We start from the raw sequence: 69721 nt of genomic DNA on the forward strand, positions 1-69721 counted from the left end.
TTTTTCTTTTGGGGAAGGTCGGTACCCTCACTTACGAAAAATAACGATTTTTTGTTCGCATTATTAATAAATACACAATCACACACAGTCAGTCTCAAGCACACACTAACACGCACACTAATTGAGTAAATAATGTCAAATACGTAAAGTGTGAATAAAATATACAAAGTGAGTCATGGTTTATAAATGATGTCAAGTGTCATCAACGGGGTACATAATAAAAACCCTCAGCCAATACTACTCAGATCCAGAGCTGGGATCACTGTCATCTTGAGGTCGCGAGTAAGGGAATGGCGGACCAAAAAGACCCTCCATCATCCGAGTGCGAGGAGTAGTGTCCCTTCTACTAGTACCAACAGCTCCAACAGAAGAAGCGGGTATTGTCCACCTAGTAAACTGCGTAGGCTGACTCCAAGATGTAGGAATCGTCCGAGGAGGCATCATCCCAAACAATGGAACTGAGAATAAACCCTGGTCCGTAGGAGTAATGACCGGCTTATACTCAGGCTGCGAAGGCTGAGAAGGCCGAGACTGCTGCCACTGAGTCTCCTGAAACGGTTGAGAGGGCCTAGTCTGCTGCCACTGAGTCTCCTGAAATGGCTGAGAAAACTGAGACTGTGGCAACCGAGTCTGAAAACCCTGAAATGGCTGAGAAGGCTGCTGCCGCTGTGTCCGAGAACGTCGACAAACCTCCGGGGATCGTTTGCGGTGACTAGGCTCTCCCTCGTCCGAGCCTCTATGCCTCGAGCGCGAGCGAGACCTCCGTCGCTCCTGAAAGACACAAAATGAAAAGATATGAGTGATACAAGAAAAGGTAAACATGAGAAAACAGATGAATATACCTCATTAGCATCGTCGGAGCCACTCTGATAACTCGCACCGCATCGTAGCTTGATGACACAGTGCTTCAAATCATCAATCAACTTCATAAAACCCATCATATCCGAGTGCGTGAGCTGAAACAAAAAAAAAATAAAAAATCAGTAACAAGCAATATTAAGAAGATTGAAAGACATGTCAAAAAGCTTACCGGCTCGAACTCATCGGGCATGGACTCCTGCGCCTGTCTGAAACCCTCTGGTGCATCAGCAATATGCTCCTCAATCATACCAATCGGTCCCGGGTAACGAACAGACTGAGGAGGGAGCTCGACCTTCCCCCTGCAACGAGCAGTAGTCTAAAACATGATCGAATAATCAGGTTATTCGACAGTTTAAGCAGGGACTAGCAAAATAAAATCTTAAAAAAAAAAAAAAGCAAACCTCGGGAAGACGAGGGGGAGAGGCCAAGGAAGGAAGCAAGTCCTGGGAATAATCGCTCTCCATACGCACGAGCTCCTGCCAAGGAAACGTATATCGCTCCCCCCTGTCCAGCAGCTCCCCCAGCAAGCGTAAGTCTAACATCGACTCCGGTGGAGGCAATGGCACTACAAAGTGATTAGCGCTGTGCTGACGAACAACACGCTCTCCAAGGTACCAAACAAAGCGTGTTGTACCAAAGAAAACAGTACGACACGCCGAAAGCTCCAAAGCCTCGGGAAGGTCTGTCATGCCAGCCCAAGGCCGATACTGGATCTCGACAGCAACCTGAAAACCATAAGAGATTTCAATGAATGTCGAAAAATAACATCTAAGTAAAAAATAATACATTGTGAAATCGATCCTTACACCAACAGTAGAGGTGCCCCGACGCAGCAGCCCGCGCAAACTCGATACAGATTCCACTCGTGACTCACCTCGGTCATGCCAGCTAGCTCCGACAGGAAAATCATGGACTGCTCCGCGACGTCGTCGAGGGGCCAATCCCGGAAAGTACTCATAAAACCACAGCTGCAACAAGAATGACCTCTAAGCATATGAGCTAAACCGATAAAAGTAAAACAAGAAGAGGAAAAGATCGTCACCTCTACGACTCTCCACAAACCATAGACAACAACAGGGGACTGATCGTTCAGCTGCCTGCAGCCATGACGCATCGACGAGAGTAAATCAGCATATCCAATACTAGCCCAACTGTAGGATCCTATTTCACCAATCCTAACCAGAGACGGCAGGTAGCAAACAAGTGCACGAGAACTCCTATCATGAGAAAGAGTCCCGGAAATAAGGATTAAGATAAAGATCCGTACTCGCTGCTCAGGTGTCGTCTCAGCTATGTCAAAACCATGGGCAAGAACAGAAGCCAACTCTGATCGTCCACTCCTATGACCACCCCGAGACACTGGTCGAGTCCTGATATGCTGAACGACAGGACCTAATAACTCTGTTGTCTCGCTTGCCCCCCAAGTCAGGTCAGGAATCTGTAGTACAGGCCGCTCGGTAAAGCGCAAGCCGCTGATCATACTGAAGTCTAGAGGAGTCACCGTCATCTCTCCCCAGGCAAAGTGAAAAGTGTTGGTAGTATCCCAAAAATACTCCAACAGCGCTCGAACAACTGTCGAACCACAACCTCGAGGGCTGCGAAATCCCACAATCGCTGAATAGAAATCTCCCAAACCAGCAGACTCCCACAAGGCGTTGGTAATAGGATCCCCTTTGATGATCTTGTATAGCCGGGGAATCAAATCTCCAGCTCCTGATCCATGATGGCGAAGCACGCCATCGACTATGCTAGTAAGTGGACGGTGAGAAATATGGTTCTCACGACAGAAAACCAACTCATCTGATGTCCACGGAGGTGGAGTCCATCTACCCCTACTCGTAGAGGGGCGAGGCTCAGTCTCCAAGGCATCATCTATGCCCTCAAAAACTGTGGGAGTGTCCTCTCGGAAAGCCTGACGCCGGCCACGAGTAGAAATGTCTCGATCTCGTTGTCTAGGCATGCTATTACGTTCAAACAAAAAAATAAAAATCCAAATACTTAACATAATTTCCTAAGTTATTTATTCAAAAAAATAACTTAACAACTGCCTCAAATTGCACTTTCTGTTATACACTAAATTTTTACCTCAAGGCTAAAAATTAGCAAAATAATAAAATCATTTCTAGTACTTAGTTTCTCAATAACAAACTAATACTATAGTTCTCCTAATAGCATGATACTATGTTCTCCACGACAATATAATACATACACAAAACAAAGCATGTTTCGAAATTGCAAAAAAATAATAGATCGGCACATTATAGCATGTTTTACAAGATCTACAACCATTATATCATCATTTCAAGTGCAAAGAAACAACAAGAATAACAAGAACACCATTTCATGAACAAAGTAGTACCGAAAATGGTGATTTGTTCATTTCTTCACCAAATCATGCAAATTTAATCTAAAATTGCTCACAAACCGACATGCATTCATATACAAGCTAATTTATGGCAAGAATTTCGACATAAAAGCTCAAAAAAAAAAAAAACCCAATTTGATTTTTCAAGGGTTTCACATGAAATTACTCATTTGAATCAAAATTCAAGAGAAAAAGCAAGGAAACTTACATAGATCCTTGTAAAGATTCGAAAATGAGGGAGCTAGCAAGAGATGTAAGTAAATTTGATGAAGAATTGAGTGAGAAAAGCTCGAAAAACCGCAGCAACTATAGTTGCAAGCAAGCAAAATCGAAGTATGAATTATGTTCCTTTTATTTCTATTATTTTTCTAACGATTTTATATTGTTGGATTTATTGTTAAATTGCTTCCAATATTAATGTTAATTCTATTGTTATTATGATCATTATATTGCATGTTAAAGGGAATATGTAATTGAAAATCACGCCTAATAAGATAATTTGAACGACCGGTTTATGTTCCTTTTTAATCTTGTTGTTTAATCAAGTGATCATCATATTATAGAATTATGTGTGCATTAATATTCAACCAATTTAGCATAGTAATAGTTTGGAGCAAATTGAATCTTTGTTTGCATGCCTTTGAAATCGCAGGATTCACTTTTTCATTATAAGAATCGAGTAGAGGTCAATACGGGCGAATGTGACTCCGTGTCTCACTTCGTACCATCATCCCCGATCCTCATTTCTTGGTTCTGAATCATATGGAGCTAGTAATCTCATGGATTATGGATGGGGTGTAACCTTCACGGGTTAATCGTTGTTGTCTATCGTTGTCCCTTTATTTGTGGTTGTCTTTTATGATCCGTGAACGGTTTACAAGTTCCTTAAAAAGTTGTTGGCAGCTCCCTACTTTCTTTGCCCTAATCGTATTTTGTCAATTCTCACTTTTTATGAGTGTCAAGCATATTCACCCCATGTTTTGACGTAGGCGCACTTCGAACGACGCCTACAAGACCCAACGCTATTTTAATATTTTTCTCTTCTTAACCTATTTATACTACTTTTTTTTTTTACTCTATAACTAGCAATCAAATATATCTCCACCAAGGCACTAACTATACTTTATATTATAAAATTCACATTATGATCTCTAACTTATAAATTTCTTAAAACTTTGTGCACGTCCTATTGTTGTGATTATTACAAAATGGAGGGAGCAAAAATAATTTCAGTTCAGTAAAACTAAGTTCCCTTGACATAATAACAAATTTTAATTGGTAACTTTAATGAGCAAGTATAATAGACCATTAGAAAAGTCTTAAACATTTCAATTCAGCAAAATAATTCAATTCAGTAAAGGTAATTTAAGTTCAACCAAAATAAAGTTAAAAGTATAGGGTCACAATTGTCATAAGCTCACATCAACTAATAACGCTAAGGTCTTGTTAAGTTCAATTTATGTTTACTGACGCTAAGGTCTTGTTAAGTTCAATTTATGTTTACTTATTCCAGGAAAAAAAAAAAAAAAAGTTTCAAATGCTTTATGTGCAACTTTTTATCGCAAAATATCTTTAGTTTTGTAATATAAAAATTATATATTACTATATATTAATAAGATACAAATTATTACGAATTTAACAAGATCTTAATTATCGTACACTTAAGGTCAAAGTTTGGTCAAATCAGAAAATAAGTACAGATAAGCAAAAATAAGGTGAACTAAACAGACCCTAAATATTAAGGATTTCAGTTCAGTAAAATTAATTTCAGTTCAGTAAAAATAAGTTCAGTTCAGTAAAATTCAGTTTTCTTAAAGAAGAATTATAATAAAAAATCAGTAAAAATAATTTCAATTCAGCAAAAATAATTTCATTTCAGTAAAAATAATTTAAGTTCAGCAAAAATAATTTCAGTTCAACAAAATTAAGGGGAAGAGAACGGGGCCTTAATGACATCAATTTTAATACATAGCACTAGCTTTAAATTTAAGAAAAAAAAAATAACAATAATAATAGTTATTAAGTAATTTATGGAAAAAATCACACTTGGTATTTTTAATTCATATTAGGACTTAGAAACAATTGAAAATATTTTGTTATTCAATCAGATCAATAAAGGAATGACAAATGAAAAAACAAGCCAAAAAAATATGGCAGGCTTTTGGCTTAAGTCGCCGGAACCTGTAACTTTACTAATGTGTCACTGCAACAACTTTTTTTAACTAATTTGTTACCGGAAATATTATTTTAAGTTAATTGAATTTGTTTTTTGATTCAAATTAGATCTCAACTTGGCACACACCACTTTTATAAACTAAATGAACAATATGAGAAAATCCAAATTTGCTAATCAAAATTGCTAGTTGATAAACGTCATTTGTTTAGCAGATAGATCGGAGCTTTGCTCGTACACAAATTCAAATTCTTATATGTGGCTACCCGCTTGGTATAACCATGTAAGATATTACTATCTCTAGTCCAAATTACTCGCAACTTTGAAATATTTTATATCTCACAAATAATACACAAAGTTGCGTAATGTAATGGGCAAACGGGGTTACTCAAATAAACTAATGGAACTAAAAAAAAAAAAAAAAAAAAAAAAAAACGAAAATAAGAATTGAATAAAATACGAAAATAAGAATTGAAAATTCTTACCATACCTGCAGGCCGTTCTGGGAATTATTGGTGGTATCCTTGGGCGGAGCCGTAGCATCGGTGTCCATGGCAGTATCTTCTTCTTCTTTTTCAATTCTGACAAAATTTCAATTCAAAAACATCAATAGAAATTATAAAAAATTAAAAATTAAAAGTCAAAATGGGTATAAAGGAGGAGAGAGAATGACCTGGGGAAAGGAAGGTTAAGTGGGAGGGGGAAGTGAAGGATTATAATCTGGGTTTGATCGGACGATATTTTTGGGGCAGTTCACTGAAAAAGTGTTTGTGTAAACTCAGAGGTAGGAGAGTGAGAAAAGTGAACTATTGAAGAGGGAAAGAGAGTGTTTGGTGAAATTACAACAAGTTTTACGGTGACAAACCCAAGATACGGATTACTCCCTTTATTTTGAAATAAATCCCTAATTTAATTGATACGAGTATATTTGTCAATATTAAATTTTGATCCTCTTTAATTATCTATAGATACAAGATTTCCCTAAAAAAAAAAAAAACTATAGATAAAAGATTGAGGAAATATTTGTTTCCACTTTTCACGAAAAATATGTTTATTTATAAAGTAAGAAAAGATTATGACCAAAATTCAACTCTGAGGAAATACAAGGGATTTCTACCCTCAAAACTTCTTTAATAGGGTATTAATCACTAACCTCAAAGTTGGAAGTATAATCTTTCCCATTAGACTGTGCTTAGCTATCTCTAATATTCCCAAATATCTTTTTTCAAAATATATCCTCAATATATACATATCTACTATTTAGTCATAATTGAAATTCAACATTTATAAATTATTTATCGAAACGAATCTAACAAAATCCACCACGACTGTATTTTTCTTTAATTAATTGTAAAAAGATGGGTCAAAGAACTAGTGTGAAAGTGAAAAGGTTCAATGAGACTATTAGAGTAATGAAGCTTTAGATATAGAGATATTAGCCCTATATGCACATTGCACATAATAGATAGAACAATCATTAATGTCATAAGTGAGAATATACACTCACAATTATATATTTCTTAGTGTAATGATCAAAAGTTACATTCCACTCTAAGTTAAAGCGTTTTTATTTCCTTACATAGTGTTATCTTTCTTGAGTTGTAATTTGGGAATCAAGGTGTTTTGAGTAAACTTTATATTAGCTTTGAGTGAAGTTGAATGAGAAGAAGAGGGAAGAGAAGAGTTGCAAGTTGAAGGACTTGTGCTCGAAACTTTAAAGAAAGTCTTAGCATTGTAATAGGTTGTTGCTCTATTCTAATAAAGTGTCTTTATCTAATAAAATCCCTTGGGGACGTCATTTTTCTTCTTGTTAACAGTTAAGAAATTTTTCATGTTAAAAATTCTCTTCACATTTTTGAGTTCTTTAAACTTTCGTTTTTAATTTTGCAAAAAATTAGCTAAGTAACCAAACTACAATTCACCCCCCTTTTGTAGTATTCATGGGAGTTACATAGACAAAAATATTATCCCAAAATCCAATTGACAACATGATCATTGTTTTCTTTTCTTTTCTTTTTTTTCTTTTTTTTTTAATATTTATTATTTCCTTCATGTCACTTACTTAAAAAATCTGAAAAGTCACCGTTGCACTTACAAAAACAAAATTGTATAGATTCCGTTGTATAAATTAAAGTGTATCAGTAAGATCAATAATATCCCAAAAAAAACCATCATATCTCTTGCCTCTCCTCTCCTCTCTTATAGGGTTTCTCCAAAATCTTGGCGTTTAGGCCGGAAATAATAGTCTAAGAACTTAGACTATTTCCGACCCTTTTTCCTAAATTTTCTTTAGTTTTGCAATTTAGGTTTCAATAAATCTACACCAGTAAGTGTAGATACATCCGTCTCCCTATGGTGGAGTCTTTAGTTTTTGTTGGTTTAGTTGTTTGTTTATGTTTAGGGCTAGTTTGTGTGGTAGGGTTTACAAAAAAGGTAATCATCTTTTCCCCTATTGTCAATTCTTTGGTCAAGCGAAATAGATGAAAACCATCCTTACGGCTACAACAAATCGTTAGACCGTCTCTCCGAAAAGGCTGTATATTCCAGCAATGTGTGCGAGAGATGTACCACAGTGCAAGATTTTTTCAACGATCGTAGCTTTGATGAAGGAAACCCTAATTTGATTCAATTTTATGTATTTGTTAATGTAGATTTCATTTGTAGATGCCGGATGGGTTTTATTAATGAATTGATTTGTTTCAAAAAAAAAAAAGTGTATCTATATGCCACTACAAAAATAAAAGCTTTTTAGCAACTAAGTTTGGCAACAAATTTTTAAAATGTTGCTAAATAGCAACGAATCTAAATTTTTTCATTGCCTAATTAAAAGCGACATTTTATGCTTTAGTTTTTAATAAACAATGGCTACATATTTTTGATTTGTTGCTTTTTAAAACAAATTGTCTTACTAGTTGTTACTAGACGGCATCATATTTTTCTATTGTTGCCAAATAGTAACAAGCTATGACAACAAATATTTTATTTATATTGATTTAGAAACAAACAAATACAATGAATTTTTGAATTGTTTCCATTAGAAACAAGTCTTCTAAATTATTGTTGCTAATTGATAACGCATTATTTTGTTTGTTGTCATTGGAAACGAGTTGTGTTACATATTGTTGTTAATTTATATGTAAGCCACTTTTTGCTGTAATGTATAAAATTATTTGTTGCTAAAGTGATATCAAATAGAGACGGATTTCAATTTTGTCTCTAATTTAGAGACGGATTTCAATTTCGTCTCTAATTTAGAGACGAATTTTTTTTTTTTTTATTTTGTCCCTAATTTGGAGACAAATTTTTCAATTTCGTCTCTAATATTTTGTTTACTTATTATAAATTATATGCATAGAAGTAAATAAATAGTACTTGGTATAGTTGGTAAGAGATTCACCATCTGACTTTGAGGTTACAAGTTCGACTCCTACCAAATGCGATTCTTGAGACTGGGGATTCAAAGAGCCTTACATGCAAAGTCGAGCCGAGTTGACCTAACCTGAGTGAGATTTCAGATTGGTAAAGGCTGAGATCGGGTTGAACTGAATTCCTAATAGGGATTGGGTTTTTGTCTCGTAGTGTTGATAGCAACCAATATTAATGATTTGTAGCTATTTTTATGAACCAACTTTGATAATTTGTTGCTATTTTTAGGAACCAACATTAATAATTTGTTGCTATTTTAAGAACTAACATTAATAAGTTGTTGCTAATTTTAGCAACAACCAATGGTAATCTGTTGCCAAAGTTGGCAACGAATGCACCAAAAATAGCAACAATCATGGAAACTATATTTAAATTGATGCAATATTGCAACAAAATTGCTTTGCAACTGGTTTTCAAAATCCCATGGCAACAAGCCTTTTAGCAACAACAAATTTTTGTTTCCAACCCGTTGCTAAATAGAGTTGGCCATGGATTTTTGGTGAATAACAACAAATTTTAGTTGATGCTATATTGATTTTTTTTTTTTTTTTTTTTTTTTTTTTTTTTTTTGTAGTGATGTAGCCATTATTAAAAACTCTCCTTTTACTCTTTACTCTAAAAAAAAGTGTAATAGTTTGACCGTTCGTTTTTTTAGTTGCAACAAAGGAAGTTTTTAAATCTTACAAATAATACCTTGTAGTTAAAAAAATAAAATAAAATGGAGGTCATAGAGTTTTTGGTTTTTTTTTTTATTTTATTTTTATTTTTTTTATATATAATCATGCGAATTAAATAGAGTAAAACATTGTGTGGAATCTATATTACTGATTAAGAGCTTGTTCTGATTTACTGAATTGAATTGAGCCGAACTGAACTGAATATTTTATGAGAGAAGAAAATTAGAAACTGAAATGAACTGAAAATAAGCTGAAAAGAACATGCCCCAATGCCCTATCTGGTTTGATGTAAAACATTTTTAATGAAAATTAGTTTTCATGGTAAACATATTTTCATATAAAAACACAATTGCAAATTAGTAATCCTTTATTTGGTTGCATACAAAAAAAGTAAAACACAGGAGTGAGAATGTAAGGGCAGATGAGAGTAAAACACAATTGCAAACTTTTTTTTTTAGGAAAAAAAAAGATGAATTTGCGAATTGCTGTCATTTAAAGTTTGTATTTTGCAAATTGCAGCCATTTAATAAAAAAATTGTAAATTGCAGCACAAAAGTTCTTATAAATTGTATGTTACAACACGTTTTAACTTTTTCATCGGTGTTTGTGTCGAAAAATATTCAATTAAGGTTGTAGGGGTCATTTTAGTTTTTAAGGAACCGAATTGAGCTCAAAATTAGCAAAATAATAATGCAAGTGCCGCATTTTGCGTAACAAAAACATATCAATTTAGGGCTAACTATTTTTCGTTGTAAAAACGAGATACTTTCGTTATTTGACTAATTCCAAGCTCAATTCAGATCCTTAAGAGCAAAAATGGCTCCTAAAATCTTATTCGAATATTTTTCGACACGTAAATCGATAAAAAAGTTATATGAGGATGTAATTTACAATTTATAAAAACTTTTGGATTGCAATTTGTAATTTTTTTTGTAAATGGCTGCAATTTGCAAAATTTACCTTTCTTTTACTTTTGGAGTAACAAATGGCTACAATTTGCAAAATTTACCTTTCTTTTACGTAGTAAGATAAATTCTTTAAAAGGTTTTTGTTTTGTTTTGTTTTTTTTTTTTTTTTTTTTTTTTTACATCAAACAAAACCAAACAATAACTTTAAAAAAAAAAACCAAAAAAATTGAATAACGTCGTTTGGAGGCGAATCAATCCCCTAAAAGGCTAAAAGTCTAAAACCCTACAGAAACCCCAAAACACTGGACTCCATTCTTCATTTTTTCAGATTGCCATAATTTTTCTCCATTATATTTCTGTAACACCCATGTGAAGCTTCATCAATATTCTTATCAATTGAAATAATCAATCTTTCTGCAATACCCATTTATGCAGGTTGTTTAATTCTGCTTTTCAATAAAACCCCAGATGAAATCTTTGAGAGTTCTAAGAAATTTGTCATCTTTATCTTCCAAACCCCCCAACAAAACCCATTTCAACCCCTCATTTTTGTGTCAATTTTTCTCTGCTCAATCCCAATTAGATCAACCAACAACCTCTGAAAATGAAACTGACAATGAAGCTTCAACTTTTGACAGTTCCCACTTCACTCTCCCATCAGAAAACACCCAAAAATTGAACCCCATTAAGGTGGAACCCACTTGGGATGAGAGCTTTAGGGCCAAGGTCAAGAGTAAGGTGTTTGGGGAAGAAGAACCCACAAAGGGGAAATTGAAGATTAAGAAGAAGGAGAAGGTGGGGAAAGGCGAGGAGGTGGTGGAGGAGGAGGAAAGGAAGCGGGTGCTAGCTCGAGCGCTACTCGAGGCGGCGCTCGATGCGCCCGATGAGGATGATGAGGAGGAAGAGGGTTTGGAGGTGAAGGTGGAGGATCAGAAGTCTTTGTCAGTTGGAATTATTGGGGCTCCTAATGCTGGTAAATCAGCACTGACTAATTTCATGGTTAGTCTTTTGCTAATTATGTTTGTTATTGAGGTTTTTTTCAAGTTAATTTTATTTCTATAATAGTGTGATTTCTGTAAATATATTTGTTATTAACTTATTATAGCAATGAGGTTTCCGGTGCTTTGAATAATTGAATGTCTTTCTAGATTGTAAATTAGGGTGCCTCTAATATGTAGAATTGCATTGTTGAGTCATTGTTTGCATTTATTATAAGGTATTCAATGCATGGGAATGATGGAGTTTAACAAAAAATGATACTTAATGTGTCAATATAGTTGCATTACTTGTAATTGGTCCGTGCCTTTTGATTTAAAAATCTTAGAGAATGGATGTTATTGACTGTATGAGAGCTTGAGAAAGTAAAGGTTTAAGAAGTTTATAGATAAGAGAGAAAGGAAGCAACTTTTTATCTGTTGTAGTTGTTCATAGAACAATCATTTTATTCAAATGTTGGAATGTACATGTATCCTTATGGAAGGAAGGTCTAAATGTCATTGGAATTACATATGATTTTTGTTGAAAATGTATTTATCCTGGCTTAAATCTCCCTGTTGGTTTTAATGCAAATGGATGTTTCTTTACGTGTATTGCAGGTTGGGACTCAAGTTGCTGCTGTTTCACGTAAGACAAATACGACTACCCATGAAGTTTTAGGGGTGATGACCAAAGGAGATACCCAGATTGTATGTTATGTTCTCTAATTGCTCAAATAAATATAGTTGTAGATGCTGCTTTGCCCTATCTTTATAAGATCTGATAACCTCACATGATTGTAATTCTAGAGTATCTTTGAGAATGAGATTCATTTAAACTCATAGAAGTGCACAGCTGCACACATATGATGTGCTAGTTAACTTGCCAACTAACCTTGCATGTGCCAGACTCATACCTTGCCTGATAAAGAAGGTGGTTCAGGCACAGGGCCACACAGCCCTCCGTTCACCAGGAAGGCCTTATACCAGACCGAGCTTTAAAACTGAAGCCCTTTCAATAGAGAATCGAACTTCTATTTTTGTTGCTTACTAATTGCAAAACATGTTGCATTACGCAATATATGTAAAATCAAGGGCGGAGCCAGGGGGGTTGGTGGAGGCCTAGCTCCCCGTGGCCCAACTGGTGGCCTTTTTATTTTGAAGGCTGGCTCCCATAGATATATACAATAAAGGTGGACTCATATCTAACTTTGTAGTGTATACCTTAGTGGTTACTGGTTAGAGTGGATTATGTAAACTCTTATCACAATAGGTCTGGTGTTCAATTCTTGTGGGTGTTACTTTCATGTATTTTTTTTTTTTTTTAAAAAAAAAAATTATTTTTTCAAGGGCTATTTTTTTTTTACTCTATATTTCTTTTATCCCTTCAATCCTTCTTTTTATTTGTTTATCAATTGTCTTGATTTCAAACTTTCTTTAATTATTTTTCCTATATTCTAATTTACTAAATTAGTAAATCGCATAACTTTTTGTAAAATTATTCTTTATTATTTTATTGATTTTTGTGTAAATGAATTACAAGAGCAATACAAAATATAAACTGGAAGGACATAGGAGGAAATCAAGCCTATACTCTTATATCGTACACAAATCCTTCGCCTTAATCAATGAGGCAAGACCTCATAGGTTGTAATGTTAATTATTTTGACGAAATATTTTATGTTGCTTTATAAAATATAGTCAAATCTAATTTATAATATCACAAATACCGCTAGGAAATACAGTACTATTTTACTTAATTAATCTTGGCCTCTCCATATTTCAATTCCTGGTGTCACCGTGGGTAAAATCAATTATGGTGAATAAATGGAGGATTAAAGGGAAATTCTACATGGTGGCCTTTCAGATTGAGAAATTCTGTTTGATGGAAACTTTTTTTTTGGCCATAGTTTCCTAATACTACCTCTGTTTTTTATTAGTTGTCATATTTTGGCTTTAGCACTATTCACACACCTCCCTTTGATGTGATTTACATGTGAAGAAAAATATAGTCAAGTGAGATCTTGTTAGATTCGTCACATTGTATATTGTCCAATTATGAACTTTTTATATTTTTTTGCTTATCGCTAATTAAAGACATAAATGATTGAATTTGTGCATTGGCTAACGTGAATAAAAAAACGTGTCAACTAAAAAGAAATGGAGGAAGTATGTTATAAATCTATTTAGTGTCCTTTTTCATTAAATGGCTAACCCTTTCTGATTTTGGGTTAATTTTTAACCCCAATTCCCTAAATTACTAACCCACACCACCACCGTCCACCCACACCCAAAACTAGCACTTTCCCTCCATTATTCCCTGTCAGCCCGCTCCCTTCCTTCATCCCCTCAATCATAGCAGTTTAACATCCCCTTCATTCGCTGCCTCGCCTCCCTTCATTCACCCACACCAACAACGCACCACCGTCACAAGTCGCTGCCCAGCAAAGTCAAGCCAACACCAACCTACGACCGCTGCACAAACAGCCCCTGCCCTCAAATTGCAACCCACCACTTTTTCTTCCTCAATCGCTGCTAAAGTAAGCTTCAATGGAGGGTATAAAAGCTCATAGTACGGTTCAATGGAGAGGAGAAAGTGGTGTGGGTTATTTTGGGGGAAGGGGGTGGGATGATTTAGGTGGTTGGGGTGGGTTTTTGGGTGATGGGCTTGGTATCTGGTGAAGGGGTGGATTCGGGTGGTGGAGGTGGCCGGGTTTTCGAGGTGGTGGGATTTGTTTTAGGTGAAATGGGTGGATTCGGGTGGTGAGGTTGCTTTTGTGGCTGGGTGGGTGGGTTTTTGGGTGGTGGGGTTGGTTTCGGGTGAAGGGATGCTGGGATGGATTTGGGTGGTGGAGCTAGCAGAATTTTTTGGGTGGTAGTGGCTTAGTGGGTGGATGGTGGTGGGGTCAACGGTGACGGCAACTTAGTGGCTGGATGGTTGTGGTGGCTAGGTGGTGGTGTGGTGTTAGCAATTGATTTAGGTTAAGAAATTAACCATGAACCAATGGGTTAACTATATTAATGAGAACTAGTTTTTTGACCCGTTCGATGGACGGGTTGTTACTTGGGTTAATTATTTTCATATATAGGTTTGCTTTTCAAAAGTTGAAACTTTTGATATAATATACGAGTTAATTGTTTCATTGCTAAAACTTAAAGAAAAAAAGAGTCAGAATAGAACTGTGAAAGAAGTCGAAAGAATTTGGTTAGGTATACCATATATACATGAACATTGTGGGATATGAAATGTTATATTAGTTTAAGTTATATTTTAAGTCTAGGAGATGAAAAGACAATTTTTATTAAAATTTATATGTTTATGTAATGTGTACTAATTATGGTGGAAATGAAACACTTCATTTTCTTCCTTGAATTTGCAAGTGATAGAATGTATAAAGACTTAACCAAAAATATCAAGGGAGGTGACATGTGATATATGGGGTAATGAGTGACTTGTGATGACATGTGTCATGTGAAAATTTTTTGGTTTGTTTTTTTAAACACTAAAGTATAGATACGCACACTACATAGAGTTAATCTAATGTAAAGGGTCACTAGAAATTATGGCCAAAAAAAGTTTCCACCAAATAGAATTTTCTAATCTTGAAGATTACCATGTAGCATTCCCCATGATTAAAATATGAAGGTGGCTACTGATTCCCTTTCATAAATTTTGCTTATTTTGCTTTATAGGATAAAGGCCAAAGGGGCACCTTTGTAACTTCTGTGTGGGTCAATTGAAATTAGTATTTTTGAAAATGATGCTTTAGATGGCATATTTGTATTTTGAGCATGCAGTTCTTGCTCTTTTATGAAGTGGGGACTAGGGACTGTCTTTGGTGGAATTTTTTTTTAACTCTTATGATTGAGGGCTCTATTGATTACTCTTTCCTGTATCTTTAGATCTTGGCTTTATTGTATCAATACATATAATGATATAATGTTGCATGTTATTTCTTCTGCAATATTTTTGAAGGGGCATCAAGCCAGATTTTTTAAGGCATGTGTCAGTATTATATGCTAATTTCCTGTACAGTGTTTCTTTGATACCCCAGGACTGATGCTTAAGAAGAGTGGATATCCAGCAAGGGATATCAAAGCTCGTATTGAATCTGCCTGGAATTCAGTTAATCTATATGATGTGCTCATAATCATCTTTGATGTTCATAGACATCTTACTAGGTTAGTTTTTGGTTATAGTTTATAGAGAATTTTTCCCGTTCTTTTGACTGCCATCCAAATTCTTTGTTATAATGTGTACGTTGCTCTCTGCCAATTTTGCTGAGCTACTCCAAGTTGGATTAATCGTAATGTTTTAACTCGTTTTTTCTGAACTTCCATTCAGTTTGGGCATAGGGTTTATGTAACTGATACACTGATTTAGTCTAATGCATATATGACTTCTGTGACTAGTTATGGGTTTGTTCTCATTTTTTTTTTTAAATCTTGAAATGTGAAAGTATCACCAGGGGATAATTCTACTTCAGTATTGGATTCTGCTAAAATCTTTTGCTCCACTTGTATATTGCTTCCTTTGTTCTTGGTAATATGTAACTCTCAATAATCTCTAATGTGCCTAAATGTCAGTCCTTAATTCTTCTTAGTCTTGCTAGAATGTTTGAAGCAAATTATATTATACCAGTAAGGTTTTTCGAACCTACTGAGATGGTGGATGCCAGTAATTCTTTTCTTGCATATGTTTTCTTTTGGTAATTATCTGAGTATGATAAATCTGGTGCAGTTAACTCATAAAACTTTATACTTCATATAATATTGCTACTGAGGTAGAGATTTGTTGAGGTTTTTCTGGCATCTGATGGTTTTCAGCTTATATCTGTCTATTGATATTTGATCACAGCTGCAAAATTTAATTGGTTAAACTTGTCCAATATGTGACATTTATTGCAATGATGTGTGATGATAACTACATTTGTGTTCTTCATGGTGTTCCATATGTATGATTCTTCATGCATGCCTGTTCATAATTCTTTTATCTGAGTTCACAAAGTAAGTCATAACTTATCCTTAATTGATCATTTTAATCTGTCCTTGATTCTCAGGCCTGATTCAAGGGTTATTAGACTAATAGAGCGCATGGGGTCTGAACCTAATACAAAACAGAAGCGTATTCTCTGTATGAATAAAGTTGATTTGATTGAAAAGAAGAAGGATTTGCTGAAGGTTTCTGAACAATTTAAGGATTTGCAAGGATATGAAAGGTAGATTTACATTTTTTTTATTGCTTTGTATATATATTAGGTTTTAGTTGTGCAGCAGAAAAGCTGGTTTTCTGATTTGCTATGTTCTACTAGGGTTTTCATGATATCTGGGCTGAAGGGTTCTGGCGTAAAAGATCTTTCTGCATACCTGATGGAACAGGTACCTCTTATACTTTTCATAATAAATTTTGTGTTAATGCTGCACTTTTATATTGGCTACAATGAATCTTGCCTATAAGATTTTTTTTTCGTGCACACATCCTTTTACCTTTTCATTTCTAAGAACTTATATATCAAATCTTAGGGGGTTTAGTGGCATAAGTTCTGGTTAGTTGAATGCTTGGATCATTATGGGTACACTAGCATGCTTAGTTTCACTCTTGGAACTTCCCAGAACAAGGCTCTCTGTTACCTAAGCAATAAAGATTTTTTCCCTGATTCTGGTTGATTCTATTTTGATGTGCATCGTATATACATCTCGTGACTGTGAGTTTGTCTTTTTCTTGTGGTGCTTGCACTGCTTGTTATTCTATATTTTGAAATTTAGTCGTCTTTTAAGTAGGTTTCCTTACCTCCCGACAGTATTCTAGATGGATATATCTGCAATTTGGAGTGGCAGTGTCTTATTTGCCAAATAAAAATGCCTTATTGCTGCTTTTTGACCCTGTAGGCAACTGAAAGACCTTGGGATGAAGATCCGTTCACAATGAGTGAAGAAGTTATGAAAAATATATCCCTGGAAGTAGTCCGTGAGAGGTTGTTAGATCATGTGCATCAGGTAGTGCATTTCACTTCTCTACATCTTTTTATCTGATTCTCCCTTGCATTATTATTTTTTTTCTTGTGTTGCATTTTTGAGTTGGAAATATGGAATTGCTAAGCACATTAGACCATTGCTGTATATCAGAGATTTTTAGAACTTATCAATTAATTCGTTTTATTTATATTTTTTGGCAGGAAATCCCATATGAGATAGATCACCAATTGGTGGACTGGAAGGATTTGAGAGATGGATCGTTGAGGATTGAGCAACAATTTTTAACTCAAAAAGAAAGTCAACGCAAGATACTTGTGGGGAAAAATGGCTCAAAGATTGGGTATGTCCTCTAAATTTAGTTTCTGTTTCTTGTATTACTCTGATCCAAAGACAAGGGTATGTCAACTTTTTTGATACGGGAATAGGGGACTTAGTTAACCTAAGTGGAAGACTGGAAGTAGTAAATCAACATAGGTAATTGGGTATGCCCCATGCTTGTCAAGTTGGATGAATGGAGCTGACTGCAGCCTTTATCGCCATTCTGTCTTTTGACATTCTTTTCTTTTCATTATTTCTTTTTCGTTTGCATGTAACCGAGTATCCAAATAAGTATTACTTTCCTGAAACTCACTCAATATCCTGACAACTGACAAATGACAAGCACCTTCCGTAACAGCTTCTATTTTGATATATTCTTGTGCTGGCTGACAAAAGTATTACCTGTTTGAAATAGTTATCTGCAAAGAAGTAATTTTGTTGTTGCCACAGAGTTCAGTCCTCATTAATGTTTTTGAGGATGAGTTGATGTAAAACCTTAGTGATGAACTGCTAATTCAAAGCCCTGAGAATAATATATCCCTTCTTACTGATTCTTTTCCTAATCAAAATATTTTGGCCTTTTATACCCTGTTTACTTTAGGATTCTTGGTTTTGTTCTATGACTCACTTTCTTATTTTGGAATCTAATTTTGTTAAATTTTACTGAATTACTACTCCCAGTGGCTCCAGATCAGGTTTCAGTTTTAGGAACCGTTTGTACCCAGTTCTGATTTCAGTTTCAAAATTTTGACCTGATAGTGTTACTCGTCCTAGTTTTTAAAACAATTGCTTTGTATCGAAGTCAGATTTACTCTACTTCAGCAAATTAGATGGGTCTGCTTGACCTAAGTTATCTTTCCTGAGAACATTCCTGTGTATGCACTGAATACATGTGTATTGTTCATGTGATTTGTCATTAGGAGGATCGGTATGGAAGCAAATGAGCAGCTAAGGTCGATTTTTAAGAGAAATGTCCATCTCATCCTGCAGGTTAGAGTAAAATAGCATGGATTCTGGAAGCTCTTATACTTTTTGTTGTATATATATCAAGCATTACTGAAGTGTTATGTATTTCATTTTTTCAAGTCAATACATCAGTTATAGGTTTATATTTTCTCTATTTTTTGACTTGGAAACAAGTAGGAGATAAATGTATCTCATAAGAGTCATAACCATAGCTTGGAGTTCCCTTGTTCATTTTCTGTAACTTTTTATACACAAAATTTTGATGAATTTCAATATATCAGTTTGTATTTGAACAAGTATGATTTTGAGTGATTCCTTTAGCAAGTCTTCACAAACTTAAACTTCCCATAGCTTCAAATCTCAGAGACATCCTATCAAAATCATAGTAGAGTAGGTATTAAGTTTTTGGAAATTTTGTCAGAAAAAAATCATTTATGACAACTTTTTGGTTGGAAAAAACCTTAGAAATTTTTTTTTGGCAACCAGATTGTAAAATATTTTTGTTGAAGACAACAAAAACTCTAATTACCCTATTTATCCTTTAATTTTCCCTAATTAGCCTTTAACTCTGAATTAATTAATTATACTAAATAAAAAAACATAAAACACCCTACCCCCAGCTCAGCCACCCCTTCCCCTGCAGCAGCCGCAGCGGCCAGAATCGGCCCCGCCCCTACTACCTGTCGTCTACCTCCCCCTTACCCCGCGCCGGCGCCGATGCCGCCCCTACCCTGGTTCGTCGGGAAGTTTCACCTTCCAAAAGAAATCGCACAAACAAATCGCAAATTTCGCCGGCAAGTTATCAAAACAAATCGCTCAAACTTCGGACCCTTTGAATCTCAATTTTGGAAGAGCTTTAAGCAATTCTAATGAATGCCCAAAATCCTAGATGACGAATCCCCTTTCCTGAAATGGGTTGTTGATTGCGGCGATGATGGTGGCCACTCTATTGGGTGGAATTTTTGGGCTAGCGTTTAAGAGGGTAGTCGCGGCGAGGGTAAAGGGGAAAGGGAGGGGGTCGGTTCGCCGGTGGAGGTTGGTCAGTGGGGTGGGGGGTTCTAGGCAGAGGCTAGGGATGGGAGAAGGGGTTGCTGACTTGCTGCCGTGGGAGGGGGATCAATGAGAGGGTGGCTCAAATTAAACTTGCTTGACTAGACAAGTCAAGAACAATAGCGCACTTTCTCTCTCTAAGTCTAAGCCATCTCTATCCTTTAACCGCCTCCACCGCCTCCCTCTTTCTCATCCCCTCGCCGGCGAATGGCGCGTAGCCGTCGCCGGCGAGCCCAGCCCTATCGTTAGTTTTCTTTTTTCCTGTTTAATTTTTGTTTTGTTGGTCTTTTGGTGAAGAAAACAGTGGAATTGCAGAGTTGGTTTTCCTTTGCCTTCTTCGGTGGTTTCGTCAGCTTCGTTGTTGGTTTAACGAATCAAGAACCAAAGGCTATTCTTAACGCCGTCGTCGAAAGGATTTGATTAATTAATTTCCCGACGGTAAAGGTGAAGTTAAGGCTAGGGTTTCCTCGCGTTTCCAAGGTTAATTAGGATCCGTGAGGGGTTCTTATTGCGGTGCTCTTGAATTGTTCTTGGTGGTAAGGTTTGGTTCTATCGGTGAAGCTTATTCGGGTTCTGTGCCTTCCTGTTACCTCCCGTAGGTTTGGGTGCTTGTGTTCTTGTTGTATTTAATTTGCCTTAGTTTAGTTATGTTGTTCAGTTGTTTTGGTTGTTGTTTTTAAATAATTCTCTACCTCTGCTTAGTTATGAGTTAGAGTTACATGGTTTAGTTTTCGTTTTGGAAGTTTACGAAGTGTTCCCGTTGTCTTTGGAGCCTTGTTGGTCGGCTTTAAGGGTTGTTAGTTTAAGCAATCCCTTATTAGTTGGGTTGGGGGTCCGTCTAGAGGCCTTGTCGGGATGTGAATATGTTCCCCTGGTAGTTAACACAATTTTCCAGGGGTTGGAATTAGTTGTGCAGGTGGATTTTTCCTGCAAATATGGAGTTTGCAGGAGGAGGAGGGAAGAGTTTTGTTTGTTGCTCTTGTTGCTTGGTTACGGGATGATATAGGCATTCATGCAATTGCAGTCATCCCTTTGTTAGTTTTGGTGATGGAAAAATCAGCCATCGTTGTTAATCGATGTCTTGTAGGAGGCTACCCATCTTTAATGTTTGGGTTAAGCAAAGTCCTCCAATTTCTTGCATTATCTCTTGATAGAGGTGCAAGAAGAGAACCTGCATTTGGGTGCATGGCTTATCTAGAGTCATTAAAGCATATGACTCCATTGGTTTTATTCCCAAACTCCTAGGATGCAGCTATGGTTTTCAACCCCTAGGAGTGGAATTGTGTCAATGCTCAAAGGTCCGTTCGTCGGTACATTCAGCTTCCGGTTCTTACGTCTCTCAACAACTTCCGTCTTGAGTTTGCTTAGGTGTCAGTGCCAATTTCGGTTTTCTTCGATGCTTATGTCCTGCGATGTTGGTCCATCTCGACTATCACGGTTAATTTGGCTTCTCTTGGCCCACAGTTTGGATGTGGTTCGATCCTCTTGGTTGTCTAGGCTCCGCAGCTATTGCTATGCTGCACGACTATTTCAATATTGTGTAATCTTCGTTCTTCCTCTAAAGGTAGGTAGCAAGCCCCATATGTGGGTTTGTTTAGGTGTGTTGCTTAGTTCTTTTAGGTTGTAATCCTGTTTTTCTTTAGTAAAAAAAAAAAAAAAAAAAAAAAAAAAAAAAAAAAAAAAAAAATTAAACTTGCTTCACCTAGCAGACCTGCATCAATACTAATTATTAAATTGATTAGTGAGAATTATGGATAATATGAAGAATTAAGGGGAAATTAGAGGTTAATTGAGTGATTAGAGATCTAGGTTCTTCAACAAAAATATTTTACAATCTAGTTTCTCCGCGCCAAAATTTTTTATAATAAGGTCTTTTCCATCAAAAAAGTTGTTATAAATAGTTTTTTTTACAAAATTTCTTAAGTTTTTTTAAGCTGAAATGGTATCCTGTTAGTCGTTGAAGAGAATGCTCTTATAATAGTTGCCATCCCATGCTCTTTCAGCTTCTCGAATTCCTGTATTGCAAGAACATTAGGAAGATTATCTTGCTCTATAGTTCTAAGTGTCAATACAAAATTCTTTTGTCAATATGTGAATTACAAAAGTTTTGCCATAAAGAATAGTATAGAAGGTTTATGCACAGAGAATCTCTGTGCGTATATGAATATATGATTGTGACAATTATTTATGTACGAATAGTCTAATGTTGTATCTTGGCTATAGAGGCTATCTTTTATTCATCCTATTCCACACACTTTGGATGAAGGTCATAGTCGCACACATCACAGGAGAAAGACCAAAACCTTCCTTGCTTTTTGCAAGCATCACAAACGTAAGCCTTTGCCATGTCTAATTTAAGCTCATGTACGTGCTTCGAGTCTTGAACTTTATGGGGCAATTTATCTCCTTCTTTCCTTAGAGAGGCCTCGATTCCTGCAATTCGTGGTTCTGTGAATGGGAATGCCATGGCTCCATACATGGAGATCATAGCCCTACCATTGGAGCTGATGGTTTTTCCATCTGGTCCAATTAGTACAAGGGTTGGTATACCTTTTATGTCGAAAATCCTTTTAAGGTCTTGCCTGGTTTTATCTTCGTATGGAATAGCAGGCCATGGCATGGAAGATAAGCTGCAGTTGAATTCATCGTGATCCCTATCAGTTGATATGAAGATTACTTCGAATGGTTGGTTTAGGATAGTTACAAGCTCCTTGTAAGACTGAATAAGTTGTGAGGTGAAATTTCGAGCAGGAGGGCACCAATGAGCTCCAAAATACAAGCCTATTGTCTTACCAACCAGCTCTGACACCAGTATCTGCGTAATTAACCAAACATGTCCTTATTAGACGAGGAAGAAATGTATGTACAAAAAATAAGGTTAGGGGAAGAGGAATGACTTGAGCTCCTATCAATTAGTTAAGAGCTCCTAAAAAGACTTGCTACATATATACCTTTCTCCCATTTCTCGAAATGAGATAGTCCCTTCCAGCATGTGCCAAAAGCTCTTCGATTCTACCACCTCGACGCTTTCTTTCATCCATTGCTCTTAATTCATCTTTTCTTTCTCTTGTAAATGGAAAGGCATCAGCACCATAATCCTCAACCAAACTAACAACATTATCTTCAACAATATTTCCATTGACACTGAGAGGAATCAGTGCTGGGATAAGATTAATGTTGAATAGACGAGTTAGTCGTGTACAGAGGTTTAAATTGAATGGAACAGCAAGCCAGGGCATTGTTTCAAGATGCTTAGTGTATGCTTCTTCATCTCGGTCAGAGGATACAAATAATATCTCTAGATTTTCTCCAGTCTTCTTCAGAGAGTTATACATTTGTATCAGACTGGGGGTAAAGGCTTTGCAAGGTCTGCACCAGTTGGCTGAGAAGAATAGACAGACTGTTTTTCCGTCTATAGTGCTCCATGGTACCTAACCAGCAAGTTATACTCCTTAGCAACTTACAAAATATTGCCTTAGCTAACCTTTTGAGGGAAAGTTGATGGGAAATATAAATTAAGCTTTAGAAATCATGTTAAGAAGACATAACAAGAACAAAATAACTAAGACTAGCATATAGTAACTAGTCTACAGAAGTAATACCTTTCCACTAGCAGATGTGAGGAACTCAATACCTTCAGAAGCTAATATCTTTGTAAACCCGTTTTGGCCAACAGGCACGGCATGATGATCAGGTCCAGCCATGGCAATAGGAACTAATTCTGTTCTTGATACTGTTCTCGTGTCTGTTAGGCACTTAATCATCAACAGAAAGAAGCAAAATTTACAGATTACATTAACCTCATAAGGATTTTATAAACTTCAACCGTAATTATTCAAAAAATATGTTGATTCTAAATATGCAAAGTAGTCAAAATGTGGTGAAAAAAATGTTTGAAAAAGTCTACCAGGACATTCAAATTTGATTTAAGGGGGTGATGATGATTGTTGTTGTGGTACTCAGGTTATTTTGGTTGAGAGAAAATCTCAAATTTGGTTGGTTAAAAGTCAAAGTAAGATTATTTTTTTGGTTGAGACAAGCACAAGAAGTTTAGCACTTTTGGGGCTTACAGTACAGTATATATTTTCCAAACATCAATATCAAGTTTTATGAGGCACAAGCTGTCAGATAGATTTGGATAATTCAGAATTAGATACCCTACCAGGTATACTTTATTTCTTTGTTTTATGCAGCGCAGTACTGTACATTATTCCCTTCGTCTCAAAATAAACCACACTTTTTTATAATTTATTATACTCCGTAAGATTGAATTCTGATTTCTAACCATCAATATTATTTGAAGTTTGAACATATTAATGGTCAATATGATTGAACAGGAAATTTATCTAGAGATTAAGGGAGTACTGTCTTATAAATCCTCTTAAACTTTGTCAGCAAATTGAAACCTTTCCAGCTTATCTGAAACACAATTATTCATTATTCTTTTTGGAGTTCAAATAGAAATACAGCTTATCTGAAACTAAACCCACTTCACAAGACTCAGAGACAAAGATGAAGAAAAAAAAAGAAAAAAAAAACATATATATACAGAAATCACAATTTAACTCAATAAACAGAAAATTTAGACAAAATGATAGAAAAGATGAGATTTTTATGCAAAAAGAATCAATATTTACCATAAAAAGTAATTAGAGATTGAAGGGTATACCTCAAATTAAATGGGGTGGTGAAGAACTACTCCTTTGATGAATATCAGCAAAGAAAAGCTTGGTCCCAGTATATAGGAAACAGAGAAGATAATGGATACGGAGTATTATTTATTTTGGGACAAAGTGACCAAAGTAAGTAAGGCAAGTTAAAGCTTGAGCTTTATTTATTTATGTGATAAACTTACTTGGGAAGTTGGTATTGTTTGGAATATCCGAATTTATGGCTTTGTTTCAATCCTATTACGCGTCTTTATTGTTCTTTTCCAATTTAGAGTGTGTTTTTTAGTGAGAGAATTGAGCATGAAAAGGACTGAGAAGATCATATTACAAGGGCAATCGGGATTCGTTTTGGGTCATATTCGAGTAATACTGATTATATTTGTGATAGAGTATATAACATATTCCTGGGCCTCAACCATCAGCTTAAACTTTTGGTTGAGTTTGTCCACTAACATGGTATCAGAGCCAGCGTGACACAAAGGTCACGGGTTCGAATCTCATCCACCCCTCCTTTAAAGTGGAATTAATTCGCGCCAGGTATGAGAGGCCTGTGCTGCATCCACATTTCAAACCCAAAGAGCCTTTCATATGAAGGGGAGTGATAGAGTATATAATATATTCCTGGGCCTCAACCATCAGCTTAAGCTTTTGGTTGAGTTGGTCCACTAACAATTTGAGTTTTTTTTTTTTTTTTTTTTTTTTTTTTTTTTTTTTTTTTTTCAATTAGCAAACATTAGTCCGGTAATTTTTTCCGTTATTGGTCAACTTCACTAATGGTCATATTTTGGGTCTAAGGAGTTCACCAATGATTATATCATCGATTTTTTAAATTTAGAAAAAGGTAATGAAATAATATTATCCTACTCCGTAGTTCTTTTGTCAAATGGTCTGACCCAATGTTGTTAGTAAAATGAGTTAAAATCAATCTTCATTTCTTGACTTTTGGGTTTTATTTATTTATTTATTTATTTATTATTTTTTAATTGTAAACTCTATAACTTCTAGTAATAAATTATTGTTTTTTTTTTTTTTTTTTAACTTATATTAATCCCGTTAAACAAATTATTTATGGTCTGACAATCATTTTTCTTCAGAATTGGTGAAAACAGAATTTAGGGAAATAAAACATAGGAGATGGAATTAATCTAAATAAAAATATACTGCTTTATGTAAATATAAACTCATTAAAAAGCCATAATGATTTACAGAAGTAACATATAAAAATTCCCTACAGTATATATATTTTTAATAACACTAGCTGTATGTATCATGTTCTATTACAAATACTCTGTAATTGATACCTCTATTTCACACCTCAGCCTAATTAGAAGAAAGGAATTTAAAGCTTTAAAGTAAAATTAACAATTAAATGGATAATTAGAAACAGCAAAAATAAAAAATAAGGTACAATAAATTTCTCACCTTTTGTTTTACATCCAACTATTCAAGTATGCTGCAAAACTAACATGAATTTTTGAATATAAAACTGCTACCTCAAATTTCAAGTATACTCGATCCCTTTGTCCGGATTCAGTTGTCACGTGAGTGTTAAATCCAAACCACGGGATTACTACTACACGTACGTAGTTATATTCCATGATTATTATTAGTCCCTAAATCAAACAACTTCTTCAGTTGTTATTGAAGCTATTCTTGAATATGAACTCTCAGAAGAGAATGATCTTCCAGAATATGATCTTCCACTAGGAAAATCAGCTAAATCATCATCATCCATCTCTTTTAATTCCTCGATTTTTTCGACTGCATCTCTTAAACTCCATCTTTTCTCTTCATTCCATTCACAACACCACATTCCAATCTTCAACAACTTCAACATTTCACCCTTACAACTTCTTGATGCTCTCATTTCCATGTCGAACATTTCACTGGACCATTCTTCCTTAATAACGGAATCAACCCAAGTGGCTAATTCGTCGTTCCCACCTTTTCCGTGCTTAAGATAATTTGCTGGGAACTTCCCTGTTAAGATCTCTAGTATAAGTATTCCAAGACACCAAACGTCGGTTTTTTTGGTTATGGTGTTGTTTTGGGTGAACTCTGGTGACTTATACGCGACCATGACTTGCTCACCGTGTTCTTTGTTGATCAATGGTGTGAATGCATAGTCCGATAACAAGGGTTCGAATTTGTCATCGAGGAGTACATTGGATGATTTAAGGTGTCCGTGTGGTAAGGCGAGTTCGGGTAGCTCCCTATAGAGGTATGCTAAGCCTCTTGCTACTCCCTTGATAATCTTTAACCTTGTAGACCACCTTAGTCCTGGTTGATCCGGAGTACGCTTTCCTACATAATAGATGATAATATAAGAATACATGTTTACTATAAAACATGCACCAGATATGCTCATGAGTCCTGACTTAAATCAATAAGGGTCTATTCTCTTCGACTTATTTTCAGTTTAGTTTAGTTTAGTTTAGTTCAGTTTAGTTCCTAATTTCCTTTCTCTCATAAAATATTCAGTTTAGTTTAACTTATTTCAGTCAATCAGAACAGATGATTGGTAGACCGAGTGTAAAATTTTAAGAAATTTGGGATGATTTAGGTGGTGACTTGATCGATGTGTGATAATTTTTTTTTAAACAGAGTGACCAAGGGTGCTATGGCAAGGTTGTCTTATATGTGCAAATTAATGAATCGGCCTTTAAATGCAATTAGGACCCATTACATATGCACGTCACAATCCACAAGTAAGCTATACATATACTGGCATGTCATGACACACAAATATGCCGTTTTATGCTAAACACAATTATATAACCAAAAAGATTCAACTAGGATGTGTAAAAAGAACTAGAAAGAAATTAAAGCAACATTAATTAGGAGAACTTACCATGAAGATGACTAGCCAAGCTACCATTCTCAACAAAATCAGAAATAATAAGCTTCTCATCCCTTTTATGAAAGAAAGCAACTAAAGGAAGCAAATTAGGATGTCTTAATCTTCCAAGCTTCTTAATCAACTCTTGAAACTCTTCTTTTCCAACATTATTCATTTGCCTAAACCTCTTAACCACAAAAGTTGGTCCACCTATAATTGCTGCCTTATAAGATGATCCAAAACTTCCACTCCCTAAAACTTCAGCTGAGGCCTTAAGTAAGTCTTGCATCTCAAACTTTTGCCTATCATTTCTTAAGAAACAAAGCTTTCCATTGTCACTTTTCTTGTAACTTGTTGGCCTCTCTAGAGCCCTTGCTTGGTTGTTTGGGTACAAATCGTTCCCGCCTTGCTTTAGCTTGGCTTTCTCATGTGGTAGCATCTCTACATCCCTTGCAGTGATTTGCTTGCCGGTGTTTGTGCCCCGGTACTTGGTTAGTACTATGAATACCCCGGTCATGAACAACAATAGTGCCACGGTTATCACAATGATTAGGACCATGGATAGAGAGTTCTTGTGTATTGAAGGTTTACATGCTGGTAATGGACTCCCACACAAGCCTGGATTTCCTGTTTTGTCATATCAAATACAAGGAAGTTAGATACAAACTTCTACCTCAATTTGTTAGGATTAGTTGTCAATTGTCACATCGTCTCAATCCTCGTAATAATGAATTGAAACATAATTATTTAATTATACAAAGACATTTTGTAATTACGTGTCAGAAATCAACATATAATATGGAAGAATATGTGCCCTGATCTATCAGTAAGGATGGTATTAGTACATGTAACAATTGTCCAAACACTAGGACGAGTAAACTATTACCTTTGTTTCTCATTATTTTTTATGGTTATTTTTCTTGGATAATTAAATATTTTTACTCTAAACATTACAATTATATTATTTGACGTAAATTACCAAGTTAAAGAGAGTTAAAGATCTCTCATTCTACTCATTCATTTAGACAAAGTCAAAAACTTGATGGAGTGCATGAAAATTGGCAGTTTTTTTTAATTATTGACCATATAGCTAGATTCCTAGAATATATCTTAGTCAAGATCTTTCAATTATTGAAAGCAAAATACTTAAATGAAATTATAATTAAGAAATACATAAAAGAAAGAATAAGTTTGCATTAATAAGGAGACGGCCTACGTGAAATGAAAATGAACCAATTTGAAAGCAACTTAAATAAAATCAAATTAATATTTGGTACGTGTCCCTTAATTTGTTGTCATAAGCATATGAACGTTGAGGTGCGCAAATAAGTTGGTCAAGTGTTTGACATGGGCAATACATTATTTGATGTCTAAACGTGCCCACAACTACTAATTTATTTTGCATCATATACCAATAGTGATATGTATCATAATCAGTTGTTTTAGATGATTATTAGATACCCTTTAAAATCGACATTCAATTCTATCTAAATCAATTACGTCGGGTTACTATTCGAACAATATAATACTCTCTTTTTATTAGTAAAAACATTGTAAAAGTTTGTATGTGAATATTGAATAGTGTCATTAGTAAAACTGTTACCAAGGACATAGGACATTAAATAAAGGTAATAAAATTTATGTGTATTATTATTATTATTTTTTTAATCATGTATTAATTTAAAAGGCTGCTTATTAAAAACACTACCTATGGACTTAGTCTAACTAGCACACGACCTTATTATTTATTATTGTAGATGCCGTATGACTTTTATTTAATGATATTATTCTTCCCGTTCCAAAAAAAAAAAAAACTAGCACACGACCTTAGAAATGTTTGTTATAATAGTTTTTTGGCAAAAATATATAAACTTCAAGATTTTATTTGCTCTCACCACTATATATGGAAGTATGGAACTATATTGAGAGACTACGTAATTAAGAGTTCAATATTGATAATTTCCTAGCTAGCTAGATCGCTAACTACCCATCGCTAAATAAATGATGACAATAAACTTGTGTAAAAAAGTCATGTATTATCTTTTTAAATTGGGAAAAAAAAATGGTTCAAAAACAAAATTTGGAAAAAAATAATACTTTTATCCCCAATTTTTTCCAAAAAAATCATGTTTTTGCCATAAAATTTTGTATCATGGGCATTATCATAAATCCCTCTCCACAATTTCACATAAAAATAATCATTTTTATCACTATTATACTAAACAAATCATCAAAGTTAGAGAGCATAATGAACCCATAAATAAGTCATTAAAGTAAGTTAAAGAGACGAACACTGAACCCTTAAATTACGTTGCTTATTATTATAAGCTTTAATATATTGCAAGAACTAAAACATAACCAAAAGTAAAAAGAGAAGATTACTAACCCAAATATGTAGAAGTATTCATGTGAGCCAAAAAAGGAGGAACTTGACCATCAAAATAGTTGTTTGATATATTAAACACCTTCAATTCAGAGGACTTAAAATTTGGAACATGCCCATAAAATTGATTATTCTCTAAAGTCACCTCTAATAACATAGCCAAATTAGCCAAAGACTTGGGCACATTTCCTGTAAACGAGTTATTAGCCAAATGCACCTTCTTCAACACGGCCATATGTTCAAATGCATCATCATGAATTTCGCCTGAGAAATTATTGTACGAGAAAAACACCGATCTAAGCCTTCCTAGCTTGTTTATCGCCGGAAATGGACCGTCCAAACTATTATTCATAACACTAATAGTCCTTAAAGTTGACAATTGAGCTAATGTGTCAATATCAATAGTCCCCTTTAAGTTCATATTCTCAAGTTGTAAACCAAATAACGAACCTCTATTACATATAACGCCTACCCAATTCCTTGTGTTGTTTGTACAAGGCTGGACATTCGACGTCTCCCAAGTGCTTAGGGCATCGGTGTTCAAGAGGGATTGCTTGAACTTGAGGAGGATTTCGGCATCATTAGCTGCCTCAACTTGTAAGATTACCATCACCCAAAGAAGAAAAACAACATTGTTTAGCCAAATGGTCTTATGGTAGGCTAACATTATTGTTTTTCGAGCTTGTTACAACTATGTACTATAATTTTGTGGAGTTTTGAACATTTGGATGAAGAAGAGAAAAAGAAACTAGAAATGGGTTTAAAGGTATAGATGAAATAGTGCTAAGAATTGACCTTGGAATTTAGAATTGGTCATTGAACTTGGATATGTTGTTCGTTGTATGTTGTTCTTGCTATTTAGCATATTATTAGCTGTTTAAGCCGGCTTTATAATTAATAGTTTAGATTATATGATAGTTGTTGCTGTTATGATCTTGTTGGTTGGTATGTAAGTTTTTCATCTTAGTCTTGATTAATTAGCATTGATCATTTTAATAATCATGTATTATATAGAAGATTATAGTGAGGTAATCATTTATAGTCTTTCTCCACGAACACTTAAAGGTGTATGTGTTTCCATAATTTTTTTTAGTTTTATTTTTCTTTTTTAGAAGTTCCTTGTGTGAAACATTTTCATTTAAGTATTTTATTACTCATTTTTCTTATTTCATTTTCTCCGAATGAGCAAAAAAAATTATTTTTAGGTGCACCTACTTTAAGGTGCATGTAAATCTCCACTTTGAGAGTGGAGATCCCTTATCCCCCCTCTTCCTCAACTCCCAAAAGATTTAGTCATGTCAACCCATGCAAGGTTCCAGTCAGATAAGACAATTCTCTTTACCTAGAACTGTCTAAAAAGACGAAAATCAAAGTGACGTGAAAAAATAGGTTTACACATTTGATTTGTAATGTAAACTGCTATCATATGATCTAAACTGATTAGATCGGATTTCACAACTCTTATCTTACCTCTCATTAAAATAAAATAAGATAAAAGCCACATTTGATATCCTAGCCCAATTTTGTAACATTGGCCTACTCTATATGGGCTAATGTTTAATTTAATTAGTTTGATGTAGCCTTTGCCCTTAACTACCCTCCACCTTCTCTCAACTAGGCCCGATGTAGTGACCACAAGTCACAAGAAATGAAATCCATATTTTGTGGTAGTAAAATAAACAAATAAAAATTTCACATGTGAACCCTTTATTAATTTTCTCGTGTAGATAATTAATTTTAAAAACTTCTTTATATAATAGTCTTGTTGCTTTCATTTTCATGTCGATCCATTGGGTCAACTGACTCAACTTTCATCTGATTCCCATAATTATTGTCACACTTAAGTTCATCTTTAATGTGTAAAAATTATAAAGGCATCCCTACTATCCTAGTACTATTGAAAGTTGTTTACAAATCACAATTACTATATGAAACTGAATTAGACTACGTTCTTTTCAACTTTTACAAGATTGTGTTACATGTAGTCGTAAGAGATTCATTTTCTTATATGAAGTACAACTTTTAAATTCTCAAAACTCACAAACTTATGATAAATTCAATGATGAAGAATATCTTCTATGGTCAATTATCGAACAGTTTTAATAGTGTCGTTGTTTCCCTCCAAAACCATCGATCAAATGATCAGTCTACGACCAATGAATTTGAAGGAGTAACCATTGAAGAGCAACCCCATATTCCCCTACTCTTGCAAAAGTCTAATGAAAGATCCGATTCATCTATGCACGATGAGCTTCGCCACTTTCGAAGATGCTTGAAATGGTGTGCACTTGATCTCTCTTCTTCCTTAGGCAAAAACATATCATACCTCACCTTTGTTATCCTCGCGATAATCATCCCAATCTTAACCACTATATCCATTAAAATCCCGTCTTCTTCCTCTCCTGATAAGCCTCTTTCATTCAACAAACTAGTACAACTCCCTGAATCCGGCCTAGCCTTTATCGGGTTCTTAACATTATATCGATTTTTCAAGGAATATGGCCTTAAACAACTCTTATTTCTTGATGGTCTAAATGATGATTCCTTGGATGTTCAACTTGGTTACAAGTATCAAGTAGATAAAGCCTTCAAAAGCCTTGCTTTCATCCTACTCCCTTCTTTTATCGTCGAATTTGTGCATAAAATTCTCTTCTTCTCAACTGTTGTTGTTTCATTTCCTGTTATTGGTGTTTTACCAATCAACACAATCATGTTTATATCAAGTTTCATGTCATGGGTGTATAGGACCGGTGTTTTCTTGCTTGTATGTGTCCTGTTTCGGCTAACCTGTGAGCTCCAAATACTTAGGCTCGAAGGCCTAAGACATATGTTCGAGGGTTCAGGGTCCGAGCCTTGTGCTATATACTTAGAACATCGTAGAATCAGAGATCAATTCTATGTTACTAGCCACAGATTTTGGTTCTTCATTGTTGGGTGCATGGTTACCATCACAGTTAGTCAATTGGGTGCACTTTTGCTGGTTTTAGCCTCCAAGTCCGACAAGAATTTCTTGAATTCGGGTGATCTTGTGGTAAGTACTTGTACTCCTTACATCAATATCTACAATGAACACATTAATTCGTAACAAAAAGTTTAAAACTCGTGTATGTAGTTGTGTACTCGTGTTTAATAATCGATTTAGCCATGAAAATGCCTAAGAAAAATGTAGGTAAAAACAGAACACGACTGAAATTAATGTAACATAATTTTATGGTAGAGAATAACTAGTTGTTACCTCAGAACTCAAGGATACAGAGGTACGAACCTATAAAACGGATCCTGTTCTAGTAAGGTCGTGAGAATAACTAGTTGTTACATACACATTCATTACCAACACATCGAAATCTAAGCTAAGGGTTATGTCCATTTTTTTTTTTTTTAACTACAAATGTACAAATGGATTAATTGTCTAATTCATGTGAATAAAAATTTGTGCTTGAAATTGTAGGTTTGTTCAGCAAAGCAATTGAGTGGATTTTTCTTATGTTTGATGGGAGCAGCAAGAATAACACATAGAGCTCAAGGCATTGTTTCGGTTGCTACAAGATGGCACATGCTTATGACTAGTTGCTTTGATAGTACAAATCATAGCAAAGGTAAGAACTCCTCGAGTCGAAGCTCAGATGATTTCGATCAGTCCTCGTTAGACGAAGCTGTTGTCAAAGACTCAAATGATCAACATGCCTTTCAAACTAGACAAGCATTAGGTAACTAAATGAGGAAATCTTAATATTTTGCAAGAAGAAACACTATCGGCGTTAGTACCTAGTTTAAATATAGAGCCGCTAATGCCATTAGCATTTAGCAGTTTCACTATGCGTTCAAAAAAATAAATGTGTTCCGTTATTTTAAGCTTATGTGACTGTAGGATTTTTTTTTAGTCTAATTTGGGTTAATGTTGATTTTCTTTTGTGTAGTGACATACTTGCAGCATAACAATGGTGGGATTACACTATTCGGATTCGCGCTTGATCGTGGAATGCTTCACACTTTATTTGCATTTGAAATGTCACTAGTTCTCTGGATATTAAGCAAGGCAATTGTACTATCTTGAATGATAATCTCCTGAGTGTTCACAACAAATTCATGTTTCACCCTAGTTTGCAACATTTTTTTTTGTGTGGATAATATACATACCAAATGAGTTCTGTTTTTGTGAAATGTAATATTGTTAAGGCAACAAAAACTTATTGTATGTAATTTTTCAACAATTATCCTATTCATGTAAATTCTATCCTTGGCATTTTTATTTGATAATAACTGCACATGGTTTGGTTCATTCAATCAATTACGGCTTCCAAATAGGTTTTAACTAAAGACTCTATCCACTACGTCTTATATTCAGCGAAATTAACTTTAATTCATCTTAATATATTTATCAATTAACCCATTTTTTTTCTCAATTACGATCAATTACGTGGATGCTTATTGAGAGTTGATCATCTTACAATCCTCATCCTACCTTTTTTAGGCAATACAAGTTCCCATAACAAGAAGAAAGACTAAATCACAAATTGGGTCCAATAAAGCCACAAAAATTTACTTTAAAATAGCTAAGATGAATATATAACCAACAACGTGACTCTGTGGCCCAATGGATAAGGCGCTGGTCTACGAAACCAGAGATTCTGGGTTCGATCCCCAGCAGAGTCGACTTTATTTATTTTTTTTGCTTAATTTCTTTTCTTGATTTTTAATTTTTATCATTCCTTGATTGATTTGGCAGATTACTAATCAAAACATATTGTATTTATGTATCCCTTTTAGTTTAAATAAATCAGGTATTAAGTCTCATTCTCAAAACTTTAAACCAATTCAATTAAAGTAGTTGACATTGTTCATTTGTATACTATCTTAATTAGTTATACATTGTTCGTTTGTACAAGATACATAAATCTTTTAGATTGCCCTTTCTAATTACCTGCCATGGCACCATAAGGCTCTCTATTACCATGCCAATAGTAAAAATTGTGAGGTTTTACCATCAAATAGCTTACAAACCATTGGTAAAATGATAATCCACACATATTATTACTTCTATGTTGTTATCCAAGTTTGATGATAGTTGAAATCTATCAGCTATCAAGCCATCAGCCATTCCCATGTTGTGGATGGCTGATGAATTTCCAAAGCCAAAAAATAAATGCCTTTCTTTTCATTGTGATAAGAAATTCCATGGCTTGACAAAAACCCTAATCTAAGAGGTTGTTCCTCAAAATACCCCCTTCTTTCCCAAACTTCCCAAAACATCTCATATTTTAAACTTTTCATCCTCAATGTACTCTATATAGTCTATACATGTACCTAAATAAAAATAAAAAATTACCGACCATCTCCGAGATGAATTGGGCAGCCCTGCATTTCCATAAATAGACAAAAATCCATACAGCATTGAATACTAAATATAGTAACTCTCAGCAACAAAATTGATTTACCATCATCAACAAAAATTGACATGGTCACTTAAGTCTATACCTATAAAATTAGTCAGTTAGCGCTAAACTGCTATAGAGGTCAGAGGTACCTTGTTAACCTTTCTCCACTGCACCACAAAGGTGTTCCAGATTTTTGGCAAGATCTCCGAGGCACTCAACAAGCTTGTCAGCTTTACGTCTAACATTTTCAGTCTTCAGGGACTCCTCATTTCTTACACTGGTCAAGTCCTCGTCAACATTTTCAGTAACATTTCCTGCAAGTATGGCATGGATCAGCTCTGTGTTCTCCATGAGTTTCGCAGCCAGGATTTGCTCCATGTCTTCAGCAACAGGAGGCTCTGGAATCACATGCTCTACCTCTGTTACAGGCTGTTTCCTCCCTTCAGATAGCCGTTTTTTAGGGATTGACCGACGCCTTCGCTTTTTGGGTTTTGGACCTAAAGCAAACAATAGTAAACGGAGAAAGCTCAATTTTTGAATCAAGATATAATAGAGCATGATAGTTGAGAGGCCTGACAGGTGACATAACTCTTACATAGAGATGAATGGCAGTTATCTGGAAAGGACATACTCTTCTAAGGTTTTCATGGAAAACTGATGGAAGAGTTTCAAACAATATGACTCTTTTGGATCGGGTCAAATAAAATCAAGGGCTGGAGAGATGGACTCTAACCAATAGTACCCCTTTGGGTGAGCATAAACCTTAACTGCTTAGAATCTCCTCACAAGTCAAAGTCTAGGTATACTACAACAAAATGCAAAACAAATGTCCCACTCACAATTGGGTATGTATACTATGCAAGGTGCAATACACAAGGAGACAGTAAGGCGAGAAGTATAGTCAGCTGTATACTCCTCAGAGTGTTTAGAACTCAGTCCCCTCTCACCCATTCTTCTCATCAAAAGAAATGACTACTTTACCATGGTTGTACCAAAATAACCCTTCCCTCCATCCCCCCCCCCCCCCCCCCTCCTCCAAAGCTATCTAAATTGCCCCTGAGTGGTTGAACAGAGATATGTGGACCACTCCTCAGCAGGGAAGTGGAAGCAGAACACTAATTCAATCAAGCAGCTTTTGTATTACTAAGTTTTATTCCAAATAATTAGTACTCATGTTCAAGACCATTATTTTGGGGTATTTACTGGTGGCTAACAGCCTTTCTTGACAAAATTTTAACTGGTTTTAGATTGTTTTACTCAGATAAGGTCAAATTCAATTTTTAGTCATATAATAGTTCAAATCTCAATAGATAGGGTTGGTTCAGGACCTGAATTAGTCAGCTGCTAGGGGAAAGTAGATGGACAGAATCGCTATATCCTTATCTAAAAAAGGCACCCCCTTTGTCCCGTATTACTTGCAACACTAATTGACATGCTTACATTTGCACAACTTTACCCATCAATGTCTTTAATTATCTATTAGTAAAAATCATAAAATGTTGGAATATACATTAAAATAAACAGAATATCATACTATAATTTGTTTTAAATATCAAGGGAAAAAATGGTCAAAATAGGTTATATGAATAATGCAAAACGTCAAACTATTGCAAGTGCTGGGAAGAAGGGAGTACTACTAAACAAATTTAAATCAAAAGGGAAACCGACTTAGATTAAAATGGCAAAAGCATCACATGTCAATATTTTCACTATGCAAAGGAACTACATTCGTGATTTGTATAGAAAAACATATTACCGGATTCCTCAGCATCAAGAACATCAACCTCTCCCGCATCCGGATCACATTCTGGGTCTGTATCTGCTCTATCTGATGCCTTCATGAAATCCTCCATAGCTTTATACAGGTCTTTGTCAAATTCCAAAGGAAGACCAGCTTCTTTTCTCCTATCACACCCAAGAGACCAGTAAGAATCACTCCCAGAGTTCAATTTCCATTCCTTGACAAGATTGTAATCAGCAAGCAAGGACTGCCACTTTCTGCGGCACTGGTTTGCATTCCTTCCAACTCCCAGTGCAGTACAAGTTTCTGATATAATGGTCCATTTTTGATGAGTTGACAGAGAATTTTGCCAGTCCCCTTCAACAGCAGCAATTTCATTCACAAGAATAAGCATATCTTGTACAGTCCATACTGCTGCTGCTTGTAAATGTGATCTGGTGCATCGAGAACCAGAAATTGATTCTGCAAGTTGACCCACATCTGCTTCCCTCATTGTCTCTACTATCTGTTTTAGGAAGCTCAAGCAGCACCTTCTCGTTCTTTATTAAGTTAATTAAAGCACGTGACACAGCTACAAGTCAAAAAAGAGAAGATTAGTTGGTTAGCTACATTAGCATGCATATTTTACAAGATGATATTTTCAACTTAGATATCATATGTTACATGTCGCTCATGAAACCCCTGGTTACTCTGACGAGAAGTCAATCTTCCATGGTTAGGGATAGTAAGAAGATGAGCTAACAGCCTGACTCTAATGCTACCGTTTTGAGTTTTGCCTCTCCTGGCTTTAAGATATATACAATATACCACCTACACACATTTGGTAGCCATGCAATAATAGGAATGAATATAAAGTGTAATTTAGTATGGAAAACAACCCTACTATCTCCATGCACAATCTCATCCCCCAAGCTTGTGTTTTCTTCATGCTTTTCCATTACCATCCATTACAACTTGGGAGGTGGTATTAGGAAGAAGAGATAGCTAATGCATATTCTTAAGTTATATTACTAGTTCTCATATATCTCATGCTTGCTTAGATGCTTACTTCATACCCAACCCAAAAAGACTAAAGACAAGTCAAACTAGATCCATCTACCACAAAAGTAGGCTATCCTCTTCATGCACTACCTTGTGCTCCACAAAAAACTAAAGGTCTTATTTAAGAAATACAACCTATGGGCACTTAAAGTTCCTATATTTAGTCCACAATGAAGTATCAAGTGCCCATACCCAATCAACCATGTCTGAATATTTACTATTTAGAATCAATTATGTATTATTATTTGCAACTTTTAGTACTCTCGCCATCCCATAATAGTTCGAACACTTATCTTAGCACATAATTTTAGGAGATAAGTTGTTGAGATGTTATCAATTACTTCCGCCGTATCAAATTAGTTGACATGTTTCTTTTATCACGTTTGTCAATGCATCAATCAATCAAAAATATATTTAATTATACTATTGGAAAAAAATACTAGAAAGTGAATTTTTATTAAGTACACATTGGAATGGATCTAACTGACAAGATCCAACATGACTATATGTATTCATATCTTTGGTAAAAAAAAAAAGCGTATTCATATCTATAATTCACAAATGTCATTCAAAGTGAAGATTATGAATAGCGTCAAAAGTCAAAACGTGGCAACTAATTTGGAACGGAGGTAGTAATATCTGATAAAAAAGTGTATGTGATTGGAGATAGTGGGTATTACTTTATTGTAGAAGTAGATGCGATAGAAAATACTGAGGTTGATTATTGAATGCGAAAGTGGGGCCCAAACTATTTGGTAGTGGAAAGACCGAAAGAGAGATCTATCAAAATAATAGTGGGGTCTTTCTCGACAGAGTAAAGGAGAGTGTTCAAACTATTATGGGATTGGAAGGAATAATACAATTAAACATGATGAACACCAATTGTATCGGTTACTATTCACCCTGACAACTAGGGCAATTTCTCCTATAATGTAAATGTAAAAACCCTTGTAATGAGTAATGACCATTGAATTGGACATCCTAAATCAAACTTTTAGTGAATTTCATCAAATTATAATGTCACATTCTATGCCACAACTCAGCCCATTATGATCTCAAGTCGAACCAAGTCCAAATCAACATCACTAGTCAGGGTTTGACTGGCTCATGTAACTTGTGAGCAAGCTCATATTTTTATCACCTCTAGTCCTCTACTCACATGCAACAACATGTCCAATCAAACTGACTGACAAATTGAAGTTCCAAATCTCTGGTTAGTCTGATAAGAAAATAACAGATAACATAAGGACCAGCATGTAGCAAAAGGCACTGATTGCAGGCCACACTCTACAGCTAATCAAATACAGCGCAATACATGCCACTATTGCAAATCTGGAATTTATTCCATATTTGCTTTACTTCAATTGTGATCCTTGATTCAAATTCTAATACTATACAATAAGCCTTCCATCAATGAAATCACTATTTCATTCTCCATTCAGATAAGTTCAAATGAAATCTATAATAAGAACATGAAATGAAGCTCCTCAAGGCTAACCCCTTCCCAAAAGACCCCCTGCGCCTATATAATAATTCTCTGAAATAAACCGATGCTCCGTCCTCAAGTGAGAACAAGTTGCTACAATAGACTATTCACAATTTCACACTCTAGTAGGATTTCAACATATATACTACTGAGCTATCCAGGGAATGGAAATAATTGCTTCTACGGAATATTCCTTGGAGAGGGGGGAGAGGAGGTCCAATTGTAAACATCTCTTGGTGCCATGTCAGCTCCAACAATCTGATAAGCAAGATTAGTATATTATTGAAGAGTCCAAAGAAAGTAGCCATAAGATCACCATTACTGTGAGACAATGAATTGCCCTTGCTTTCTAATTTGGATGCAGGTTACTTAGCTAAACCCACATGCAATCCTTCCTAACCTTTATAATCCTTACCAATAGGTATAAAGTCCACTCTTAGGCTCTTAGCTTATCCGAAGAATGTCAAAAGAAAGGCGGACTACTGGACTAGTATTGGAACAGACAGTGACTGCATGTATACCTCCAGATAGATGCAAAACTCCAATTCTCTGCCAAGTGCCAACGCACTAAGCACTAATACCACATGCCATTTCATCCATAATCTCCTTATACATCATATAAGGCCTCAATAAGACATAATAAAGGATTGTAGATTAGTCAGTAATCATATTATTATTTGACAATAAAACTTAAGTTCCCTGATAGTTAAAAAAACTCCAAACTTTCTATTCCAATTAATTTCACTCACAAAATTCTACAGCAAAACTCATTTCATGATCATCACAACAAAAAATAAATAAATAAATAAAATAAAATAAAATAAGCACAAAAAGTCACACTATAGCCTAACAACCCCAAGTCCGCAACTTCCCACACTCATTCTTCTTCCCAAAGCAGTTCACAACATAGTCAAATTTATCTTTCCAAAGATCCAAATCCAAACAAAGCAAAATCTTAACACAGCCTGAAGTGCTAAGTAACATAAAGCTACCTTCTTGATCGACTTTAGATTATGAGCTCCACTTTCCAATCCCAAGTGAACCACATATCTACTAAGCAGCAGCATATACATATACTTTCTTCCTTAATTTTAAATCATCATATGATGAGCAGCATTGTCCTTAATAATATATCTTTACTCTGACAAAGTAAAATTAAAAATAAATACAGTAATAATTGAGTTATACTCTTCACAGCAGAGATAGAGTACCTAGAATAGTTTACACTAGTACTCAAACTCTTAAAGTATCAGTTGATACTAATAAGAGTCACAAACTCCATATATGAGCAGGATTACAAATGTGAGAGCATGTATGTCTTACAACATATTGCCAATTTATAACCAAATAATAACCCCTAAAATATGGTTTTGTGATCTACCATTCCTTATCTTTAAACAATTAAATGCACTGACTGCACATTTTTAAGCTGATAGGATAACAAGAAACCCGCATGATGATTTTTTAATCAAACTATACCAACGATTGACACTCTCGTAGAATACCAACAACAAATTCTTAGCATACTAAAGAAAGAGCCCCTTAATTTATTACTCCTTCACAGTTCACAGTAGTCTTTATAAATCAAACCATAGAACAACAAGCTCCACTTCTCTGAATGCATTAAATTATTTAAAATCTTACAGCTAGTACATACTACATCGTATAACTTCTGCACATTAACTCTCACCAACAAATATCACCACTTTGCAAATAGCGATTAGCTTAACATTCTTCTAAGTTTTCACCCTTAACCATTAAACCCATAATAGATACACTGCCTTTGTGAAGCTCCACAAACTTTCCTACTAGATTAGTCAACTTTTAGTTAAACCTCCCCATAACAATATAACACCACAAACTTTCCTAGCTTAACTTTGCCTTCTCGAAAGCTTCGTCCAAGCATTACCCATTTTGTGCATCCACTAGGGTCTCCAATTCTTATATCACCATTCATCACCCTTATCCTCTTTCTCTCAATGATATCCCATTCCTCGAACCACGATAGTAACTGCTGGTTCTGCTTAATCGCATCAGTTATTTTATTTCTACTCCTGACCACTCCCTCCATTCGAAACTAATAGGCACATCAATAGTGTAATTGTAATTTAAACTAGTAACGCGGCAACTAAATCCTCACCAAGTAAGCAACCACTAAAAATTGAAAAAGACAAAACCAAATTGAATAAGTTATTAAGAATTTCAGACTCCCCATAATTCAAAAGAAAAACAGCTTATCCACAAAAAAAAAAAAAAAAAAAAAAAAAAAAAAAAAAAAAAAATTAAAAAAAAAAAATTAAAAAAAATATCAGCAAATAAAATCACAAACCCGCAACAAACAAGAAGAACAATCAAATTATAGCACAACATAGATTGAACAATTAACAATTAATAGAATAAAAATTGAAAATGAAGAACAGTAAAGCTGAAAAAAACGAGGAATTTTAGAAGAAATTAAAGAGGAGAATAGAAATTAGGATTCGCTTTTAACCTGGAATTGAAGTTGAATTACATGAATACAGACGAATTTGGAGATAAAAATTAGGGTTGATGTTGCCGCCGATTACCGGAGAAAGGAGTGGGTTTGTCGGAATCCATGGAAATTAATTGTAAGAAATGAGGAATTTTTATTTGAAATAGTGTAAGAAAAAGGTAGAAAAGGGCAGGTTAGATCGCGGGAATCGTAGATCACTTGTTTTCTTTGATTTCGGAACTGAGATACTACCAAATACGGAGTACTCCGTATGTAAATACGGAGTGTTGTGTTACGGAGTATTGTACTATGTTAGGCACAACATTTAAATTAAGTTTAGCGGACACCTTTTAATTTTGAAACTAGTGCGTGACCCGGCCACTTGGGCACATTTCCTGTACGTTCTCCGTAGTATGTTATTATGTTAGGCACTAGTACATTCAAACTAAAATCGGATAGAGAGTGATGGATAGCTCAAGTGGTTAGAGTTTCCCTCCCGATTTCAGGAGATCCTGAGATCGATTCTCACCCCCGCCCTTGTGGCAAGGCTTTGACAATTTTATTATAAATATAATGACTTGAGTATTAAAAAATATAGAATATATTAAAAATAAAAGCATGCAAGAGAAAATATTTAAAAAAACATGTAATAGTTATAAACTTATAATGGATAGTTTAATCTTTTAGGAAAAGATTTATATTTTATATAAAACAAATTATGTCATAATTTAGATATAATTTTTATTTTCCTTAAGTAACAATAATTTTTTTAGAAGGTATTTTTGGCGGGAAATTTTTTAATAATACATTGACACGTGTGTCTTTAGATTCGCTTTTAGTAGTATGTAATTGATTAGTATTATTTTTAATCAGAGCAGAGCAGTTCTAAAGAACGGGGCCATTTCAACTTTGAGGTGTGGGATCCATTAGGGCATCAACAATGATGTAAAAATAAAACTTTAATTCAATCGGTCAAAGATTAATCCCATAAAACTGTGACTTAAAGTTTCGAACCCCAGTTGTCCATTTTTAATTGCAATTTTTAAATAATTATAGTTAATAGTTTATTTTCCTCCTTTGTTATCCATTGTAAATGCTCATAGCCATGGGCAGATTATTGTTAGGGCTGAAGAGGGCTTGGCACCTGATAACTTATGGAAAAAAAAATTATACGGAGTACTGTACTTTGTTTGAAGGCCCATTTAAAAAAAAAACCATTGTTTTTCCTATTTGCCTAGTAGCGTAGAAAAGGTAACTAACTATAGAGTATAAGCAACCTACAACCCAATTTCCAAAAGTACTGACAATTCATTATTGTTAAAATAAATTTCTACTTCGTACGTTATATTGGTTTGTTTGAGCACTAGAAAATAATTAATAATTTTAAGCGAGAAGACGTTATTAAGGTCGATAAATTACTCTGTTAAAAGTATAAAGTAAGTTTTTGCTTTCATACCTTCAATATGTCGTTATATATTTTTCTATTTATATGAGTATTTATCAATTAACAAGTTGTTTTTAACACCTTAGCATATATAATATAAAATCGCACTGAATTTGTAAATAATTTTCATATGCTTACATTAAAAATTATTGGCCCCTGAAAGAAAAGGTTTCAAGATCCGCCACTGCTCATCACTATTATCAATTGGGGGCATTTTGTGCTTGCTATGATTCAATCCCTAGACCTAATGAGTTGCATCAAGTTTAAAGTATAAATTGAAATATCGTTGGGACAGTGCTTCCCCCGTGATACATTTGTAGAATAAACAATATATGGTTGCAATTTTTTTTTTTTAGGAAATATATAACTGTAGTTTGAAAACAACTTTATATTGTCCAACTACTATATTGTTGATTTGTTGGTGTATATCAAATATATTAATTATTTTTGTTACAAAAAAAGATAAATTAAATTATTAACCATATAACCACCGACATGTCCCCCTTCCCCTGACTACTGGCCCCTCCCCTTCCCACCGGTGACCCCAGCCCCTCCTTCCTCGCCCTTCCTTCTCCGGTTGGCACGACTTTCTAGCCCCTTCACAAACCCTAAACCCGCCGCTTCCCCCTTTGTAATCAATTGCCATAAAGTTTGGTTATGTGCGCTCCCACAACTAGTATAGCAAAAGTAATAGACGCACAAGTGCATAACGGATAGAGGTATATAGCAAAAGTAATAGACGTACAAGGAATAAAGATAGATGTACATACAATTATTTAACAAAGATAAAAACTAAATTCAGCCTTAGATCGAGAAATTAGCCAAAACAACATGATAAACTTGCAAAGGCAAATTACAAGCATTCCTAAAAGAAGTGTTACGGAAATAACATATACTCTTAATTTCTTATTATCTACTCGTATATAATCATCAAGTTCCACCAAAAAAAGATCTGTTTCAAAAAAAAAAAAAAAAAAAAAAAAAAACAATCATCAAGTTTCTTGATTGTTGGAGATAAATGTACGTACTTGTATAATAAAACATATAATGGACACTTTGTTTTAATTTTCACAAAGTCTTATATGTGGCTGGTCACACCGTGTGGCCAGCCACTATAAGGGTTACTTTGCTAGTGTAATGGGGGTTACTTGATAGTGTTAAAGGGGTTACTTCATTATTGTTATAGAGTTACTCGGTCAGTGTTATAGGGATTACTTAATTGGTATTACAGGGGTTACTTAATCAATGTTATAGGGGTTACTTTAAGTGGTCACACGGTGTGGCCGGCCGCACACAAGACGAACTAATTGATTTTATTTTTGTGGGTCATTTATTCACCATACAAATAGGAGTCAACATTTCTGAATTTGAAGGCATGGACTTCAACATTTTCAATCCCACATATGGGCATTGCAGATTTGCAAGATTCATAATTAAATTCCTTTTTTTAGTGTGCTTAAAAGAGGTCACGAAATTATGATAAACTAAAGCAAAGTGCAGGCATACAAAGGGTACGATTAAGTTGCAACACTAGAGCTTTGTTGTAAGTCCTTACTCTTAAAATCATAAGACTAAGTCATGCAAATAAAGAGGATTGCAGCTTATTTCAGGTCTATCTAACCAGACCACACTAACACTACCAGTGATCTTGACCCGTGCCTCCTTTGTATCTCGTCCCTCGTACTGAATTCGACATCTACTGTTCTGAGCCAGCAACACCCTACAATCAGAGATGAGATGATATAACACATGAGTGGTAATGTATGTATTTGTCTAGGATAGCAGTGCAAATCCTCTGACAATCAGAAGCAAAGATAACATATTCTTAATCAAATTCGTTTATCTATTTATTGAGAAGTATAGAGTTAAAAAAAGGACCTTAATCAACAGCTTTTATTGTCCTTTGGTACTCGGTAAACAACCATAGAACCCCCCTGGCGAAGAGAATATTTCCATTTTCCGTTTTCTCGCTGTCCAATCGTTGGCAAGAAGCAGCTGTCGATCAAGCAGAAGACATTGACATATTGAAGTTGATACATCACAGGTACATATCGAAAGTTAACCGCCATAAGGAGAAGCCATATGCCACCTTCCAGGGCCAAAGCAGGGATAAAAGCAGAAGGAGGAACACTCTTTTTGTTAGAAGAGCCCATGGAAAGATCAAAAGGGAAATGAAGGTACAGAGTTGCAAGTAGTTGATTAATAGGCCCAAAGACGACCCCATCAATTGCAACTTTAGAGGCAACAAACTGTAGAGAATTTTGTTGCATTCCAGAGGCAACAAACCTTAATTAGAGAATTTGGTTGCCTTATCACTTTCCATTTCAGAAAAAGATCTAGTCCTTTGTACCTACAATACATAAAGGGAGACCAACAAACTCAGAACTTGCTTAATTTAGCTAATAATAAACATGTTTTCCTCCAACAACATATAGTAATTGTCCACACAAACTAGCATGGAACAAGAGCTAGAAGTGCCAAAAATGAGTGGTCCAGTCTATAAGGAAATGACCATGCAACTAATTCACAAGCCAATTTAGAACAATGGTTGAAGTAGAGCAGAACCTCTACGTAAACGAGTGCATTCCTACCCATACCCTTGATGTTCAAACAATAGAAAGCAATTCCTTGTGTAGATGTATAAATGTATTTAAGACCATAAAAAAAATTTTGACTTCAAAAGACTTTGTTCACATTCATCATCAAAACTCAAAACATCAAAGGTAATGCCCTATACAACTCCAGTTAGCAACTAATCGCCTCTTTTTTGTGATTTTTGGGTTGGAAATTACTACATTAAATTATTGAAAAATGAGTTGATTCTATAATATTTCATCTAGAAAATACTTCATAATTCAATTTCAATCGTTTTATGATTAATTCATGTTAACATTTTGGTTTTTGATCATATGTTTTATAATTTTTCTTGATTTTTTTATTGTAGATTGTCTTATTAATTTATCATTTTAAACATGATTGTGATATTTTATGCAATATTTTTCAGTTTTGAATTTTTGGTTGTCATGTTTGAATATTTTTCTAACAAACGTACCGTGGCGGAACCAGAAAATTTTCATTAGGCCGGAGGCCAATATAAAATTAATTATGTAGACCCAAAATTTGACACTTTCAAATAATATAATCACATTCTGGATGATATAATCTCATTTTTAGATGATATAATTATCTTTTTGTGAGTCATATTTTGAATTATATAATCTCATAGTAAATCATTTAATGAGATTATATAATTATCTTTAGGATGATAAAATTTAAAAATCATCTTATATGAATGTAATTTACTATTTGATACTTTTTATAATGATAAATTCATTTTTTTAGTGATACATTTACATAACAGTTTCAGGATGATATAATTACTTTTGTAGTAATATAATCACATTTCATATGATATAATCACATTTGTATGGTATATTAGAAGGTTGGGTCTACAATAAGTTATTGTAAACCGGGCCTATTCTAGTCTTAACAATATAAAATATGTGTTTCTGTCTGGATCCGATGACCCGAGAACCCGAATCCGAGATCCTGATACTCCTATCGGCAAGCTGAGAACCTACACAACTGAGCAGAAGTCAGCTAACCCCGGGGTGTTCCGGGGATAACCACTCCGATGATAAAGTTAGAATGTGTTTTAGAGAAGGTAAGTAAGAGAGAGAAAGTAGAGAGAGAGAGAGAGAGAGAGAATAATTAATGCCCACCATTAATGAGGTTTAACTTACTATTTATAATGAATAATAAGACAGGTGGCTACAAAGCATGCATAGCCTTTTTCGCCAAGTGTCATACTATTGTTGCCACGCGTCAAGTACCGACAGGCCGATATGTCTGCCTTGTGGAACATATCAGCCTCTTTACCAGCTGAACTAGATTAAGGCCCTCATTACAAAAGATGTTAGCCCGTTTCACATATCTTCCCATACAACTAGTCCCCCAAGTGAGGACGTTCGGCTATTTAGACGACGTTCTCACTGTTAGCAGTTTAAATTATGATATGTTCAGGCTTTCATTTCTTGCACTGTGTCGAGCACTTTAAAGAGATTATGAACTGGAATATCTAGGATGTTATTTCCAAAATTTTAACTGAGAATGTTATTATGTTCTTCTGGTATGTATATAATAAAAAACTCTGTTTTCTCCCCCAAGTGACCTTGTATGCTTATAGCAGACAAGGTCCACTTTAATTAATATTGGGAGCAGAAAAAACTCCGTTTTCTCCCCTAAGTGACCTTGTATGCTTATAGCAGACAAGGTCTACTTTAATAAATATTGGGAGCAGAAAAAACTCCGTTTTCTCCCCCAAGTGACCTTGTATGCTTATAGCAGACAAGGTCTACTTTAATAAATATTGGGAGTAGGAAAAACTCCGTTTTCCCCCCCAAGGGTCCTTGTATGCTTATAGCAGACAAGGTCTAAATTTGGGGAGAGACTTTATGCTGACTTGTTGAGTGGTTTAGTTTTATAGAATATTTCCGGAGTCTATTAAGTGGAAGTTGAGGGGTTACATTTTATTGGGCGGGAAAATGTGGGTTTTGAGACACGTGTTCTTTATCCCGCCGTTGCTTTTTGAACTGTTACTTTCATTTCGTCTGTTGGATCTCTGAACCGCCTTTCCCTTCAACCGTCTCCTCAACTTCTCCCTTTTTGAGTCAAAAATGCACTCTCCCCTCTTTTTTTTTAGTCCTACCCTTTCTTCTTCCCTAAATATTCTTACTGAGCGATCATCCTTCAGGTTTTATCAGTCACTTGTTAACGAATTTTCAGTGTTTTTTAGTATTCTGCCTCTTTGTGCCAGTAATACAGAACATCCTTTTCGTCGTTTGTCGCTTTTTCGTCTCTCCGCATTCACCATTCACCAAAGGTATTCTCAAACTCTAATTTTTATTTTGCATGTTATTTTTGCTTGCTCGAATTTTGGGCTATTGTTAATCTTAGGTTATAAAAAATGTCTGAAAATAGCAAAGAGGAAGATTTGCCTAACCTTAGCAATGCTAGGCGTCGTTTAATTAGACAGTCTTTAGGCAAAGATGTCGGTAGGGATCAGGGTAATTCATCATCTTTATCCGACAACATTGACCACCCTTTCGAACCCCTAACCTCTGAGGAGCAAAGGCGTGCTTACATTCGCCATAAGGTTATTGCTATTTGTGAACAGTACATAAATCCAAACAACCCTAATATCCCTGCCGATACCGAAGTTCTGGACGTTGAGCCTGTTAGTGTTCATTATCATTTACGCAGCTTTGCTGAGGATCAGCATTTTGACCAGTACGGCTCTAACATTGGCAATATAGGTGTAAGCACTATGCCGAGAGTAAAGCATACCAGTTACCAGCCTGATGTTGCTGCTGCTGAGGAAGCTGAGTCCAGTAGAAAACCCGGTCAGACTCAAGTTGTAAGCACTTCTGAATCGGGTGATAAGGAAGTTCCTTCAAGCCCACAAGCGGATCAGTCGTCACCTGTGCATGAATCTGCCGTTAACTCTGTTGAAGGTGACGATGAGACTGAGGCTGATAGTGACAACACCGAAAGCAGGGACAATGTTGTTGACTTAACCGCTGAGGTTATCCAGGAGGAGAGTCTGGACGAAGGGTACAATTCCGAGACAGACGACGCAGAATTCCGACAACCTCTCGTCCTGGCTGATGACGGCAAAGTTGCTAAGGCAAAGGTAAATGAAACCTTTAGGAAGACGGCACTTGGAAAAGATTATTGCCGTAAAGCCAAAATTTTTTACAACCTTCCAGATGAGTATGAATTGGCTATTCCTCCGTCTGGATCTTCAGTCCTAGACTGTCCGGCAGGTTGCGTTGTCGTTTACGCAAAGCATTTTGATTTTGGACTTCGCCTTCCTCTCCATCCTTTTATTGCTAAAATCTTAAAGGCTTGGAACGTTTTCTTAGTGCAGTTAACTCCTCCCACTATCCGTGCCATTATTGCAACGGTGTGGGTTATGCTGTATAGAAATTATCCATTGACCCTTAATGCATTTAGACGATTGATCACCTTAAAAAGAGATGGTCAGTCGGAAGGGTGGTGGTCCTTGTATACCCAACCTCGTAAATACACTGTCCACCCTAAGTTATCAAGCTGTAAAGGCTGGCAAGGCAAGTTTTTCTTCATGTCCGTTCCTGATGATTTTCCACTCAGGAGAACATTTTTCCAACCTCACCCACGGTTTGATTCTATTCCCGAGAGAGATCTCGGTAAACATGAACGCAGGGCGGTTAACCATTTTGATATTTTGGAATCTGATAATGGTGACGGTAAAGTTCGTCTAACCCCCAAGGTGTGGGTGCCGAATGTGAGTTATATTCTCGGCAACGCACCTCTATCACGCGTCGGTCTCTGCTGGACTGACCACCATGGTATTAATTTATTTATATCTAATACCTTCGCATTTTCATTCTCTTTTTATATCGGAACTACCGTTGTATTCTTCTTTTATTTAGTTTAACATTTTTATTCACCAATATTTTAGGTATCGACAAGTTGGATAACAAACAGCTTGGGTTGTCTGCTGACGGCAACAAAGTTATCAGACGCTGCCCCAAAGCCTCCAAACCCTCTTACGACACCCTTTCTACTTATTGTAGCCGCGCTCCTACCATCAGTGCTAAAAGAAGGGCTGAAAAAATGGCTGATGACAGCGCAAAGAGAAGAAAATTATCCTCTCTTGCAAATCGGCGCGGTGGCGGTGTCAGAGTTAACAGCCCCAGGCGATCTGATGGTGCTACTGCCAAAACAAACCAGGCCGAGGACAAGGGATTGCCCCCTTCCCCAAAGATTCAGGTCAAAACGGTGGTTCAAAGTACTGAACCATCCGTCAAAAGGGTGACGGATGGGGTGGAGATTGAGGATCTTACCAACACACCCAAAACTCCTCCCGCTCAGCCCCCCACTACCGGTCAACTAATAACTCAATCTGTTCCTACTGCCGCTGGTGGTTCCGATACCAGCGTTCCGGGTCTTGTTTATCGGGACAGGCAATGGATTGAACGCCCTAACGGGAGTTTTCCTGAAGAGGTTCTTAAAGGGTTTACTGCCCCTGCTGGTCATTCTGAAGATCGATGGCAGCCCACTATTGACGCATGCCGGAATGAGTCAATGATCACAGATGACCCAATGCAAGGTGGGACTCTTGGATATCGGCTGTTGAGTAACCTTACCCTTCCAATGGATAGGCCTGCTGGTGCTATTGGTCCTCTTGCCGCCCTACATATGCATAATATGATGAAGGTATGTACCGTAATCATTGCGTTTGTTATTTTTTTTTATATATATACTTATCATTTTCACTTGTACATTTCGTATAATTTTTAATTCTCATTACACGTTTATTAATACAATTCTAACTTGCACCTATCTTGCCCTTATTTAGGCTGTTATGTCTGGTACTGAGCTCGTAGAGATGTATCGGTATTACCAAGAGAAACATCATCAATCCTCTACCAGTCAGAATGCACTGAAAATGGCCTTAGATAACGCTGACAAGGCCTTAAAGAAGCTGAAGGAAATTAAGGCAAAAGATGACCTTGAGATGGCTGCTCTTAGGACCAAAGCTAATAAAGTCGAAGGTCTTGAGCTGGAGATTCAACAGCTTAAGACTGAAATTGCTGAGAAAAATTAGGCCATCGAACGCCTCCCTACCCTTGAGAAGGATCTCAAAGATGCTAAGGTTTGCATTAGCAACCTTGAAAACAAAGTTCGAGGGTTGGAGGTCGATAAACCTGCAGTCCGACAGAGAGCAGTTAGTCGTTACTTGGCTTCCCGGGAGTTCTGCAGTCGGCTTCAAGATCGTTTTGACGGTGGATGGACTGCAGCGCAAAGGTGTATTGTCCATGCCGCCGGTTGGAAGAAAGAAGATTGGGCTAAAGTTGAAAAGGCTTTTAATGAGGAAGCTTTCAAGATCCCTTCAGGTTTTGAAGAGCAACAGTTTTTGGACGAAGACCTTTTCAATCTGGAGCCCAGCGGTGACGACGACATCAAGGATCCCAGCATACTGAACTCCCCAACTCCCGAAGATACACAAGCTTGAAGGGGCGGGCAGTCATCACCGACATCTTCCTGTGGTTCTAGCATAATTGGGCCTTATCAGCTATAGCCTAACATATGTAACTTTCTACTTTTGTTCAGAACTGTTTTTGACAATGCTGTTTTATCGGCATATACCCTTTTTGTGGTGATGCCTGTCGATTGTCATCTTTAACTATTATGAACTATCGTTTGCACCTTTAACTATTATGCTATGTTAATTATTCATGTCTTACTATCTTTGTTAAAAAGATTCTTGTTTACAAAAAGGCTGTTTTTGCAAAATTTTACTCATATCAATTTCTTCTTTAGTAAGCACGTGTCCTTAGAGGCCGTTGACTGCCGCATTCGTACTGTGCTTTTAACCTATCTCATTTCTTACTATCTTGCCCCTGCCCCCTTGTGCATATAATTACTCAAGTATATGCATAAGGGAAAGATGATGTTGCTAGTTCAAAGTACAATATCGGTCACCTACTGCTTTATTTTTAGCCAGTTAGGTACCCTCTCGGCGATCAGTTGGTTATGCATTCCATGGCATATACCTAAACTGATTTTGCCGGTATTATAATTTGAACCAACAACCTCGTGAATTAACGACTATAACTGATCAGGTTATAAGTACATTAATCTCACGGAAGTGGCTTTTAGCTGTCCACCCCAAACGGTGATCTGTTTAGTGGAGGATGCCTATTTCATACACATGTTTTCCGAATATTATTTTATTCATGACGGTTTTCCCTGAGACAATCAGTCTGTTTGTTTACAAAGAGATTTTACATATAATATTTTTTTAACACTGCTGTATTCCATACATTTTTCAATGGTTTCCCATCCATCGTTTCCAAATAATAGGAACCTTGCATCACCACATCCTTAATTCGATACGGTCCTTCCCAGTTGGCCGTCAACTTTCCATTTTCATTTCCTTTTCCAGTCGCCGCTGTCCTCCGCAACACTAAGTCTCCCGTACACAAAGGGCGATATGCTACTCGCTTGTTATAAGCCCTTGACATTCTTTCTTTAAATGCGGCTGACTTGATTGCAGCCTTTTCTCGTATTTCTGGCAGAAAATCCAATTGCTGACGTAACAACAAGTCGTTTTGATCTTCACAAAAATGCTGGATTCTGAATGTCGGCAAACCTACTTCTGCTGGTATCACAGCTTCTGTTCCAAATACTAATGTAAAAGGTGACTCCCCTGTCGATTCCCTTACTGTCGTTCTGTTTGCCCAAAGTATTTCTGGTACCAAGTCAGCCCACAAACCCTTTGCATCCTCAATCTTCTTTTTTATTGCTGTAATGATCTGTTTGTTGGCTGCTTCAGCTTGTCCGTTCGACTGCGGATGGCAGACTGCCGCATATGCAAACTTAACTTTGAATCTTGCCAAAAGCTCCTTGACCGGCTTGCAATCAAATTGTGAGCAATGATAAAAAAACCATCGCCATCGGTAACCCGAATCTAGTAAAAATATTTTTCCAGATAAATTTTTTCAACTCTTTCGCTGATATCTTTGCTACCAGTTCTGCTTCTATCCATTTAGTGAAGTAATCAACTCCCACGATCAAGAACTTTCTTCCTCCTGTTGCCGATGGGAATGCTCCTACAATATCCATCCCCCATTGAGTGAAAGGGACTGGATTAAGCATTGGTGTTAGGTCATTAGGGGGTAGGTTGATTGCAGGTGCAAACTTATGGCATTTTTCACATTTTTTCACATAGCTGACTGCATCTTCATTCATGGTTGGCCAGTAATACCCCCTTCTCATAGCCTCTCGTGACAAAGCTCTTGCCCCAAGATGATTGCCACAAGCGCCTTCATGTATCTCCTTTATCAGCCTGGCAGATTCAAAGTCCGTTATGCACCTTTGCAATGGCAATGAAAATCCTCTCTTGTATAATTGACCTTGGTGCATAATAAACCATACGCTATCTTTTTGTAACTTCTTTGCCTCCCCTTTATCAAGCAGTAATGCCCCATACAAGAGATATGCCAAATTTTTGTCGAACCACTGAGTGCCATTACTTATACATAGCACCTTCTGTGACTCTTCATGTATACTCTTTTGTTTTAAGACCTCAACCATGACAGTTCTTTCTAGGTCATTAAAGCTTGAACTCGCTAACCTCGCCAATGCATCAGCCTGTGAATTCTGTATTCTTGGTATCAACCTTATTTTAAAATACTGCAACTGTGCCGTTAACTTCTTCATCTTCTCAAGATACTTTATCATTGCTGGTTCTCTCGTTTCATATTCTCCGGTATATTGACCGGAGACTAGTTGAGAATCAGTCGTTAGAACCAGCCGTTTTGCTTCTGCAGCTATTGACAATTGAACCCCAGCTAATGCCGCTTCATATTCAGCCTCATTATTAGTGGCCTTGAACTTGAACTTTATTGCATATTCGAAAACCTTTTCATCTGGGGTCGTTATGACTATTCCTGCCCCTGAACCAGTTGATGTTACAGATCCATCCACTGAAACCTGCCAGGTGCCCAGTTCCTCCTCTTCATCAGTATATGATGTTTCCACAATGAAATCAGATAGAGCATGTGCCTTTATTGAAACTCTGGGTTTGTAGTTTATTTCGTATTCTGACAACTCTACTGCCCATGTTAGCAATCGGCTCGATGTGTCCATCCTCCGTAACGATTTCTCCAATGGATGGTTCGTTAAGACATCTATTGGATGAGCATCAAAATACGGCCTCAACTTTCTTGCCTCCATTACCACTGCCAATGCCATTTTTTTCAATCACTGGATATCTACGCTCTGCCGCGTTTAGCACATGACTGAAAAAATATATCTGAATCTGTTGCCTTTTCCTTTCAACTAGCAACACAACTGCAGTGGTTTTTGGAGAGGCTGAGATGTAAAGTTGTAACAATTCACCCCTCTCCGGTCTTGCTACTGTCGGGAGTGATCTCAGATGATTCCTTACTACCTCCAACGCATCGCTCTGCTCTTTTCCCCATTCAAATGTTTTATTTTTTCGCAAAACCATAAAGAATGGTAAGGCCTTATCAGCCAACTTGCTTATAAACCGGGTTAACCCTGCCATTCTCCCAGTTAACCTCTGTATATCCCGAATAGTCTTTGGCTGCTTCATTTCCAACACTGCATTCACCTTATCAGGATTTGCATCAATTCCCCGTTCACTGACCATGAAGCCCAGAAACTTCCCGGACCGAACTCCGAACACACACTTTTCAGGATTCAACTTCATCTGATATCTTCGCAGTGTCTCAAATGTTTCTCTCAAGTCTGCTATGTGGTCTTCTTTTTTCTTACTCTTCACAATCGTATCATCCACATACACCTCCACATTTCGCCCCTTTTGCTTTTCAAAGATTTTATCCACTAATTTCTGATATGTCGCTCCCGCATTTTTTAACCCAAACGACATTGCTTTGTAACAATACACTCCAGCATCCGTTATAAAGGCTGTCTTGGCTCTATCAGCGCAATGGAGGCTGACCTGATGATATCCCGAAAATGCATCTAAAAAGCTTAACATTGCATGGCCAGAAGTAGAATCTACCAGCCTATCTATACGGGGTAGTGGATAGCAGTCCTTTGGGCAAGCTTTATTTAAGTCAGTGAAGTCTACACACATTCGCCACTTCCCAGTCGGTTTCCTTACCATCACAACATTCGCTAACCACTCTGGATAAGTACATGGTTCAATGAACCCTGCCGCCAAGAGTTTGTTGACCTCTGCTTGTATAGCCTCTATCTTCTCGGTTGAGAAATTGCGCTTCTTTTGCCTTATTGGCCTGAACTTCCTGTCCACATTCAGCCTATGCTCCATCACTCCTGGATGTATTCCCGGCATTTCACTTGCCGAGAATGCAAAAACATCTGCATTCTCACGCAACAGACTTATTAAATGACACCTCATATCTACATCCATATCCGCCCCAACCTTGACCGTTCGACTTGAATTCCCTGGCTGTAACTCAACCTGCACTGTTTCTCAACCTGGCAACGGCCTTGGAACCTCCTCCGGCCTTGTATCAAAATTTCTCATTGCTAAATCTTGCACTGTCGGCTCTTGTTCTTTTCTTGGATTAGTCGGTATCGAACTATTTTCAACCGTTTGTTTCAGAGCCGTTACATAACAGGACTTTGCCATCACTTGGCCCCCATGAACCTTTTCAACTGCCCCCAAATTTGACACGTAAGCTATGGTGAGATGCTAAGTTGACACTACTTCTTGCACATCATGGATTATCGGTCTACCGATTATTGCATTGTACGCCGACGATACATCAACCACTAAAAACTCTGCCATCATATCTCTCGCCTTCATTCCATCACCTAATCTGACAGGTAGTACTATACTTCCTTCTGGCCTCAATGTCGATCCATTGAACCCAATGACAGGATAAGATACCGGTGTCAAATATTGCCTTCCTATCTTCATCTCAGCAAAAGCCCTCATAAACAGCACATTTGCTGAGCTACCTCCGTCAACCAGAACCCTTTTGACGTCGACTCCGTTGATCTTTGTTATAAGAACCAGAGGATCATCATGCGGAAAAACAATTCCTCTTGCATCTTCCTTTGTAAATACCACATCAGGAATTGAAGCAGGCCGAGGGCGGCTATCCACATCTAGGGCATATATCAGATGACGGTGCTCTGATAAGTGTTTTTTAGCACCACTGATCGTTCCTCCGTGAACCGGTCCCCCTGTTATTACATCTACTCTCCCTGTGGATAACGGTGGCATTCCTCCATCCCCCTGTCGTACTATTGTCCCTTGCGGCCTTTCCGGCCTTGCTTCTAATTGCTGCCTTTCAATCTGGCAGGGTTGCTGTTGACCTCCTCTTGCGTTTAACCGATATTGAGCTAAGTGCCCCTTTCTTATTAACTCCTCAATGTTATCCTTCAATTGTGTACAATCTTCAGTGTAATGACCCACATCTCTGTGAAACATACAATACTTTTTAACGTCCCTTGGTCTGGCCTTCATAGGAATCGGCCTTGTCCACCCTTCTATGTTCTGATTCACCGAGAATATCGCCGCTCTAGGCGTATTCAGCGGTGTGTATGAACTGTACCGCATCGGCGGTTTTGCAGCCCTAACTTCCTGCCGACTTCCCCCTCCTCTGCTTTGGGTCGAGGTTCTCGGCCTTCCACTTCCTGAAGCTGCACTCTCAAACTGGAATTGACCCTTACCAGTGGTCACACTCTTGTTACTTGTCTTCATTAGTTCCTCGCTCTTGATGTAATCATGAGCCTTGTTGAAGGCAGCTGCCAGCGTCGAGAAATTCTTTCGCGTTATATACCGCTTGAACTCAGAATCATTCAAGCCATTCATAAGAGCCATTACCGCTATCTCTTGTTGTAACTTTGGGATTGTGTTTGCCTCGTTGTTGAACCGCCTGATATAATCCCTCAAAGACTCATCTGCCCTCTGCTCTACTGCCATCAACTCCCCTGATGTTCTCTGTCGCACACTGTTGCTAACATACTGCCCGATAAACATCTCAGTCAACCTGTCAAAACTATCCACCACCCCATTCTCCAGATTGTTGAACCAATCAGCTGCAGCCCCAATTAATGTAGTCGGAAAGACCTTACACCATACAGCATCTGAATTTGTATAAAGCATCATATGCCCCTCATATGACGTTATAAACCTACCCAGGTCTCCTCTTCCGTCGTACCTACATGTCGGCATCTTGATCTTCTCCATCGGCTGATCCAAGATGCTTTGCGCAAATGGCGACGCTCTTAATTGCACCACATTTCGCGGTACCTGCCCTTGAACCTGGGAACCCCTCTGCTGATAGGTTCTTGTGATAACAGTACGGCTTAATGATTGCCCCTCTGTGTGACGCGGTGTGGTATTGTAGACACCCAAATGTGTCTCCCCAAAACCAAACCCAGTGATGAGTACCTTTCACGTCGAATCATAATCGAATGAAACGAAAGTGTGGAAAGGTCTAGTGTTGCGGAAAGTTTTTGTTTCTTTTCTCTTCTTTCTGTTTTTGAAAACTTTATTTTAAGAAAACAGCCAATCCAGTTTGGTTGGTCCATGATATGGGTCCAATAGTAGTGTAGTTGGATGGGGCTTGCAAAGACCTTTCCAACGATATATTATAGGCCCAATTCCGATGAATATTGAGGAAGTTATGGCTAATTTACTAAACTGGGCCCGGTTTGAGCTTTATGTACGGCCCAATGATCTAGGGGAGGGCCTAATATGATTTATCATTCCTAATGCAATTAGGAATGGTTTTAGTCTTCTAGAATCTTCTTTTCATTCCTAATTCAATTAGCATTGATAAGTTGACTTTGTTGACTTTTCAGAGTTTTAATCAAAATCAAATAACATTTTCGAAGAAATTATATTATTTTATCCTCCAGTACGGGAAACTTATCGGATTTTCGAAAACGCGTTAAAATCAAGACTGGCGTCCAACCCCAGGCCTTGGCGCCTGGAACCAGGCTTGGCGCCAGACGCTAGCCATTGGCGCCTGGCGCTAGCCATTGGTGCCTGTCGCCAGCTAGCCAGGGTTGGCGCCAACCTTGTTTTGCGTGCGTCAGACTCTGTTTTGTTAAATTATCCTTTTTGGCTGATTTTCTCTATAAATATCATATCAAAAACTCTGTTTTCACGGACCTACAATCATTCGTCATCTACATCTATCATTCACAAGTTTTAATTAACATTCATCTTTCTTTCTTACTTTGTTTTCATACAAAATTCCGCATTCGCAAGATCTAGAAACACCTAGCCATATTCGAAGTTGCCTTCGCCCTAGACGTGAAAGGTTTAATTTCTGAGGGTTTGGTCCCAAATTTCTCTTTCAATTATTTAATTTAATTGTTTTGATTATTATTTTTCCTTGAAGTTACTAACGTGTGTATTTTGTTATTAGAAAGAGGTACGAGGCATCAAAGTAAGTACTTTAATGTTTTTATTGATATTATGATGTAGAAATCATGTTTATATTGTTATTATGATATTCCTAGAAAGAGGTACGAGGCATCAAAGTAAGTACTTCTTGATTGAATTTTTTCTCACTTTTCTGAACCCATATGTGTTCTACATATGGACATAACCCTCTGGGAATTCATGCTCCATCTACCCGATTGAACGCTCCGTGCAACAAAGGGTACATCCGAGATTGTTGAATTCACCAAACCATGGAAGCGAGTTTTTTCTAAAACTCGCGGTGTCCCATCCACTCGCGCCAACCCTTCACGGTTAGGATTCCGCGCGGTGCATCCGGACAATTAACCATGGACCCTCTATTGACTAAACCATATCCCGAACTTTAGAGAACTAGAGCCATGGTTAGGTTGCGAACGCATTGCATCGTATTGTGCCTACTTGACTAATTGTGCATTATTTGTTGTGCATATATATTCTATGTTTCTCTTAACCATTTGTTGATTTGTGTTGAGAACAAATAAATTAATGACTTAATGAACTTTGCCTAATTAATTAATTAATTGATCAATTATTTTGAGTCAATAAAGTCTATTTTTTTTTTAATCGGAATTGACCTAGTACGACTTTAGGCTAACCCCAGTTGACTAATAATACCGAAAACAGTCCCAGATCGAAGCTCCACTATTGGCGCCAAAGTATGAGCTGTAGCGCCACACTATGGTGTGTAGCGCCAGACGACAGCTAAGTTGTCTGGCGCCAACCTCCACAGTGTGACGACAGTCCTGTCGCTTGGCCGACAGTTCGGATTATTTGTCGAGTCGTCACCTAAAGTCTAATTAATCAGTCCTCTGTTTAATTCGGTTAATTTTGCTGACAATAATGCTTAATTGAATAAATGACCGAGTTTAGGCACTAAGTCCCATGGTCTTACACAAGAGTCCAAGCATGTCACTTACACTCAATGCACACACCAATACACATACTTTGACCATGATTAAGAGAGTCTTGTGTGCGCGTTTTTTCCGTCATTTTTTTTAGGAGGGTAAGTCGGATATTAATCCTCCAATATAAATAATAATACTTAGTTCCCTAAAAATATGTACGTTATTTTTGCACCCCTTTTTTCTTAAAATAAACCATAAAGTCAAGTTGATTCGAGTCAAGTAATTAAAACGCAAATTGGTTTAATTCACAGCGCGTGGTCAAGAAAGGAAGGACGATTAATCAAAGATAACCTCTTCGTACAAGTCCAACTTTTCGACAAACCTATAGCTCGCAAGAGGAAAGCAAGAGTTATAATGGCAACTCAAGAAGAAGTCAATGATCTTAAGAACCAACTGGCTACTGTGACCGAGACACTGAAGCTTCTCGCACTTAGGATCGATGATCCCGTGAAACAACAACAAATGGACCTCATGAAAGAGAGCCTAAGCAAGTTGTCCAGCGACTACAAGTTTCAAGAACTCACATCCCAAGGGGTCTCGGTGGATAAAGATCTTCTTCCGCAGAAGTTCAACGCCAACGACATCCCAAAATTCAGAGCAATTGACAACCCTTACTTCCACTTAAGAGCATTTGAAACAATAATGAGTATCAAGGGTATTGATAAGAAGGTCTTCCCTTCTCTTTTCTCACTATCTCTCGAGACCGTTTTCCAACAATGGTTCTTTTCTCTCGAGAAAGAAAAGACCTCTACCTGGGAGTCTATAGCAAACGCTTTCGTTGATAGGTACAAATGCAACATTCAAGTCGAGACTGACCATAGAGAACTTGAAATCCTCAAACAGAAAGAGAATGAAGGCTTCACTTCTTTCTTTAACAAGTGGAGAGAAACCTCAGCTAAAATGATTGAGGTACCAAGTGAAAAAGAGTCTGTGAGACTGTTTATCAAGAATCTCCAAGAAAAATATTCCAAACATCTTAAATATCAAAATAACCTCCATACCTTTAAGGCTGTTTATGATATTGGGATCAATATTGAAGATGACTTGGCTAAGTCAAAAGCTGCCAACAATAACTCCAACAGTGGCTGGAAAGGAAAGAAGAACGACAATCCTTCTTCTTCCAAAACCGCCCACTCAAATAACGTTAGCACCTTTAATCTAGGAGAAGTCCTCGCCATGAACAACCAAGGACAAAGGAAACCATTTAGGAGGAACTTCACTCCTATTGGCATGAGTTACGACACCGCATTTGATCGATTAAATGCAAAAGGTCTTATAACTCCCATTGGACCATTTGGGGATCCACCAGTTGAGAAGAGGTCGGTTAACTAGAACCCCAACGCACACTGCAAGTATCACCAAGGTAGGGGCCATTCTACTGAAAGCTGTTAGAAGCTTAAGGAAGCTATCCAAGACCTAATCGACAATAACAAACTGCCGTTGCCCCCTGCCAGTAAGAAGCCAAGCATCGACAATGCACCTCTAGCTCATACTTTGGCTATCTCCGATGACGAAAACGAGGTTGACCCCTCATCTCTCATTAAACCTGTCGAAGAAATCGATGTCATAAAAAAGAAGAGGAGATCTTTTTCGATGTCAGAGATAACCTTCCAGAACCGGCGAATAAGGAAGACATACAATTGCTCACACTGTCTATGAAGGAGGCATCGTAACTACTACGTGAAGCTCTCAAAGTTATGAACGAACTCCACAGGAAATATGATGAGCTTCCACTTCCGAAAGAAGAACCTAAAAGAGAATTCACACCAGTGAGGACGACTTATGAGGCAAAATATTTTCCCTTACAAGTCATCGAAAAACCCAAGAAGAGCAATAGAATTTACACTCCAATTGGGATCCCATATGTGCAAATGTTCGAAATGCTCTCCGAGAGTGGCGAGGTCAAACCTCTCGAACCGAGACCATTTGAGTCATTAAAAAGGACAGATAGATATTACTGTCAGTACCATCAATCAGGAGGGCACACCATAGAAAACTGTTTCAAATTCAAGGATTTGGTACAGAAAATGATTGATGAAAAGAAATTAGTCCAAGTTCAACAAGAAGAGGATATAACCGTTAATGGAGTGTGGGACAGTGATGAAGAAGATGTCTACCTAAAGGACATAGTAGGACCTTCACCTTCTGTATCATACACCACAGACGATATTTGGGCTGAAGAAGATTCATCAATAGACGTCCTCACAAGATCCGGGAGGATGCAATCTCCCGTCTCAACACAACCTATGCCTACCGTACAACAAGTTCCCATACCTATCATCGAAGACAACGACATTGTTAAATAGTTTAAGAAGAAAAAAGTTGAGATGAATGTCTGGAAGCTCCTGGCAACATCCCGAGAACATAGGTTGGCTGTAATGAATGCCTTGGATAAAATCGGGATAGATTCTGACACTACTCCTGAGGGACTAGCTAACTTCCTCACAAGTGACCTTCCTAGTCCGATTAATCTAATCACCTTCTCTGACAAAGATTTACCCCCAGAAGGTGACAAACACTACAAGGCATTAAACCTCACGGTAGTTTGCAAAAGGATGAATGTTCCCATGACTCTTGTAGACAATGGATCAGCTATCAATGTATGTCCACTTAGAACTGCGAGGATGCTCGGCATAAGGGATGAAGATTTAACTCCGTCCACACAAGGAATAAGAGCCTACGATAATACTCGCCGTCAAGCTCTTGGCAAAATAACCCTAAATGTGACGGCAGGAGCAATAGAACATGCTACTACTTTTCAAGTAATAGACATCAAAGCCTCATTTAACTTGTTGTTGGGACGCCCTTGGCTTCATGATCTAAAGGTCGTCCCTTCATCTCTCCACCAACAAGTGAAAGCCATAGTTGGAGGAATTCCAATCACTATTGATGCTTCGCCAATGAGGATCAAATCCATAGAGAATCCAATCATCAATGTGGAGCACGACGAAGATGATGAAGACCTATGGGGCTTTAACGAAGAAGTCTCCTTAATCCAGGAGGATGAAAGGACATCTCTTTGCCATGACCCCCATTCCAACATGATCGTCAACACCATGCTGAAGAAACAAGGACACTTCCCTGGGATGACCCTAGGAAAGAAGAAGGGGATAGCAAAATCGCTGGAGTCACCTGGCCTCCCTAAGCTAGATACTTTCGGACTTGGTTTCAAACCGACTCGGAAAGATCTCAAGCGAGCCTAGGACAAGTTGAAAGCACGTAGGGACGCTCGCATTCAAAAGAAAGCAATTCCAATGGATCAGTACCCTCTTACGCTTAATGGTCAGTTCATAAAAGAAGGAGAGGACTATCCATGCCATGAATTTCCCGAGCCATTTGTTGTAAATGGCATACGGCAACCAGGATTCGAGATTTTCTTGGATTGCTACTTCACTGATGAAATCCCAACTCCCGTCCATAAGGAGAAAGCACCCCCATGCTTTGACTTTAACATCATGGGATTACTGTTTGGGCGAGAAAAGAATGAGCCAACTTATGAAGAGGATAACTCCTCGCTCATTCAAACAGTCCTACAAAGCGAAAACTTCGACCCCTCGAAGCTAATTACCCCAGCCGAAGGATCACTACAAGGGTGGCGCAAGACTATCAAAGTGACTACTCCAAGTGGAAGGAAGATATCCATCACGACAGGGCAAGGGCCGATGTTCGAAGAGTCGTCTGAGTCAGAGTCCGAGTCAGAGTCTTTCCCTTTAGAGTCTTCTAAGTCTTTAGAAATAACACCTCCCCTTCCTTTTTCTCCTCCTAGGATAGTTAGTGATCCAGTCCCTGAGGACATATCACTCTTTGATGTAATGATCTCAGAGTATAATAATATTTCTCGTTCTCCTTACTTCTTGTGTTCTTCCCTAACCCAAGATGACGAGCATTGCTTATCTAACGATGAAAAAGACAAAGAAATTATTAAAGCAATGGAAACACTCGAAAAGAAAACACCGGTAATCGAAGAAATTGAAACAGTTGACATCTCGAATGATTCAACTCATAGAAGAGAGGTTAAAATCGGACTAACATTGAATAAACAAGAAAGAACCGATTTAATTAACTTACTTAAAGAATTTATCGATGTATTTTCTTGGTCATATGAAGATATGCCAGGCATTAACAGAGAAATAGCTCAACACACTATACCACTAATCCCAGGAATGAAACCTGTAAAACAAAAGTTGCGTCGAATGAAACCTGACGTAGCACTTAAAATAAAAGAAGAAGTTCAAAAACTAATAACTGTAGGTTTTATCAAGGTATCCAAATACCCCGAATGGGTCGCCAACGTCGTCCCAGTTCCAAAGAAAGACGGAAGGGTAAGGATGTGTGTCGACTATCGAGATCTAAATAAGGCAAGTCCAAAGGACGACTTCCCTTTGCCACACATCGATATTCTGGTAGACAACACGGCAAATCACGCACTTCTCTCATTCATGGATGGATACGCAGGGTACAATCAGATTCTCATGGCAGAAGAAGACATGGAGAAAACAACCTTTATCACACCATGGGGCACTTACTGCTACACGGTAATGCCATTTGGGTTGAAAAACGCGGGTGCTACTTACCAACGTGCAGCAACTGCCTTACTCCATGACATGATGCATAAAGAAGTCGAAGTATATGTCGACGACATGATTGTGAAATCAAAGGACCGTCCAGCTAGGCCATCAAGTAGCCTTAAGGAATTTTTTTCGAAAGGCTAAGAAAATATAATATGAGGTTGAATCCATCAAAATGTGCTTTTGGAGTCACCTCGGGCAAGCTCTTGGGATACGTCATAAGCTCTAGAGGAATAGAGGTAGATCCAACCAAGATTAAAACAATCATGTCGATGCCACCGCCCAAGACTGAGAAACAGATTCGAGGATTTATTGGCCGGTTGCAATACATAAGTAGGTTCATATCAAAACTGACAACGATATGTGAACCAATCTTCAAGAAGCTCAAGAAGAATGTACCAGTATTATGGGATGACGAGTGTCAAAAAGCCTTTGACAAGATCAAAGCCTATCTCGCAAATCCTCCCGTATTAGCGCCAGCACTTCCCGAAATACCTCTTAGGTTATACTTGACGGTTACCAGAGAGACAATGGGAGCCATGCTAGCACAAGAGGTAGAAGGCAAAGAGAACGCAATCTATTACCTAAGTAAAAAGATGCTCGAATACGAAACACGCTATACACCGCTCGAGAAATTGTGTCTCGCCTAGGTGTGGGCCACAACTAAGTTGAGACATTACATGTTGGTACATACCGTTCGAGAAATCAACACTCAATGGACGTATTTCAAGATGGATAGTCAATCTAGCCCAGTTTGATGTACGGTTTATGCCACAAAAAGCTATTAAAGGATCCGTAGTGTCAGACTTTCTGGCAAACTTTCCAATAGAAGACCCGACACCAATACATGACGATGAATTTCCAGATGAAGATTTGATGGTTACTGAAGATGATACCTGGACCTTGTACTTCGACGGAGCCTCGAACCAAAAGGGATGTGGCGTCGGAGTGCTACTAGTATCACCTAAAGAAGAACACGTTCCAATCTCAATAAAGCTTGATTTCGACGTTACCAACAACGCTGCTGAATATGAAGCATGCGTGGTAGGCCTTGAAACAGCCCTGGCATTGGGAGTAAAGAAGTTGAGGATATTCGGAGACTCTTCTTTGATCATCAATCAGATATCTAAAAGGTGGAAAGTAAGGAGCGAAAGCCTAGCCCCTTACCAAACTTATCTGTAAACTCTTACTGATCAGTTAGAGAAGGTATAATACACATATCTACCTAGAGAAGAAAACCAATTTGCTGATGCCTTGGCAAGATTAGCCTCAATGGTTAGAATTCCCACGGAAATCGAGCAAATGCCTCTAACTATCGAAAAAAGGCATAAACCATCGTATATCCAGGCTATAGAAGACGACGACTTAGTCCAAGATGAAGAAGAAGAACAAGAAAAAGAACCATGGTACACAGACATACTCAACTATGTCACCAATGGAGAATACCCCCTTCATGCTGACAAAAGAGAAAAGTGAGCACTGAGACTTTTGGCTGCTCAATATGTACTCATAGACAATGAGCTACATAAAAGGGTACCTAAAGGTCGAGCTCTCCTATGTGTAGGAAAGGTGGATGCACAAAGAATAATGAGAATAGTTCACGAAGGAATCTGTGGCACTCATGTAAATGGCAAAATGTTAGTCCAGAAAATAATGCGAGAAGGATATTATTGGACTACAATGAATAAGGATTGCCATCAATACGTAAAAAGATGCCTTAAGTGTCAAATTTACGCTAATTTACAACATGTCCCTCCATCTTTGCTCTATATCTACACATCGCCATGGCCATTCTCTACATGGGGAATTGACATAATTGGCAAAATCACTCCCCTAGGGACAGGAGGCCACGAATTTATTCTAGTAGCAATTGATTACTTTACGAAGTGGGTCGAAGCGCAATCATACGCTAAACTCACTGCAAAACATGTAGCACTCTTTATCGAGAGAAATATTATTTGTCGATATGGAGTCCCACATGAAATGATAAGTGACAATGGAACTCACTTTCAAGCCGAATGTGAAGAATTGTTACAAAAATATGGCATCCAAAATCATCATTCGTCCCCTTATAGACCTCAAGCAAACGGAGCAGTCGAGGCAGCTAATAAGAATCTAAAGACTATCATCGAGAAAATGACAGAAAATTATAAGGATTGGCCTGACAAGCTCCACTTTGCATTGTGGGGTTATCGCACGTCAATCCGTACATCAACGGGAAATACGTCATTTTCCTTGGTATATGGAATGGATGCCGTACAACCTGTCGAACTAGAAATACCATCTCTACGCATTGCGCTAGAGAGTAAACTCAATGAAGTTGAATGGACTAGGGCAAGATATGAAGAATTGATTCTACTCGACGAAAAACGACTAGAAGCTCTACATCACACTCAGTGTTATCAAACTCGTATGGCTAGACATTTTAATAAGAAGGTCAAGACAAGAAATATCAAAGTAGGGGATTTGGTATTAAAAGCACTAAGGAAAAATGTTTTAGATCCAAGGGGAAATTTTAGACCTAACTGGTCTGGCCCCTACATTGTCAAAACAATCCTGTCAGGTGGTGCAGCAAAACTAACTGATATGGATGGCAATGAATTCTCAAACATGACCAATCTTGACCAACTTAAAAAATACTACCCATAATTACTTGAGTAGGATACTCAAGAGAGCTACGTTCGGCCTGATTCCTTAGGAAAGGATACGTAGGCAACCCTTTACGGGTGCGGCCACTTTATTTTTCGACATCTCCGCATTCCAGAATCAATTAAAAAGTCAACAGAAAATCGGCAAATTATTGGCGTCGCAGAACAGAGCCTGGCGCCAGCCAGAGGCCATCAGCGCCAGCCGATAGAGATGGCGCCTGGCGCCAGACCTCAATAGCTGGCGCCAAACCCCAATTACTGGCGCCAATTTGGGAATAAAATCTGGGCAAATTTCGGTGTTTTTTGGAGAATTTTCGACTTCCGTACTCGAAGAACTTCTGGAAAATTAACAGTTTTTCGATTTTCATTACTTTAATAAAATAAATTTAAAGTAATAGTTTTTGATTTAAATAAGGCTGAAATAAATTAACTTTAAATAAAAGCAACAATCTAAGTCTAATAAATTTAAAGCTAAGCAATGCTTTTAATCTTTGTTTTCCTTTTTAGCTCTCTTCCAATTCTTTTCTACTTCCTCCTCTTCATCCATCACTTTAGCTAGTAGGCGTCCTTTAGAGGACCTACATTCAATTTTGGAATAGATTGTCTCCCCTTCAGCTAGCACTCCATGCTTCTTTTCCACCCAAGCCTTTTTGTCTGTGGTGTTAGCTTTCCTTTTTCCTTTGTCTCTAGTAGTATTTTTCTTCCTAGGCATTGTAGGAGTTTTGAATTCAATTCTTGCACCTAAGAGTTCTTTGGCAGGTGTCACCCTGTCACCTAGACGATTCTTCACGTCGGTTCTACCCTGATCAATCGAAGATTTCTTCAGCAACCACTTCTTTACATCATTAGGTAAAGAAGGGGGAACCTTTTGGGTAATCACTTCCCATAAAGGTCTAGCGCTCCAGTAAGCGTCGAATCTATCTACTTCTTGAGATACAGGGTACTCATAGGGAGGACGAAGATCCCCGGAAGGAATATTTTGAAGTAAGTCGTATTGTCTCTTTACCCTGCAGGGATAATAATATGTTACGCGAGACAAGCTTGGAAGACGACAGAAAGGTTGCTTGTTAACACTAACCATCCTTTCTATTTTCCACCATGGGATGACCCACTTGATAGCAAAATCACGTGATTCAAATACTTTTCTCCACCCATGGCGCCCAATCTTAGGGATGCGCTTCTTTCTTCTCACGAAGCAATTGGGAGTATATTTTTCGATGTCATCCGGAGGGCTAATTAATCCTAGTCTCTCCATTAGCCACATTTGTAAAAAAAATTGCAATGCAAATAAAATTATTAATACAAAAATATATTTTTTGATTTCTGTTATTAAAAATGTTATTTTTCTACCTGTAATTGGAGAACCGCGAAAAGGCGTTTTCGGGTCCCTTTTCAATTCATCGAGACTAATCATGGTCTCTCCAACTATTAATGGCATTGGATTCCTCCCTGATTCAATTTGTTCTAGTACAGTGGTGATAATTGATTGACCCTCATTATTTTTACCACTACTAAGAAAAAATTGATTGAGCATGCAAAATAAAAACGCCCTTCTTCTATATATATGAAAGGATTCAGAAAGAGGTTTATCAAAATAATAGCGTGCGAATTCTTTCAAATTAACTATATTGCCATCTACTATTTTTGATAAATCCCTTTCCTTTAAATTAAAGAAGCGCTCGAAATCCTTATAGTAGTATGCATCTACTCTAGGGATTACTACCAGGTCTATTGCAGGGAAGCCTAAGATAGCACCAAATTCCTCTGGCAAAGGGCTAATCTCATCATACCCTATTCTGAAACAATGCGTATCAATATTCCAAAATTCTAAAGCGGTATGTATAAAGTCTAGGTCTAGATCTACCCCTTTGATGCCATAAATTCCCCCCAAGTGAAATAAATCTAATTCCTTTTTGTCTCTAGCATTAAGAGATCGACACCATTCATGAGTGTATTGGGTGAAGGTTTTAGTGGCTAAAGACATGATTATTATTTTTTCTAAAGAAGAGAATAAATTTTTTCGCTGGAATTATGAGAAGAATCGGCTGAGCAGGGGACTATTTATGCACAAATTGCGAAGAGTTTTAATCAGACCGAAACACGGAGTCAGCGTCAATTGGCGTCAAACCCCCGAGATTGGCGCCAACCTCCAGAGCTTGGCGCCACACGCTAAGTGTAGCGCTTGGCGCCACGCGCCATAGTGTGGCGCCAGCTGGCGCCAAGTCACCATGACGGCCGAGCGTGCTCAGTTTACGTTTGATATTAAAATCAAGTCGGTTAATGACTTTATGGCTCCGTTTACTATTCCTAAACATCTTTTCTATCTTTTTTCTTAATTAATTAAATATAGCAATTTATATTTCTTTTTTTTGGACTTTATTTTAAATTCCAAAAAACCAACATTTTTTCGTTTCTTTTCCTTTTTATTTTTTCTTTTTGGGGGAGAGAGTCAGATAATATCCTCCATCAATAATAAAAATGACGGAATTTTTGCGCAAAAATTGTTATCACACTTCTTTTGCACACACTAACATACACATAATAATAAACAATCAAATAAATTTACGATAACATAAAAATACAAAATGCGTCTAAATAATGAGTCAAAGGAAAAGTTCTATAAAAATTCAAAATAAAATATATATACAGAAACAGACTACGGCGCCGGAGGACGTAGGCCCATCATGCCATAAAACTGCGCTGTACGAGGAGTCACCTCTCCACCAGCTCCAGCTTCAGCACCAGCTCCAGTCTCCGTAGGAGGAGGAAGACTCAAGATAGGACCACTCCAACCAGGATCAACCTGAGGCTGAGACCGCGGAGGCTGCTGCGATGACGAGCCGACCTCGTACATCCCACCACCTCTGAAAGCCGAGGTAGCCTCTCCTACCGGTGCAGCAGGAGCACCCTCAGAAGAAGATCCCGAGCCCTCAGCAACGTCGGCTCGAGCAGCCTCAGAGCGACCGCCTCTACCCCCTAACGAAGTACGACGACGTCTCGAGCTAGACCTCGCCGGATCTCTCCGCCCCTCAGGTCTCGTACGGGTGTGAGAAGCGATAGGTTGGCCCTGCAAAAGGAATTAAATCAGAAACAACGTAAAACTGAAGCAATAATGCAGAAATAATGAGTAAAGAAAAGCTACCTCTCGGACAACGTCATCCCGACAACAGGTGGCCGCGTTCCTCATCCGGACGAGCTGGCTCTGGAAGGCATCTATGCATCGTGCCATAACCGAAACCACCTCGCGTGAAAACTGTCAGAAAAATAAGTCGGTGAAAATGCATTATAAATGAACACAAAAAAAAAATTCTGAATTAAAACTAGGCTTACACTAGTCTGGTGGCGAGGAATCGACCGCTCCACGAAGCGATCGCCCTCGGGAGCCGGAGAAATCATCTCCTCGATCGGCCCGTATATCCCCTGGTAGTGAATGGACATACGGGGCGG

At 37.2% G+C, this 69721-nt stretch overlaps 9 protein-coding genes and 1 non-coding gene across 12 annotated transcripts in view; 3 read left to right on the forward strand and 7 right to left on the reverse strand.

The window, feature by feature from the left end:
• The window catches only part of LOC145556267 (uncharacterized), a 6417-nt gene extending 27 nt beyond the window's left edge, over positions 1-6390 (reverse strand). The window contains exons 1-8 of one of the 2 annotated variants that reach the window (XM_081617919.1): positions 6073-6390; positions 5890-5980; positions 1904-2822; positions 1668-1829; positions 1263-1586; positions 1031-1177; positions 843-956; positions 1-771 (exon numbers count right to left, since the gene is read on the reverse strand). The exon at positions 1-771 is cut by the window's left edge and continues 27 nt beyond it. In XM_081617919.1, coding sequence (XP_081474045.1) covers positions 238-771; positions 843-956; positions 1031-1177; positions 1263-1586; positions 1668-1829; positions 1904-2822; positions 5890-5942 — 2253 coding nt within the window. In that variant the 5' untranslated portion in view covers positions 5943-5980; positions 6073-6390 and the 3' untranslated portion in view covers positions 1-237. Of the gene's footprint in view, positions 772-842; positions 957-1030; positions 1178-1262; positions 1587-1667; positions 1830-1903; positions 2823-5884; positions 5981-6072 lie in introns of both variants that reach the window. The other variant, XM_081617918.1, reaches the window with a different exon arrangement.
• A 4284-nt stretch (positions 6391-10674) lies between these two features.
• Positions 10675-18889, forward strand: LOC145556268 (GTP-binding protein ERG-like). Its single transcript, XM_081617920.1, has 8 exons — positions 10675-11409; positions 12006-12095; positions 15421-15566; positions 16445-16603; positions 16697-16763; positions 17274-17381; positions 17561-17700; positions 18599-18889. The coding sequence occupies exons 1-8, from the start codon at positions 10879-10881 to the stop codon at positions 18681-18683; spliced, it is 1326 nt and encodes a 441-aa protein (XP_081474046.1). The 5' UTR covers positions 10675-10878; the 3' UTR covers positions 18684-18889.
• A 2677-nt stretch (positions 18890-21566) lies between these two features.
• LOC145556269 (putative nucleoredoxin 3) lies at positions 21567-24322 on the reverse strand. Its single transcript, XM_081617921.1, has 3 exons — positions 23297-24322; positions 22646-23125; positions 21567-22509 (listed from the first exon to the last, which is right to left on the reverse strand). The coding sequence occupies exons 1-3, from the start codon at positions 23456-23458 to the stop codon at positions 21937-21939; spliced, it is 1215 nt and encodes a 404-aa protein (XP_081474047.1). The 5' UTR covers positions 23459-24322; the 3' UTR covers positions 21567-21936.
• A 1096-nt stretch (positions 24323-25418) lies between these two features.
• On the reverse strand, positions 25419-30253 carry LOC145643203 (pollen receptor-like kinase 4). The gene is made up of 4 exons (XM_081694359.1): positions 29590-30253; positions 27703-27830; positions 27216-27666; positions 25419-26668 (listed from the first exon to the last, which is right to left on the reverse strand). Exons 1-4 carry the CDS (start codon positions 30251-30253, stop codon positions 25983-25985), a joined length of 1929 nt encoding a protein of 642 aa, XP_081550485.1. The 3' UTR covers positions 25419-25982.
• Positions 30254-31316: 1063 nt separating this feature from the next.
• Positions 31317-33874, forward strand: LOC145556270 (uncharacterized). Of its 2 annotated transcripts, none has more exons than XM_081617922.1 (3): positions 31317-32617; positions 33035-33293; positions 33504-33874. In XM_081617922.1, the coding sequence occupies exons 1-3, from the start codon at positions 31634-31636 to the stop codon at positions 33638-33640; spliced, it is 1380 nt and encodes a 459-aa protein (XP_081474048.1). In that variant the 5' UTR covers positions 31317-31633; the 3' UTR covers positions 33641-33874. The 2 variants fall into 2 exon arrangements, with proteins under 2 accessions (XP_081474048.1, XP_081474049.1); XM_081617923.1 differs by having other exon boundaries at positions 33035-33182.
• A 292-nt stretch (positions 33875-34166) lies between these two features.
• On the forward strand, positions 34167-34239 carry TRNAR-ACG (transfer RNA arginine (anticodon ACG)). Its single transcript has one exon. It is a non-coding gene; the product is annotated as a tRNA-Arg (tRNA).
• Positions 34240-34920: 681 nt separating this feature from the next.
• On the reverse strand, positions 34921-42002 carry LOC145556272 (uncharacterized). The gene is made up of 3 exons (XM_081617924.1): positions 41721-42002; positions 36718-37273; positions 34921-35458 (listed from the first exon to the last, which is right to left on the reverse strand). Exons 2-3 carry the CDS (start codon positions 37193-37195, stop codon positions 35115-35117), a joined length of 822 nt encoding a protein of 273 aa, XP_081474050.1. The 5' UTR covers positions 37196-37273; positions 41721-42002; the 3' UTR covers positions 34921-35114.
• Positions 42003-45029: 3027 nt separating this feature from the next.
• On the reverse strand, positions 45030-45416 carry LOC145643204 (uncharacterized). The gene has a single exon (XM_081694360.1). The coding sequence runs from the start codon at positions 45414-45416 to the stop codon at positions 45030-45032; it is 387 nt and encodes a 128-aa protein (XP_081550486.1).
• A 6561-nt stretch (positions 45417-51977) lies between these two features.
• On the reverse strand, positions 51978-53844 carry LOC145643205 (uncharacterized). The gene is made up of 2 exons (XM_081694361.1): positions 52723-53844; positions 51978-52607 (listed from the first exon to the last, which is right to left on the reverse strand). The coding sequence occupies exons 1-2, from the start codon at positions 53842-53844 to the stop codon at positions 51978-51980; spliced, it is 1752 nt and encodes a 583-aa protein (XP_081550487.1).
• A 1558-nt stretch (positions 53845-55402) lies between these two features.
• On the reverse strand, positions 55403-56908 carry LOC145643206 (uncharacterized). The gene has a single exon (XM_081694362.1). It carries the CDS (start codon positions 56906-56908, stop codon positions 55403-55405), a length of 1506 nt encoding a protein of 501 aa, XP_081550488.1.
• Positions 56909-69721: the final 12813 nt, after the last annotated feature.

This window comes from Chenopodium album, chromosome 8 (assembly GCF_948465745.1).
Source record: "Chenopodium album chromosome 8, dcCheAlbu1.1, whole genome shotgun sequence".
Classification (NCBI taxonomy): domain Eukaryota; kingdom Viridiplantae; phylum Streptophyta; class Magnoliopsida; order Caryophyllales; family Amaranthaceae; genus Chenopodium; species Chenopodium album.

Excerpts from the sequence above, each read along its gene's own strand:
- LOC145643206 (XM_081694362.1), bottom strand. The coding sequence starts at position 56,908 with ATGGAGAAGATCAAGATGCCGACATGTAGGTACGACGGAAGAGGAGAC.
- LOC145556270 (XM_081617922.1), top strand. The coding sequence starts at position 31,634 with ATGATAAATTCAATGATGAAGAATATCTTCTATGGTCAATTATCGAAC. Across the intron at positions 32,618-33,034 it reads TGAATTCGGGTGATCTTGTG|GTTTGTTCAGCAAAGCAATT; the intron begins GTAAGTACTTGT and ends TTGAAATTGTAG. Across the intron at positions 33,294-33,503 it reads TCAAACTAGACAAGCATTAG|TGACATACTTGCAGCATAAC; the intron begins GTAACTAAATGA and ends TCTTTTGTGTAG.
- LOC145556272 (XM_081617924.1), bottom strand. The coding sequence starts at position 37,195 with ATGAGGGAAGCAGATGTGGGTCAACTTGCAGAATCAATTTCTGGTTCT. Across the intron at positions 35,459-36,717 it reads TCTTGATGCTGAGGAATCCG|GTCCAAAACCCAAAAAGCGA; the intron begins GTAATATGTTTT and ends TGTTTGCTTTAG.
- LOC145643204 (XM_081694360.1), bottom strand. The coding sequence starts at position 45,416 with ATGCAACAAAATTCTCTACAGTTTGTTGCCTCTAAAGTTGCAATTGAT.
- LOC145643203 (XM_081694359.1), bottom strand. The coding sequence starts at position 30,253 with ATGTTAGCCTACCATAAGACCATTTGGCTAAACAATGTTGTTTTTCTT. Across the intron at positions 27,831-29,589 it reads GAATACTTCTACATATTTGG|GAAATCCAGGCTTGTGTGGG; the intron begins GTTAGTAATCTT and ends ATGACAAAACAG. Across the intron at positions 27,667-27,702 it reads TCATGACCGGGGTATTCATA|CAAATCACTGCAAGGGATGT; the intron begins GTACTAACCAAG and ends AACACCGGCAAG.
- LOC145643205 (XM_081694361.1), bottom strand. The coding sequence starts at position 53,844 with ATGGACACATCGAGCCGATTGCTAACATGGGCAGTAGAGTTGTCAGAA. Across the intron at positions 52,608-52,722 it reads AATGGATAGAAGCAGAACTG|CCGGTCAAGGAGCTTTTGGC; the intron begins GTAGCAAAGATA and ends TTTGATTGCAAG.
- LOC145556269 (XM_081617921.1), bottom strand. The coding sequence starts at position 23,458 with ATGATTAAGTGCCTAACAGACACGAGAACAGTATCAAGAACAGAATTA. Across the intron at positions 23,126-23,296 it reads TCACATCTGCTAGTGGAAAG|GTACCATGGAGCACTATAGA; the intron begins GTATTACTTCTG and ends CTTGCTGGTTAG. Across the intron at positions 22,510-22,645 it reads TTTCGAGAAATGGGAGAAAG|ATACTGGTGTCAGAGCTGGT; the intron begins GTATATATGTAG and ends TTAATTACGCAG.
- LOC145556268 (XM_081617920.1), top strand. The coding sequence starts at position 10,879 with ATGAAATCTTTGAGAGTTCTAAGAAATTTGTCATCTTTATCTTCCAAA. Across the intron at positions 12,096-15,420 it reads CCAAAGGAGATACCCAGATT|TGTTTCTTTGATACCCCAGG; the intron begins GTATGTTATGTT and ends TTTCCTGTACAG. Across the intron at positions 17,382-17,560 it reads TGTTAGATCATGTGCATCAG|GAAATCCCATATGAGATAGA; the intron begins GTAGTGCATTTC and ends ATTTTTTGGCAG.